Here is a 71,287-nt window from a genome sequence, read left to right as displayed (position 1 = left end):
TACAATATGAAACAAAGTTCCATTTAAATAACTCAATACTCTGCTTTAGTACAAACATGATTACAAAGTATTTACATGTACCATGGCAAGGTACAAAGGTAGATAAGCATTGGCTTTAAGGTTTTGCTTTCTTTTTTGTTATGCAGCCAGTCAAAAGCCCAGTGACAATTTGCGGTGACATTCACGGACAATTCCATGACCTTGTTGAGCTTTTCCGGATTGGCGGCAAGGTACTACTTGCATTTTCTGATCCTTTTTCCTTCTCTACATCAACACCATGTTTTAAACATTGCATTCTCAAATGCTAACATTTTGCTCCTGTTGTTTCCAGTGTCCAGATACCAATTATTTGTTCATGGGGGACTATGTAGATCGTGGCTACTACTCTGTTGAGACTGTTTCTGTAAGAATCAACCTACTTGTTTTCTTTTATAAGCACTTATATATAGTTTAACTCATGTTTCGTGAAGTAGCATCTGTTTCTCGTTCAGCCTGCAAAAAACAATCAGTTGTTGTTTTTAATAATCGTATATTTGGATTCAAGTTATGTACTTAATTTATTTCTTGTCCAGCTCTTGGTAGCACTGAAGGTGCGCCACCCACACCGGATTACAATCCTTCGTGGAAACCATGAGAGTCGACAGGTACTCCAATATATTATCTTTTCAATGCTTATGTCAAAAATTTATCACGTCCCAGATTAATTACATTTCAGAGCAAACTTCTCTAATTTTGTTTTTACATTTCCTGTTTCATATATAATGTGCTTTATTAGAATTCAGATGCTTTCTAATTTAGACCTGTTATAATTTGTTTGTCAAAATATCCTTAAACGGAAAGTCTTGTTTTCACAATTGTTGCAGATCACACAGGTGTATGGATTCTATGATGAATGCTTACGAAAGTGAGTTTTTTTATGCTTTAGTGAAAGTTCAACTTAATCCTATTCCTGATCTAGCCTGTTTTTGGTACTAAGACGATATTATCCTATTCTTATTTTATTTGATGCTAATTCTCTGTTAGCTCTAGGGTTCATGTCCTATACTATTATGTAGTTGAGCCATTTACGCTGAACTGATGATATATGTGACATCTATGTGGCATCATCTATTCAAGTGCATTTTCGGTCTCTCGATTTGTAGACATTTTGTAAACTAGGGTACATGTCCTATACTATTATGTAGTAGCCATTTGCGCTGAACTGATGATATATGTGACATCTATCTGGCATCATCTATTCAAGTGTGTTTTCGGTCTCTCGATTTATAGACATTTTGTAGACTAGTATATACTTTGTGTTGATTGTATACGAATGACTTGTCAACCGACCTGTATGATCTTTCCTTCTGATGGTAGTCTTATCACCAAGCTTAGTAGCTGCACAAGCTTTAAAGAAAATTTTAATAATTTTATATGTTTTTTTCTTATATACAAACTCCTTATATGATCTAACGAAACTCCTTAGTTTGTAAAAGTTGATTATAAAATGAAAATCTACTATGAAGTCTGCAACAGAGGGTTAACATATCATTTCTGTTCTCACTCTGCTTTCTAACCAGGTATGGCAATGCAAGTGTATGGAAGATATTCACAGATCTTTTTGATTATTTTCCATTGACAGCGCTGGTGTGTACCCCGAATCTCAGGCTCCTTTTTTCTTATTCTTTTATTCGCCTTTTTTTTCTAAGATTCATGCAGCCTTAATATATGTTTTCCCTGTCTCTGTCGAATTTTATGGATGTCTAGTTTCTCTGGTACCTGTATGATAAATATCTTTTGTGCTTGCTGATTTTGGATTTGGTAGCTGAGAGCCTGAGACTATATCCATGGACGGCTAATGTCTTCACCTTATTAGAGTGACAATCCAGAAATTCTTCATTTTATAGCGCATGGAGGTGTGCATCACTATCTTGCATGAGTATTGCCTTAACTGTTAGATGACTCCAGCAGATGTAGCCAAATGCCTAGGATTGTGGGCCATCAGGGAGTTGTATGGCTTAATACAAGGATGCTGTTCTAGTGTTCTTAGGTTTTGATATTCCCAAATGTATGAAAGGACTAGTTGGAACATTTAAGTTGTTCATCAATAATCTGATAATATACCCACCTTTTTATCATGCTATATGTTTGGCAAACTCATTGTTAACTGTACCATAAAATAAGTGCCCTCTGAAGAACCAGTTAGGTGTCCTTGCATTTCTCTCAACATGATGTGTTGATGGGCTATATTGATATTTCATTTACATTCTTGAAGGTGGAATCTGAAATTTTCTGCCTCCATGGTGGTTTGTCTCCGTCCATTGAGAATCTTGATAGTGTGCGTAGCTTAGATCGTGTCCAAGAGGTTCCACACGAGGGGCCTATGTGCGATCTCCTATGGTCTGATCCAGACGATCGATGTGGTTGGGGCATATCTCCTCGTGGTGCTGGCTACACTTTTGGACAGGTACACTATAAAGCACTTTTCGAAAACAGTGTTTGCTGATATTTGTTAGATCTGTTCATTAATTGATTTTTTTTTTCAACAGGACATATCTGAACAATTCAATCACACCAACAATCTCAAACTTGTAGCTCGGGCTCATCAGTTAGTTATGGAGGGATATAACTGGGCTCATGTAAGCTGGTTGAAATTTTAGATACTTCATCAGCTGTTGTGCAAGTAATGTGTTATGATGATTCACTACCCATATGCAGGAACAAAAGGTTGTTACCATATTCAGTGCTCCGAACTATTGTTACAGATGTGGCAACATGGCATCCATTCTGGAAGTTGATGACTGCAACAGCCACTCGTTTATCCAGGTGATGATAGTTCACCACTTCCTTTTTACATGCATACCATGGCATCATACTGGTAGACATGCAATCCAGATCAGTCTTTTGAACTGATCGGAACATTAAATAAAGCTGTTGATGTGTGCTGAAATATGGTTTTCATGTTGCGTGCTGTAAAATATCACTTAATACTCACCAAGCTGGTTTCCTATCATGTTTTCAGTTTGAGCCAGCCCCTAGGCGAGGTGAGCCAGATGTGACCCGGAGAACGCCTGATTACTTCCTTTGAGTTAATTGGCGGCACCATTTCTCAGCTTGTATTGCGATAATGCGCACCGATCAGTGAGATTCTGCTGGATCCAAATCTGCACATGAGCCAACAAACAATAACAAGGCCCTATGTAAAACTTGACCCCCATTGGTCAATCCAGAAGAGGCTGCTATCTTGGAAGAAAACAAGCTTCATGCAGCTACACCTGCCTGAGTTCCAGGTGAAAAAAGGGCCATCATACATCCTCTCTTCTCACACGGGTATTTCATAGAGGCATGTCATTACATTCGCAAAGACTGAACTCCTATATGTAGCTTAAGCTTGTATTACTAGGCTTGTAATCTGTATTGTCAATGACCAAGATACAGTTGGTTAAATCATATTGCAACCTTTATGGAGATTGATCTCCAAGCTTTTGTCTCTGCAAGTGCACAATGAGAAATACAAGATGGAGGAAAAGAAAATATTTTCTTTTGTGTAGGACAAACATGCTTGTCTATAAATCTGACACAATGACATCGTCAAACCTTAAGTTACCACAAATACGAACGAGCTGGCTTCTCCAGGGTCATTGCAGCGGCAAGGATCACGCAGGAAACTTGACGTGCAGCAAGTGACCTGTCATGCACAAATAATCTAGTCTAGTGTACACGCCGCCGGCGCATCTCCTTGTTCAGCTTCTGCCAGGCGGATTCACACCGTGGTGGTGGCGCCGGCGAGCACCGCAGCGGAGGAGGACGGTGAGGCGGCGGCCGAGGCTGAGGCTGAGGCTGAGGCTGTGACGCCCCTCCCCTTCATGACGTGCTTCCTGAGCCCTGGGATGTGCACGTTGGTGATGTAGTCCGTCCAGTCAATGCTCCGCACGTCGAAGTGGAACGCCGCCTTCTCCTCCGCCGACATCTCGGCAATTAGTCCCTCCGTGTTGCCGTTGTCGAACCTGCATCCATCGCCGGCGTGAGCACGGCGCAATCGAGAGATTCCAGCTTTGACATGGCGATTTCACTACCTGCCGGTGTAGAATGTGTAGGGCTGGTAGATGCTGCCAAGGTGGATGGTCTGCTCGATGGACTTGGCGCAGAGCTCCTGGAACCGCTGGGAGAGACGCTCGCTGGCGGAAGCAGCACCAGCCCTGGCGGTCCGCAGCAGTGTGTCCGCCTCGACGTAGCTGGCGAACTGGTCCATGGTGTCGAAGAGGCGCATGGGAGGCACGGCGATGGGCTGCCCCGCCGCGTCGCTGTAGGGCGACCTCGTGAAGTGCTGGAACAGGAACCGGCTCAGGTCGCCGAACACCAGCGGGTTCACCGTCGACGACGCGACGTGGTACACGTGCATTCCTCCTCTCGAACCCGCCGCGGCCGGCCGCCCATGCTTCGCCATCGAAGCCAGCGTCGCGTTCACGACCATGTCCGCCGGAACCTTTAGCCAATGAGACCACCACCACAAGACATCATAAGCTGCAAGAACTGCATGGTTTCACTGCGGATAGAAGATCAAGCAGATGTGCTCAATTACCACGTCGAGAACACCGTCTGGATCAGCGAGGAATCCGCTCAGCTGGCCTTTGCCGTAGTACAGGACGACAGGGTCCATCATCCTTAGTTCATCAATCCGCCAATGAAAATTAGACAGTAAAAATTAACTGAAATGTTGATGAACTCTGGAAAGAATTTAGCACAATCTGTAAGCACGTACCTGTTCCCTTCCATCCATCCCGGAAAGGGATCTCTCCAGGTGCTCTCTATCACACTTGGCCTGATCGTCACCACGGGTATCTCCCCTCTCATACTGTTGATCACCATCTCCCCCATGGCCTTAGTGAACACGTACGTGTCCTGCCACCCATGGAGCTTTGCCCTACCAAGTTTTCAACCAGCAGTTGCATAATTACACTGTATCCTTCAGACAGAGATCAGTAAGTAATTAAGCATAACAATAAAGATGAGTTGCTACCTCTCTAGGCCCAAATCCTTCATCTCTTGAGAGAACGAAGCCGAGTCATCGGCGTGCCTTCTTGAGTCGAAGGCAAGCTTGATCTCCGCCTCGATGTCCAGCACGGCGTTCTTGTGCTGTCCTGAAGAATCCGAGGAGCCTGACTCCTTCCCTATGGTGTCACCCAACCGAAATGGCTTCTCCAATACCACGCCCTGCCTCTGCCCGTTCACATATGCTGCGATTGCCAAGCATGCGATGTAATGCAACACAACATATACACGTTCAATAGAAAATTCTAAGTTTCACTTGCAACAGGAGACGATTCTGTTAAGATCACGGTCTGACCTGTCGAAACTTGCAGGAACAGCTTGAGTCTCCGGAACCGATGCGCGAAGCTCATTATCCGGAATGGACCCACCGTGTTGATGTCCATGGCAACATCGTATCTGAAATTATCCAGCACAACATGTTTGTCGGATATGTTGTGATTAAAGCATGTTCGTCTTCAGAAAATTAGTTAAGAAGCATTTTTTTGAACGGGAATTAAGAAGCATGAACGCCTGGATCAATGACATTGGTCCGTAGGGTGCATGACGAACCTCTCGTCGAACGTGGTGTTGGCAGCGGAGTTGACGATGATATCCACTCGTTCAGAGATCTCATCGGCCAGCTCGGGGGCAATGCCGATGTTGGCCTCCCTGACATCGCCCACCACGGGAACCAGCTTGGTAGCGATGAAACCGTGGTAGTCTTTCCCGTAGGTCTCCTGCAAGCGCTTGAAAAGCTCCGTATCCACTACCTGCATGAACGTCGCGGCCGAGCATAGAAAATATCATCGTCTGGATGAACAAACAAGATATCAGTTTGCTGTAATCAACATACCTCGTTTTGCAGTCTCTGCAATGCTGCCTCGGTGTCCTTGGCCTTGATCAGCACGTATATCTTGCCCACGTCAGGATTCGTCCTCAGGATCTTCTCGATAAGAACTGACGCAGCAAAACAAATTAGAAGGAAAATCAGTCAAGCAAGGAAAATAGCACCGGTTTGCTACGCTATCAACTGAACTAGTGAAGGCAAAGAAAATTAGAAAGATCGATACCTTTTGCCAGGAAGCCAGTTCCACCGGTGATGAGGAAGTTCTTGCCGCCAAGGAACTCTCCGATCCCGAGGCCTTCAGCGTGATCATCATCCGGCACCGGCGCCGAACCAGGCGCGGAACTCTTGCCGTGCACCGGCAGGGAAGGCGGCCGTGAGCCACCTGATAAACCGCCCAGGTACCCATTCGCGATGCCGCACGACACACCACCATCGGCGCGCCTCCTTGACGACGACGAAGACAATGCGACCAAGCTTCTGCCGTGAGCGCGGCCGGCGACGGCGATGCCCGGGCGCCTCGGCGCCCCGAGGGCGCGCGAGAGGTCGAGGCACGAACTCCCCATGGCGCCCGGCAGTGCCAGGGAGGTGTGGTAGGGTATAGGTACGTACGTACGTACAAAGGGTAAACAATCTCGCTGCAGCGCCGCGGTGTAGAATTGGAGGAGATGGCGAGTAGGTGGTGGCTGTATGTTACAAATCAGCTACTTCTTGCCTGTTAATCACTAAGCAGGGAGCAAGTAAGTCACCTAGAAATCAAGCTAGCTCTTTGGATATTTGGATCTCAGGGAGCTAGCTGGAGGGAGCTAGAGGCTGCAAATGCATGGGGCTTTAAATTTCTGGCGGTCAAATGGCTGCGGAGCGAAGGGCTAGCTATCGACCGATCAGGAGGCCATCGATCTTTATGCCGCCGGCCAGACAAATGCCACAGCGAGCAATTTATATCAGTATGATGTGAGAAGAACACGGAAAGAGTCTCCCAGGACCTCCGAGGTGTTTTGCCTAACTCGTGCCTGCATGCAAAGCTTGTGCATGTATGCACTTCTTGGATGATATTATGGGTGCTATACGTAGTGGTTGCGTGCAAACAACAGGGCTGGCTTGTTGCCGGGGAAGCGGGAGGTAGGTGGTACTGTGACTACTGTCATCTCAGTACGTACAATTGCATTGACTAGCAATTATATTTGCTCGTACTTGAGAGTTGAGAATATAGAAGTAATATAGGTAATACTGTGATATCACCATATCAGTGGACGTGCATTGCCTAACAACTATAATTGCCCAATGTCAATGCATGAAAATATAGAGATACTGTCGAACGCTTGGAATTTTAGTCTCCTATACAAGGAAATAACGAAAGCTCATTCCCCATTACGGTCCAAAATATATTACTCTGAAGAGGTCGCGGAGCTAGAAAATCATCATATCAATTAATGACCTAGTTCAGTCCGTGGAGGTTCCTCACAGGAAAGAAAAAAATGATGTAGTATCTAATGTACGCCGGAGCAATAGATGCAGAATAGAGAAAACTTTATATATGCAAGGTCTAAAAGGAATGACATAGAATAGTGAGGGTTTTGGCGACACTAACAAGCATTTGTTTATTCATGAGACAGTTAGGGATCGAGCAGAAGTTAGATTTTGTTCCCTTGTTGTAGACGGGAAGATCTAACTTTACTGTTCCTATTTTAAAGCACCTAGCAGCGGAGTTGGATTTTGCATGGTTTTGCTTACCGTCTCATGGACGCTATGGGGATATTTTAGTTGGTACTAATTCGGCCACCCTACAAGTCAAAAAGGTTGAGACGGGTGAATTCCGTGTTAAAATTCATATGCCATGTCAGAATGATGGCTTTGAATGGGTATTGGTTCCAGTAATGGTGCTGCCCAAGACTCACACAAACCTTCTATCTGAATTAGTTCACATATGTGAACAAGAGCCTCTTCCTATGTTAGTAGGAGGTGCCTTCGACATTATTCGTCGATGAAAATAAATGAATAAGAACAATTTTAACACTCACTTTTTTATTTGTTTCTAATGGGACCATAGAAAGCCTTGACCTACGAGAAATAGCTCTCTCAGGTAGGCAATTCACATGGACAATTCATCGGGAGGTGATCACCTATGAAAAGTACAGTCAAATTTTAGTAAGTTTTGAATGGGAGCAACAGTTCCCTTAGTAACGGTGCATGCTCTAACTCGTTCGGGGTTGGATCACACTCCGTTGCTAATCGCCTCCGAGAGTCGGGCTCATTTAGGGAAACACACACGTTTCTCCTTTGAACTATCCTGGTTGAGAGAAGAAGGTTTCTACGGCATGGTGACAACAGAATGGCCTGATGTATCATATGGTGATACACCCATAGAGAGATGGCAAAATAAAATTACATTTTCACCAATTCCTTAAAGGATGGGAGAAAAATCTGAGTGGTAAATATAAAAAAGAGAAGGAAAAGTTATTGGCTCTAATTGATGAGTTAGACATAAAGGCTTAAACTATGGAACTCATCTCTGCTGATGAGAGAGAGGCTATGAGGGATGCCAATGATGTTTATAAACTTAGACGAGACGAGGATGTTGGAAATATGCCCTAGAGGCAATACTAATAAAGTTATTATCATATTTGATTGTTCATGATAAGTGTGTTTATTCTCTATGCTAGAATTGTATTAAGTGGAATCATGTGGTTTGTAAACAACACTGCGTCCCTAGTAAGGCTCTACTAGAATAATCTTTTGGTTAATGTTGGTCAAGGTTTTCTAACCATAGACTTCTATGTTGTCAACTAACAATAGGGTCACGTAATTAGGAGAATGACGTGATGTGCAAGACCTAACTAAGCAAAGAAATTATATCGAATCAATGTTTAAATTGTTGTAGTTTTCCAATGTCAAATATACCAATCCTTAGACCATGAGATTATGCTACTCCCTAGTACCATAAGAATACTTTGACCGCATCAAAAGTCACTTCGTAATTGGGTGCTTATAAAGGTGTTCTTGGGCATATTAGAAAGTACTTGTTGGGTAGTATGTATCAAGAGTGTAATTTTTTCCATCTGTGTAACTGGTAGATATACTCAGGGCCTGCTCACGTAACACAAATTCTATATCGCTTGCAAGCACATGACTAATGAATTAGCAGCAATCGAATGTTGAATTACGGTACAAGTAAATAGTACGTTCTAATAATGATATTAAACTAGGTATGGTGATACCGATGATTAAATCTCGGGCATGTAAAATATCTCGAGACAATGGAAATTGAATATGGGATTGTTTGGATCCTTGACATCGTGGTTCAACCGATAAAGTTCTTCGTGGAATATGTGGGAATCATCATCGCCATCTAGGTACTGTTGTTGATTATTGATTGGAGAAGTAGTCTCGATCATGTCCACATATTCCCGAACCCATAAGGTCACACACTTTACGCCCAACATCACTAGGGTAGAAATGGGATACTTTTTTTTATCACGAGTCCAAATATTGTTCAGAGTCTCGGATGGGATCCAAGATACCACAAGGAGTTTCAGAATGGTCCGCGAATCAGGAATTATATATGGGAAAGTCATTTTAGGGTTTCAAAAAAGTTTGGGATTTTTCGATATCGTATCGGGAGAGTTTTAGGTTCTGGAGCATCCACCAGTGGGGCTCACTTTTCTTGAGGGGCCATACCGTACCAAGAGGGTGTTGTCTGGCCTTAATGTGCCAGGTGCACCAGCCCCCAAAAGGCCCAGCCGTCCAGCATTGAGGGAAACCCTTAAATGGGGGCACCAATCGTGGGGGGAGAGGACTCTTCCCTCTCCCCACTTGGCTGCCACCCCTAGTGCTTTGAGGAGGGTCCAAGGCACCCTCACTTCCCATATATAAGTAGAGGGGGCGCAAGCGACATGGGCACTCAAGGCCAACCACCTCTCCTCCCCTTTCATCGCCCCTCTCCCTCCGTGGCAGCTTGGCGAAGCCCTGCCGAAATTCCACCATACCAACCACCGTCTTCGCGTTGCTGGCCATTACATACCATCTACCTCATACTTTCTCGATCAAGAAGGAGGAGAAGTTGTTATGCTGCACGTGTGCATAACTCGGAGGCGCCGTTCTTTGCGGCGTTGATCGGATTGGACCGCGATGAGAACGACTACATCAAACGCATTAAATACGCTTCCGCTTAGCGATCTACAAGGGTATGTGAATAAATATCTTTCTCGTTGCTCCCATCTTTATATATTGGATATTGGATCCTTGGCTATTTTCTAGATTAGATCTTGAATTTATTCGCATCTCGTAGTATTTGTTTTTGTTTTCCATGCTGTGAATGCTATCAGTGATATCAGAGCTAGATCTCCGTGTAGGTGCTATGTACGAGTAGAACACTTTCACTAGTGGGCGCTAATCTTCTTGTTGCTACCCCACCCATGTGTGCTGATTGGTTTTTCGAGATAGTGGGATGAAGCGGCCTAGACCAACCTTACTCGTCCATTGCCATGGGGTAGTAAACAACAAAATTCAATAAATCAAACATATCACCTCACCAGTACATAGTTCATACTCGTCAAAAAATTGGAACCGCGACCACCTAGCTAAATAAAACAACGAACCGCGACTAACTAAATAAATATTTACTACGGAGTCAACTAAATAAATATTTTCTCTCGGACCAAATACAAACACATGTAACTAAACTAACTAGACCAACGCAAACATATACAAACACATGTAACTAAACTAACTAGACCAACACAAACATAAATGCCTGGCCATACCTGTATAAACTAAATCCACTAACAAATAATTAACTAGGGAATAGGGTTTACCCTTGAATCGTGTGAGGCCACCCCGTCTAGCAATGAAGATTCACCGAACCTCCACAACGAACAGCACCACCACGAACACTACCACCACCACCACCAAAACGCCTCCACGAACTAACCCATCAATAGATCAGAGTTTCTACAGATTTCTTGTTATTCTAGCTACAAGATTTGCCAAAGAATGCCAAAGATTCGACATGCAATAGCTTGAACGTGAGAGAAATGAGACAGAGCAACAAGAAACAAAGCAGCATGAAAATGTGAGAGAACTAGACGCGAGGAGGAAGAAGGAGCCGGCATCGGGGGCTTTATTCGCGTCTAGGCTCTAATATAGAACGGTTTTCCCGAAACCCCGGCCTTGGGATTTAGCAGCCTGACAAGGCATGTCGGCCTGCGAGACGACTAGTCTCGCCTTGTTCTCGGGAATGGCTGCCCTGACACCTCGCTTTTTGGGAAAGACAAGCCCGACTGCTGCAGTCGCCCTACCAGGACACTAGGAGCCTGACATCTCGAGGAAGTCTTGCCCGATATTGATATCCTCTTCTCGGGAAACGCTAGGCCAAGATAGTATTATTTGTGGCAAATTATAAATCAAGTATTTTTCGTGGAATTAACAAAAAAATTATTATTAGAAAATCACCCGAAGTGGGTACGCTCTTCCTTTTTTTGAACAAAGAAGGGCCAGAAAACCCCGGTAGAGCTGCATTAACAAACCTTGTGGCAGGTACAAATTTCAAGGAGACCCCTAACAACACTCGCCCTAAAGAACCTAATATTTGAAGATAAGGGATCCTCATTTACATAAAACACCCCAAAAAGAAAGTTGAAAAAGCATTCAAGCCCTTGAGTGTCTCTGCCACCGCTCGCTGACGTCCTCGAGGCGTCGCCGCCAAGGAACAAGGACGGAATGCTCGAGTGCCCCCTTCCGACGAAGATCCGCTACCACTGGACACCTCCAAGCCGCGGGGGACACACCACTTGGCGGCAAACAAGCGCCGAGCTCCAGCAGAAGCAAAGAAGGTCCTCCACATCGGAGGTTGAAGAGATGTCCGCCCTATGGCCAGTTGAGGCAGAGGCAAGATGACAACGGCCATCGCGAGTTCCCTGCCAAAGAACTCCAGGAAGAAACGTAGCATTGGACAACAATCCAATCCCCAAATCAGAGCTAAACTGGGGAACAACCATGGTCACCGTCAATGATTTATTGCAGAGAAGAAAGGAGATCAAGGGAGTGGGAGCGACGGCAGCCAAAGAAATCCGTCGCCATGGACTCGGCCAAGAGGTGCCGGCATGGGATCTGAACCAAAACAAACACCCAACTTCCATCCCATAGCCACGGCCGTAGGAGAGAGAGCAAGGTGAGGTTGACCCAGATATGGATCCGGCCTCCTCCTGATTATTTGCCAGGGAAGAGGAAAAGAAACAAGAAACTACAACTAGAAGGTGCCAGCCGGAGTGAGGGATAAGCCGCGAGAACAGAGAGAAATTTCCTCGGCATTTCGACACTAGCGGCGGCTAACGCTGGCACCGGTAGGCCTCTCTCCTTGGTCTCCGACGCCCCTGACGACTTCTACTCCGAGCAGCGGATCACGTTTCTTTTGTTTGGTGGGGGAGGAGGAGGTTCTCGAGTGTGAGGGCTCGGATGGGGACTCTTGTTCCTCAGAGGTCCCCCTTGAATCAGTTCTGGACGTTCTCGATGACCAACAGTTAGGGTTTGAGTGGTCTACCGTACAGAGGAGGGGTAGGAAGACGGATGATGAGCTAAAGCAAGATTTATGGGCTGAAATCGGGTTTCCCACGCCGACTTCCATGTTCTGGGAAGTGTGATCCCCGACAACCGCATGTATGGATCATGTGGTTTCTTCTGGTTGCAGGTCTGATGATGAGCGTTCTTATCCAAGTCCGGCTAGCTCGCTAGTGCCCGTGAGGAAAATATCTGATATACAGACTTGGAAGATCACCACCACATCCCAGGCCGGGGTTTGCGTGCGTCGGCCTCCGCGCGCCGGTACCTGGCGTGGTCCGTTGCCCCGGAGGCGGATTACACCACCGCCAGTGTTAGGCTACTTCATCGACACGGCGACCTCACCATCGATGGTGTTGATGTCATTCGATCCGGATTTCAGGGAAATGGCATCGCCATCAAAGAATTTGAATCGGCATTTGGTGAGCCCAGCTTGCATGCGGATCCGGAGCGTTCATTCTACTGGCAAGGCCTGCGCCGTCGGATGCAACACCTATGGATTGACTTTCGATCGCGCATCGCTTCTCATCCTCCATCCGCCGTTTGCCAAGCCGCCGCCTCGGTAGCTCCGCAATCGCCATCACCATCTGCGTCATCGTCTTGTCCGGCAGCTGCATCAAGTTCTTCCTTGCCGGCTTCGGTCGTCCCTGCCGCATCGCCTTCAACCGCTTTTTGCCCTTGAAAGTTGAAGGAAGGGCGTTCCTTCGCCCAGGTCGTCTCTGCGGCACCGCTGCGTCCCATGGTGGACACTCCTCCTCCTTGAGGAAATGCTCCCCCGGTTGGGTAGGGAGCTCCTCTAAGGACGTCGACGCCTGGTTTTCATCCTCAACAACAGTTCCAGGCTCCGGTGCAGCAATTCCCCACCGGCCCACCCCACGCCGCATTTCGATCGGGGCGCGCCGCAGCCTGGGTTCAATCAGTACGGCAGAGCCGCTGCTGCTCCTCGGCCTTTCATGCCCAACGCCCCAGCTGCCAACTTCGTTGCACCGGGTTTCTCTCATCCACGACAGCAGGCATCGTGTGGGGTTGGCCCCTTCCAGCACCAACAAGGGGGACCTCAAGGCCTGCATCAGATGAAAGTTTCTACTTGGAAACCGTCGTATGTGCCTCCCAAACTACAAATTCATCAAGTCTGGGTGCACGTCGAGGGGGTTCCACACTCTGTGTGGCACTTCTTGGGTTTGTGGGCTGTGGGCTCACTCTTGGGGAAGACTCTCGATGTTGATCTTCTTAGTCTCCGTCGGAGGGGAGTGGTTCGTTTACTTGTGGCTATGGTTGATGCTACTATCCTTGGTAAGAACAAAGATGGAACGAGGCCTTTTGTGAACTCTGATATTGTTATCAAGCTTAAATGCATGTGTTCCATTTTCGTGAGGAACCTCCAGGATATGTTGCGGAACTAGATTTTGTGCCCTTCATTTGAAATGCAAGGATGATGATGGTGATAAGGGGAAATGCAAGAAAGATGAGGATGCGATGGATACCACTGAACCGGGTACCGGCCCTTCAGACTCTCATGTGCAGCAGCCTACATGAGCTTAGACTGCGGCTACTACCCTCGGGTCGTCTTACTTGGCCAATTTGCAGATTGTTGTGACCCCTTTCAATCGAAATCCTCAGACTCCTCATGTTAAGGAGATTATCGCAGCATTGTGGGTCTCACATCCGTCCCTGGAGAGGCAGTCTCCATCTTCATCGTCTCGCCGAGCTGCTGCTTCGCCTCTGGTGTCACCATCGCAGTTGGAGGCTGCTCTAGCCGCAACCTCCTCTATGCATAGAGACGAAGGCGGGGCTACCTCGCCGGCCGGTGCTTTGGTGAATGCGGAGCCGGAACATGTTGCGGCCAGGGTGATCAGCTACGACGACAGGGATGCTGCCACGTATACGGAGCATGCGCTGCACCTTCTTCAGCCGCACTCTTGGCCCTCGTCCACTGCAGGAAGCTGCCGCGTCAACACGCTAGATCGTACAAGGCCGGAAGCTATGTCTTTGTCACCTTCTACGCCTGGAGGAGGCAGTGACCGTGCCTTGGTGGAGTCAACTGCGGTAGCTGGACCTGTCCAAGTCACTGCTGCTGTCCCATAGGCACGCCCTTCACTGATGCATCCTAGGTGGAAACGCCGTACTTGGGGAAGGAGGCTACCCCGGCCACGCCTCCGGTGGTGGCAACTATCGCTATGCCTTCCTCAACTCGCGCAGCAGGCCCGTCATCCGCTCCGCCGTCTCCTGTGCCAAAGAATATAGTAGGGGGGCCTTCTTCGTCAAAACCCCCTACTTTTTGTTCACCCCCTACTTTCTGTTCACCGCATGTACAACCAGGCGCCATGACGCTGTCTCGCCGTAGTGCGCGGTTCGTGTCCGAGGATGATGGCTCATTGGTCACCGACGAGGACTCGCAGGCCAAGGCTATGCGAAGTAAGGCGGCTGCAAACTTCCATTCACAAGGTATAAATAGTTGTAAGAAATCTTTTTTAACGCTTCAAATTCATCCATCTCTGCTAAATTAAATTTGGTAGGCGTCTCTCTTGGGTGCTCGGAGAAAGACATTGTTGTGTCGACTAAGGATTTGAGACATATGGAGTTTGACAGACTTAAGGCCACTCCTATTGTATCGAGCTGATCGGACAGTACGTTGATAGATGATGATGAGGAGTTGAATGCCGATACAGATAGCCAGCTTCTTACTCATCTTATAGGCGAGGTGTGTCAGGTAGGCTTAGATGAGACCATGCTAGGTTCTATTGTGAACCATAAAGCAAAGGGTCGCAAATCTAAGTCATCCTCCACTAATAAGATTTCTGGAGCTTCTAAAAGGGCCAGACAAACAAAATATCCAATTGTTTTCAAATGAACGGCATGTTTAAAAATAGCAGAGGTCTTCAATACTTGGCTAAACATTTACATTCCTGATTGTATCAGGAACATTGCTTAGATTTTGTTCGTGTGTCCGAGACGGGTAAGAGAGACTTTACACAAATTTTTCTAAACCGCCTATCTGGTGGAGTGGAGTTTACGTGGGTTTCCCGCCCGCCGAGGGGTCGTTCTGGCGGCATTCTTGTTGGCATCAGATTAGACACGATGGAGGTGTTGGATAGTTCGGGTGGTGACTTTCATATCAAAATCCATATCCGTAATAAGGCCGAAAACTTCATATGGAGTCTAGTTGCCATCTATTGGGCTGCTCAGGATGAGTTTAAACCTTCTTTCCTTCGTGAGTTGGTTAATCTGGTGAAAGATAATCCATAACCTATTCTTATAGGCGGGGAATTTGCTAAGATTTGCACACGAGAATAATAAAGGGAGGTTTAACAATCACTAGCCTTTCTTATTCAATGCTATAATTGACAACTTGGATTTAAGAGAGGTTAGGATGGTTGAGAGGCAATTTACATGGGCAAATAATCTAATGAAAAGCTGGATAGGGTCTTCATGGATGCTAATTGGGAACATAAATAACCAATGGTATCCGTACGAGCTCTCCCATGGATTGAGACTTTGTCGGATGATGATCCCATTCTGTTAACCACTAGATCACCTACCCCTTATTGCAAACGTCCATTCAAATTTGAACTTGGATGGCTGAGCCGGGAAGGTTTTTCAGATATGGTGGAGAATGTTTGGGAGAGGCCCATGGGGCCATGGCTGGTCATAGTCCTATCCAGAGGTGGAATAAAAAAATATGCGCCACGCGTAGATACCTTGATGGATGGGCAAGACACATGGCGGTGCAGTTAAAAGCTGAGAAGCTTGGCCTGTCATCGGTTATCATTGATATTGAGGCAATTGCTAAAGTAAAACCGTTAACGATGCAAGAAATTGAATTGAAAAAGCAATACAATGCAAAATTAGCTGGTATACTTGGTGAAGAGGAACTCAAATGGTACCAAAGATCAAAGGCTCAGTTCCTGTTGGAAGCAGATTCGAATACGAGATACTTTTACAGTGTCGCAAAAGAGAAACATAGGAAGAAACTCATTCACTCTCTTGTACATGACGAGGACACGATTTAAGGCCATGAACAACTCAAGTCACAGATTACTAATTATTATAAAGGATTGTTTGGTGATCCGGAGGAAAGCTCGTGTAGTCTAGATGAAACCCGGATTGATGACATTCCTCATGTGTTTCCTGATGAAAATTCTCTTCTTACTGCCCCATATATGGAGGAGGAAGTAAAGAAAACAGTTTTCGAGATGGAACACAACAAGGCACCAGGTCCTGATGGTCTCCCGGTGGAGTTCTATCAATACTTCTGGGAGATAATCAAAGGGGATTTGCTGGAGTTTTTTGGTTGTCTTCATACCGGACAACTCGAGATTTTCCAGATTAATTTTGGGAAAATCATCCTGCTTTCAAAGTTTATGAAGCGGAAAGGATTCAATAATTTAGACCGATACGCCTTCTTAATGTTTGCTTTAAATTTTTATGAAAGCTGCGACTATTAGGCTTAATTATGTGGCTGATCTAGTGGTTCACCCTACTCAGATGGTGTTCATGCAAGGTAGATATATACTCGATGGTGTAGTCTCACCTTCCATGAAACGGTTCACGAGTTACATCGTAAAGAGATGACTAGCGTTATCTTAAATATAGGTTTTGAAAAGGCCTATGATAAAGTCAAGTGGTATTTCCTCCAGCAAACACTCAGGATGAAAGGTTTTTCGAATGAGTGGCGCGCTCTAATTAACAACTTTGTTCTTGGCGGAAGTGTCGCCATTAAAGTCAAATATGATGTTGGCAGATACTTCCAAGCGAGGAAAGGGTTAAGACAAGGTGATTTATTATCCTCTATGTTGTTTAACATAGAGGCGGGCATGCTTGCAATTACTCCCTCCGACCCAAGGCTTAGGGCGTAAAAAAAATCTGATTTTTCCTCAAGGCTTAAGGCGCGTGGTGATATTTAGGCTCTTTGTCCCGAAATTACCCCTCCCGTTTGATTGCAGCGTCCTGAAAAAAAGGAAGTTGATTGGCTGAGCGCTACATGCCTACGGTATTAACTTCTTCCTTTATTCCGAATTAACTGCCCTTCCTATTGAGCTCCTGTAAAACCGGTATGTGATTGGCCGTGGAGATTTACGAGGAGACTCTTGCGGCTACAAAGGCAGTGTAGAGAAATTAAAGGAGGCAGTTACTAGAGGTTTATGAGGGGCACACAAGGAAACAATATGCATGCACCGCTCACCTTAATAACCGCGCTAAAAAATTAACGCCTTAAGCCTTGGGTCGGAGGGAGTATTATTTAGACGTGCGAAATTGGATGGGAAAATTGAAGGGGTGATGCCCCATCTGGTGGATGGGGGTTTATCGATTCTTCAATATGTCGATGACACGATTCTATTTATGGAACATGACTTAGATAAAGCAAGAAATCGGAAATTAATCTTATCAGCTTTCGAGAAATTATCTAAATTATCTGGGCTAAAGATAAACTTCCATAAAAGTGATTTTTTTTTTGTTTCGGCGAGGCCCAAGACGATGCAAACCTATATGCTGACCACTTTGGCTGTGGCTTACGCTAGTTTCCAATTAGCTATCTCGGTATTCCGATTCACTTTCGGAGACTGACTCTAGCTGAATGGAAACATGTCAAGGAGAGACTGCAGAAGCATCTTAGCAGTTGGAAAGGAAAATTACTATCTCTGGGGTAGGTTGGTGCTCATAAATTCAATATTAACAATCATGGTACTGTATATGATCTCCTTATTCCAGATTCCCAAAGGAGTCTTGCATCAAATCGATTAGTTTCGATCAAGATTTTTTTTGGTAAGGAGATAGTGAGAAAAAAAATTGGCTCACTAAGTGGAGTGTCATTTGCCATCCCAAGGACCAATGAGGGCTAAGTGTTCATGACCTTGAGGTCAAGAATAGAGCACTACTTGGTAAATGGTTGGCAAGGCTGCTCACGGAAGATGGGGTTTGGCAAACTATACCGAGAAGAAAGTATGTCGGCTCAAAGACAATATCATAGGTGATCTGGAAACGTGGGGACTCGCACTTTTGGGTTGGCCTTATGGCGACGAAGAAATACTTCTTCCCATACGGATCTTTCTCTATCAGGGATGGTTCAGAGTTCAGGTTCTGGGAGGATAAGTGGCTTGGAAATACCACACTCCGAGAACAATTCCTTGCTTTATACAACATTGTACGTCACAAAGGAGATACATTAGCTTCGGTGATGGGTACTTCTCCTCCTAGTGTGACGTTTAGAAGATATCTCATTTGACCCCGCCTTGCATCTTGGAATGCATTGCTTCTGCATCTAGCTTCTGTCCAGCTGTCGCAATGGTCTTATGAGTTTCATTGGAATCTCACTGAGAATGGTTTATTTTCTATGGACTCCGTGTATAAAGCTTTGATCCAACCCACTGTGCCGGTGGTTAGTTGTAAGATGATCTAAAAATGAACATACCACTAAAGACAAATTTTTTGCGTGCTATCTTCGTAAATGTGTCATTCTTACAAAGGATAACTTTGCTAAACACAATTGGCACAGAAGAAAGAGGTGTGCCTTTTGTGACCAAGAGGAGACAATTAAGCATCTCTTTTTTCATTGCCAGTTTGCTAGATATATATGGTCAATCATCTAAATAGGTTCTACCTTATACCCGCCATGTAGTGTCACCAATATATTTGGGAATTGGTCAATGGGGTGGATAATAGGTTTAAACTTCTTATTAGGGTGTGAGCGATTACCGTTATTTGGTCGCTGTAACTATGTAGAAATGGCAAGGTGTTTAACGATAAAAATTCTTCTCTTCTGCAGGTTATCTACCGGTGCACATCTTTGCTCCATTCATGGTCGTCTCTGCAGCGTATGGAAAACAAAGACCTGTTTACGGAGGTGTCTACACGGTTGGAGAATATGGCGAAAGAACTTATTACCCAACATGGGTGATTGCACAGTCTCCGGATTGGGCCACCTTCATCTTAAGATCAATGCAGAGAACCTTTTCTTATGTATCGAGTACTTCTTTATTTGTTTTCTTTGAGTCCGAACGGCTGTATGCATCTTAGTTATGCAGGTGCTGGGTGTAATACTTAAACTCTTAAGTAATAAAATGGCCTTTATAAAAAAAAACTAGAAGGTGCCAGACCTTCCTCCCACCTGACGCCAGCCACCATGACTGCCGGCGATGAGGGAGAGAGAGATCGGCAGGGGAAAACCAAGATGGGGCAGAAATGGGCAGCACGGGGCTGAATACTCCACTAGGGTAAAGTCTAGACGCTCTGACTAGAATCGACGCGTCTCGCAAAACATATCACGGTGGGTGGTTCGATCCGATGTTCTCCATAGGCCATAGGCCATAGCCCAGCCTAGGTTGCCCAGGCCACCTGCCCGCACATAGACTTGTCTGGGCTTGTTGCCCATGATTCTCCGGAGATACGGCCTATGGCCAACCAACGTATGGCCCGCTAGCCCGTGCGTCCGACTTACAGGATTGGAAGGTGGTGAGTGGGGCGGGCGCACCTATACCACACCCAGCAGCGTGTTGGAATAACCATCGCCTGAAGGCCATCCCGGGTGGGCCGGCCCATTTGCCTATTCGCTAGCTTCAAAGAAGTAGTACAATATTGTTTTATAGATGTACATGATGTGAGCTGTAGCCCCACTGGTTCTAATCCTGTTTCATTCTCTTGGAGACTTGAGTTTGAACGCCACCGCATGCAAGAATTGAAACATTTTTTTTGTATTTTTCGAAATCTGAGCAAAATTTGAATCTGAATTCTTTTTTATTTTGAACAAATTTCGAATCTGAGCAAAATTTCAAATTCCTAATCTGAGCAAACTTTTATTTTGAATAAATTTAAAATATGACCAAATTTTGATTTCGAAAATATTTCGAATCCGAGCAAAAATTAATTTTGAATAAAATTTTAATCAGAGCAAAAAATATTTTTAACAAATTTCGAATCTAAGCAAAATTTAAATTTGAGCATTTTTTAAAAAATGAGCAATTTTTAAAACCAGCCGAAAACCGAATAGAGGTCCAAAAACCGAACAAATTCGAACTAGTTTTTTGAACCCTCTAGAATATTCATAAAATCGAAAAAACCTGAAATAATACACTACCTCTGTTTATAACGGGCCGCGGTCCAAAAACGTTTGCACCCAGACCCAGGTGATGCCTACTAACCCGCGCCAATAGGCGATGAATAGGATTTCCCAGTGGGGCCATTTTGCGACGCGATAGATGACAGTAGCAGGCCGGCTTCGGCCCAGCTGCCCGTTTAGCCTTTGCTACTTCCCGCGAATCCTAAACGTGCTGTCGCAGGTTCTCAAAAAAAAAAAAGTCCTGTCCCAGCAAGCCAGCAATACATGCACGTTGAGAGGAAATATTCTAAATTCCAAACCTGTCGTGAGCTCGCCATGCAACCATGGAAATCTGCAGTATAAAATCGTTGGACCAGCCGGTGCACGGGCAACATCGATCGCCAGCAAACCCAGGCGGGCGATATCAGCACATCACTTTTGGTTGAGCTATCCGTCGTCAACACGCCCACCCACTCGGCCACTCTACTCTCCACTTAAATCCTCCGTTCAACAAACATGTCGGTGTCGTCGTCAGATCCTTTCGCTGTTTCGCATATAGTAATAATACGCCAATTGTACACCGCATTGTCAGTTCTGGGATCAAGCTAGGATAATGATTTTTTTCCAGTTTATGTATTATGGGAAGTATGCCCCGCAAAGAAGTCAAGACCTGCCAATTGTACACCGCATGCCAACACGAGTTGTAGATCAATATAATGTCAGGGCAAAGATCCCGATGAGGACAGAGCAGAACACTGCAGATCCTTTTTGCAACGTGACTAGGATCCATGGCGCTACAGCAACGAGCACCTAGTTCAGTTGGTGGTCATATCATTGCCGTGACATGACATCACCTCTGATCTGATGGTTCATGTGTAGAGTATAGTATCACAACAGTATAACGCCAGTACGTACAACACCACACACAGCGCACTACTACACGCCGTAGGCCATGCCAAACGAGGCGTGCTTTTGTTTAGGGCGTCTTCCACGGATGCTCGCTGGTATTCCCGGGGACCATGCAGGAAATGAGTGTGAGTATCCCATCGGTTTGTTTTTATGGAGTATATTATATTTTCACCTAAGATTCAGAAAAGTTACCATCCGCGATTGATGAAAAAACCTACTCCCCCGTCTATGAGTTTTATCTAAATCCGGATGTACCTAGACACTAAATCATCTAAAAATTGGGACAAATCTCAGATGTCTACTTATACACAAAGGGAGTAATATTATATTTTCTCAAACTTTTGATATACTACGTAGAATTGGGATTTTTCAAGAATAATACTACACCGCTCGAGCCCAAAGTGATAAGTTGTCTTTATCTCCAAGCGAAAGCGGTTACAAGGTTGGGCCCACTGGCCATGTCGGATGGCTGACCGACAACATCTATAGCTTGGTCCCAGGGCGGTATGATCCTACCGCTCAAGACCGAACCAGTAGCACCTATCGCTCAATGCTGGTGCGGTAAGTCATGGATAAGGGGGGACGTGCTCGGCTGGTCTTCTTCTTCTTCGCGCTTCTCCTGATAGCTCTCGAACTAGCGACAATTCGTCTATTTTATGGCAAAATTAGTCCCCCAAACCCACCAAATAAGCCCATAAAATCGTGCTAGTGCAAGGAGATAGAAGGGGGAAGCCCCGATCCGTTGATGGGTAGCTCTTGGAGAGCTTGCGGAGATGCGCTCATGTGGAGCAATGGTTGGTAGACATGGTGGTGCGATGAGCAGCTAGGAAGTGGTACCCAGTTGAAGCAAGGCTATGGAGCGGTAAGTGCTAATCGCGATGTGTCCACATGATTGCACTAATTGTTCAAGGCTTTATGCGATAGGAGATCCTACCGCGTACCGCTTCATCCCAAAGCGGTAAGACTGTGACATGGCGCGGCGGGGCACAGCATCGACAGACCCGTATCACTCTAGGCTCGGGCGATAAGGCCTCACCGCTTCCAGCTCCAGCAGCTAAGTCTTATTCCTGAAAATTCTCAATTTTGCGTATTGTTTCTAGAAATGGAGTTTGTTAAAAAAAATGATGAAGCATCTCTCTTGGAATAAAGACATACTATTGACACTTCCACGCGGGCGATCCATCCACGGTAAATCGGCGCGATCAACTTGATAAGCCACCCCCTGCAGGCTGCAGGCCATGCGCGATGATGCGATCGATGGGTGGCAAACGACATGTCAAAAGGCAGGCAGGGACAAGTACGTCAAGCTCGATCGATCCATGCATGAGCCATCTCACTCACAGCCGGGACAACGTACAGTTGGAGCACGTAGCTAGGATTTCCGGTACGGCGATGCATGGACCATGCAGCATGTGCGTGCGCGCCTGCGCCGGCCGTAACTAGGCACTGTCCGAATCGACGGTCCATGCCTGACTAGTTGCCTATGCCGATGAACATGTAATGTAGGTGAGCACACAGCATCGACGATGCATATGTTCGATTTTGATGGACCGCAGCGGCAGCACATGTATATGCAGCCCATATAGACAATAAATTCTGAAATCTCAACATATCATAGTGGACAGATTTGCGGATTAATTTTAGTCTCATATTAACTATTAGTTGGAAAAGAGTTGAAGCAGCTTATAAAGCAGTTGTTCCAACACCACTAGTACGTGAGTGAGAAGAGAAGGAGTCTTCGCACACTCCTCCTCCCCCATCCTCTATTTCAAAAATAGTTTTTTGTAATTAAGGTTATATTTTTCTCGGTGCACCGGTTAGGTTTGTACGTGTCAACAAGCGTGTGCATGGACACACACATGGCTTCTATGTCGATTTAGGGTGAGCTAAGTGTCTCCTGGTCCTCTAATACGTCGTCCCCTGGTCCTCCTCTTCTTGCTGACCGCGTTCACGATCGTCGGGATAGCGGGGCCTTTGAAACCCCGTCTACTAAGATCCTGCATTGAGAGGCCTTCCTAAGATTTCTGGAGAGCGTCTTGGTGCGGCTGTTTGTTGTTCGATTTCTTCGTTTTCAACAACGACGGCACAGTCAAAAAAAGAACCAACGACGACACCATGGGCGACATCAGCTGATGAAACCGCTGTATATGGGTGCTTGTATATTCCGATGATTGTGGTCCTTGGGGAGAACATGGTGCTTGCAGAGCTGATCACCGAAGAACCCACGTGAGTCTTCTGAAACGATCATCAAGAAGTGGAAAACAAAACAATAGTCTACTGCAACCTAACTTAAGTTCACCATGCAGCTGCTGCAAGAGTCAAGCGAGCACAAGTTGATGCGGTTAGCCAGTGGCCCCGAGCAGCCAAATTAAAAGGATTATAGAGCAGATCACTACAAACAAGGTGAGTTTATCCACTGTCGCACTCGATCTGAATCGCGAGTTGCATTGATGGATCGAGCGAGCGAGCAATCAACCGGACAGATTAAAGCTGCGATGAAGACAAGTCGATCGGCGTCGCATCCGACGACTTGAAGGTCCACAACGAACGTGACCAGCAACTTTCCATGACGTGATCGCACCGAGAACGGACGCAAGTGCTGATGCCGATGCCGATGCCATCCTCGCAAGGGACACGGAGCTGGCGACAAGGAGAAGCGGACAGGCAGTAGGTGCAGTGAAGAAGGCCATCAGTGACGCATCCGCAGGAAGAAGACAGGCCACGCTGATGCTACCCGTTTGGTGACAGTGTCAGCTGTCTGTCAAGCGCTAATGAACCATAAACGAACCATCCCGAGCAACTCCCGATCGATGCGACAGTGGGCGATTAACTAAGTTTATATAAATGCTGGTATGACGAATGACGATGCGTGCTTTCGTTTCTTGCTCACCTGCTGATGATGTGACCATATTCCGCGACTTCTGAGACGGAGACCAAGGAGTTTACTAGAGAAAAAGATCAGGGACAGGGAGGTTTTACATGAGGAACGAGGTAGAAGGAGCTGCAGAGTTTCAGTTTCAGACAAGTGCAACTCTGGTGCAAACACTTGCAAGAAGGATGCAGTAACAAGAAGGTGAAAGTGATAAGAGAGCGAAACAAAAATACTTTCAGATGTATGGAGAATTAGTTATGTATCTTGGTTAATCTTTCTCCAAGACTACAACATCCTCAGCCACAAGCAGAGGGGCTATTTATAAACCAAGGTGCTCATCAACTCGAGTTAGAATAGTTTTCACAGGAACTAACCCCACTGAAGCTTAATGAAAAACTGTGAATGTTTTATTTAGGTAACTCAGATACACATATCTACATGCGCGATTTCTTACGCCGCACTCACAAACAAATGGTCGACACGTACACACGGTGTGCAAAACTAAAACAGTTCCTACTACAGGTTACACTTAGTCGAGACCCTTGCCAACGCGCGGTGTTCGCTTCACTTGCCGCCGGCGGCCATGGCGTCGTAGAAGCGGCTCCGCCTGACCTCCTCCGGCGGGATGAACGCGTCGGGGCCCAGCCCGGGCACGTCGAACGCCACGTCGTCGATCGTCCACGTCTCCTCCATCCGCGTCACCACCCGCGCGGCGCGCACGCCGACGCCGAACCGCGCCAGGTACGCCGTGGAGCGCCCCGCGTGCGCGACGTGGACGCCGCCGGCGCCGTCGGCGGCGCGGTAGTCGCCGAGCGTGGAGGCGATGGTGGTCTCCCAGTACATGGCAGGGGCGCCGGGGGCCTGGATCCGGGTGAGCTGCGAGTCCTCGAGCCGCGCCAGGAGGCCGCTCCGCTGGCTGAAGAACCCCGTCAGGCCGTGCCGGATCACCTCCGCCGTGCCGTCGCTCCAGCTCGAGAGCGTCGAGGGGCCCACGTCCAGGCGCAGCACGAAGCAGTCCTCGCCGTCCACCTGCTTCTCCCCCGCGTGCTCCGCCGTCGAGAAGATGGACGCGATCATCACTGGGTCCAGGCCCTGCAAGCGTGAGCAAAATCCATCAGTGTGAGTATAAAACCTGAATATTACTTATTTCCTTGTCTAGTTACAATGATCATCAGTGATCACGAGTTCGATCGGTAATGCTGTAATCAGTGGCCAGGACACAAGTAACATGGGTGAATGCGTACGAGTTATCAGTCTATGTCTAGTCCAGTTTTTTTTTTAGATAAAGGGAGCCCCGGCCTCTGCATCAAATGATGCACACAGCCATTTTATTGAAATATTCAGCGTTCAAAGTACGATCGAAATAAAGATTACAATCATGGGTCAGCCATGGTTGCAACATGAATCAACCAACGGAACAGACGACACGAAGCAAGGCTATAGTCCAGTGTGTGGACACAGATGCAGTCATAGAAATGCTGTGTCAGTGAAGTTGAGTTGATAACTCTTCCTTGCAAGTTGGCAAATATGGATAGACTGTCAGCTCTTTGGTACTTTTGGACCAGCAACTCTTGAAATCTTGTGAATATTTCTAGCTAAGCAATCTACCGAAACTGAAGTACATATGGGCCGGTCAGTTTTCTAAGAGTTTTGTAATTAATACTGCGAGGCTTCCTTTCCCAAGTACAGAACACCAACTTGCATGCCATTTGTTCAGTAAATAGAAGTCGTACCTAGGTAGTAGTACACAGAATATAACAATCCAGGTCTCAAAGAACTCGTACGAATTAATCTAGTGGGGGGCTGGCGATCTGGCAGCGCATAATTTGTGGCGTGCCAGCTTCTTGCTTAGGTATGAACATGTCACTGCAGCTTAGTTTACTGTCATGGAACATAGGACAATGCTGATTTAGAAATGCAGTGTCCCTTAAATTAAACACAATTGTACAATCTTTTCTCAACTGCAAACAGCTTTGAGCTTGTATAAGTATCAGCATCCGTACAATCCACCAGCACAAAACATTTTATTTAAGTAGGCCATGCTTGTAGTATTTCTTATCTTCAACAATGGAATTTGTTGATACCTGCTCTAGTCTATAAGTGAGATTGCAGAGGCCGCAAATGCACAAATATGCGCAATAATTAGTACTACTCCTGCGTACTTCCATCAGAAGATTCAGAACAATGCATATTCTAGATCAAATCTTGGCTAATTACTCAATTAGGTTTCCCTAATTAGTCAGCTAAGCCCTTCGTCAAGTTGAGCTGACAGTTAGGACCGACTTGACAATTAGCGCCGCATAGATCCAACATGCAAACAGGTAGACCTGCTGAGGCATGAGCTACTCTAGAGAGTTAATTAAAATGTTTGGTAAGGATGAAGATTTCTGGAATCAGATCATGACTTCAGCATCAAATTAGATTTTACTATACCTCTTACTAGTTGGCTGGGCTAGCTTATAGAATACTAACTGACGACCTAGCTATCCAAAAGATAATCTGGTTTAATAACGTATAAAACACAATATCTATTGGTCAGATTTCCTCCAAATGGCCGGAAATGACCAGTCACACATACATTCTTGAAAGACGCGATTTTTTTCATCTACAAAAGCAGTTTCATCCTAAACGTTGACCAAAGGGAGATGAATCCCTCCCTAGGAAGTTCGTTGTTAGGCAGGACATGAAACCTCTCCAGCGGCGGATTATACAAGCCAGATATAGCATTCCGTTTTAATTCGGCTGCGCCTGCGACTCGATCCCAGGTGGGCGAGCTCACCACCGTGAGATTAGGCCACCAAGCCCTAGTCAACTCTCCCTCGCACAAGAACGTTTGTACTTGCGATATTCATCAAGAACCATTATCTTTGGTCCGATTTGCCAAGTTGGCGATAAGATAACCCTAACTGAAAGGAGCCAAGCTATTGTACTCCATTGAGCTCACACATGCTGACGATCAAACATTCAGACATCTCCCACTAGGCGCTTTATCAAAAGATAACCGCAAATATTCTAGTCCCATGTGAGTGTGAGGCAAGGCTATTAGGCAAAGGCAGGCTGCTCTCACCACCTAATGGCTTGTAGCCAAGTCAAACAAGACATGGATCTCTCTCGTGCTAATGTCTATAGTCATCGCTAGCCGGTCTGAAGACCTATTTGTAATTTTCATTGCGTTTTGGATTCTTCGTACTACTATGGATGTTTATCAATAGATAGGTGGGCCTTTTTCGCAAGAGAAAAAACAAACATGGATCTCTCTCTCTCTTACACAGAGTCACAGAGGTAATATGGGCGGTAATATGGGCATGTAGCATCAATAATGACATGAACAATGTCTTGTGGCATGGCATACGGTGCTGTTGCTGGTATGGTACCAGCTCGGATCCCAAGATAACAACTGTGCAGTGAGCATATGCTGTGTACTAGGGTTCTACTACTATATATATCCAGCTGCTTTTGAACAAAGATTCTTCCTAGTGATAATTTAGTGGATCTTTCTGAATTCCTCATGGCACAGATAGATGCAAAGCGCAAAAGAGCATGCAGGAAAGCAGGATATAATGGGAAAGCAGAGGAGAGCAAAGGAGGAAGACGCGTGGGGCACACATGTCATGGGCCGGCCAGGCTAGCTACAGAGCTAAGCAGGGTGCATGCGGTGCCATGCCGCCATGGCCGGTGGTGGTAATTAAAAGCGAGGCGGGCGGGTAAAGGGAGAAAAGGTTGGGGGATGCAGGGAAAAGGAGGAGTGGTAGAATATGGCATCACGGTGGACATGCAGAAATGGCATCGTCGGCGCGCGTGCACGGGAATGCATGTAGTAGAAGGTAGTGCGAGGCTGAGGGGATGCCAACCTGGAGGGCGCGGCGGAGTGGGCGGGAGCCGCCGCGGGCGGCGTGCGCGCCGAGCCAGGGGGTGCGGCGCCATGCGACGCGGCCGTCGCTGCCCGCGGCGACGCTGTGGCCCGCCACGGCCATCTCGACGATCCACATGCCGGGCGCGAGCTGCCACACCACGAAGCTCCCCTCGTGGCACCGCCCGCCTGCTGGTGCTGCTGCTCCTCCGCCGCCGGGCTCGTGCAGCATGGCCAGCCGCACCTTGCCCGCCGCGTACATGCTCTTGGCCTTGCCCTCCAGCTTCCCGCACCGCGTGGTGGCCCTGAACTGCTCGATGATGTACTGCGCGGAGGAGGCGACGTGGCGCGGGAGGCGCGGGAGGATAGGCACGGGGGAGAGCGGGCATGCGAGGACGGAGAGGAGCACGCGCAGGTCGGCGGAGGGCCGCGCGTCGTCCCCGGCGCCGCCGGCGCCCGACAGGATGCGCGCCCAGCGGTGCAGCGTCGCGTGGAGGCCTGTCCGCCGCCGCGACGCCGAGTCCTCCTCGCCGCCTGGCTCCTCCGCGAGCGGCTCCAGCGCCACCCTCGTCCTCATCGATCCCTCCAGTCGGTCTGCCGCTTGGTTCCAAGAATGGCTTCCTGATCCCTGTGTCTCTTCGCGTAGCTTAGCTAGCTTCTGTGTCAGGCTGCCGCTGCTGCGAGAGTTTGTTGCTTGCGCTGCTCGGGGTATTATAATGGGACTAGGTGAGCGAAAGCGGCTCGGGAATGCTACTTGCAACCTGCTGCTGCTCTGCTAGCACGGCGGGCGCGAAATCTTTCTTCCTTTCCTTTGTAGTAATGGTTGGCCGGAGCGGATGACGCGCGGGGCCCCCGGCGGCCGTGGGTCCCCGGTGGCGGCGAGTTGAGACGGCGATGTGGAGTGGAGTGCGTGGGAAGGGAGGGAGGGAGGGAGAGGGAGCGTTCAAGGGAGGCAAGACCGCGACGGCTAGCGGGAAAGGATCACAGGACGAGGAAGCGGTGGTGGCCTGGTGGGGCTTGGGGGAGCGGTCAAAATCTGGATACCGTCCAGCCCAGGTGAAAAGAGAAAACAACAACGGGTGGCACGCGGCGTGACTGGTAACGGGTATCATTTTGAAAATACTTTCTTTATTTTTTTCTAAACAAAACATACTCCCTACGAGAAGTCATATTAGTTGATGCTAATATAGATGTATCTAGTAATATGAACCGAAGAGAGTACATAGATGCGTACAAATATGTACATACACTTAGAAGACACGTAAGCGCACCTTGCCTCTATGACCGCCTTTCAGAGATTGAGTATTTGAGTCCAATAAACTAATTTGGTGGATTTTGAGATTCAAGAAGTTACCATAGATGCCTCGCTATTAACGAGAATGCCGTCTCCAGTGAAGAATATTCCGCTTTTATGAGATATCAAAGTGTGTAGCTTGATATTTGATCCCTGGTGTGTTTGGGATGCCACCGCTCTCTTAACTATCCAACCAAAGGTTGGTTCTCATTTGAAAACATGTTCTGATGAGTCAAAAAAAAAAAAGGCAAATTATGGCGATCAAAGCACTCCCTAGCCAGACCTAGCGGGAATGTTTGAATCGGGCGTTTTTCCAAATGTAGGCCTAGGAGAGCACCGTTATGCATCAATGTCCTCGCCCGTTGCACTCGTAGAGACGCGCGGGAGATACAACTATTACCCCATCCCGCCCACCCCACTCGTCTCATTCATGTCACCTCTCCACTTCCACACCCTTCTCCCTCACGTCTCATCAACCGCACCATGGACGCATCGCCGCCTCTGCTTCCTCCCTCGACGGTTCTGGCGAATAGGGCGGTCCACAATGAGCGTCTGAGCCATGCATGACTACAGTGGTACTTATCCCCTTCTGAGGGATGGCTTATCACCCGACCTCAGTTGCGGACTGTGGTGACCCGGCATACCACTGCATGGTGTAGTATGCAAGTCTGATATAACACCAATGAAACACCGTTCCACTAGTATTATATCGCTCAGAGTGGTACAACATAAACATATGCGGGTCCAAGGCATGTCTATAGAATTACAACACTGACTCTTTACAAAAGATCCACATAGCCTCCTACTTTACAATGAGGTAAAACTGCAACTAAACTCCAGAAGAACGACTTTTAGTCTAAGCCTATCACGAACTCTATTGTAGAGTATTTAACTAACTATAGAGGCTATAAATAGATTCTAGCTAAGTAGGAGCTAGGTTTAGGAAGCTAGTTCCTTTCTATTGATAATCTAGGTTTCTCCTTGTTGGATGTGGTATCTGACTCCTCTGACAGGGTCCTGTTCCCTTGAAGTAGTTGTAGACTCCTTGGCCTTCGAGTTGCAGTGTAGATCCTCCTTCGATGCTTCCATATCTAAGCAGGGGATTTAAGAGTGGGATGAGTACGAGCGTACTCAACAAGTTCATTATAGGAAAGAGGTGTTTGATGCACTAGCTACAACATTAGACCAGAAAGTCTAATACCAATGCAGGTTTTCATAACCATTTCTTTAAAAGGTTGCTTTTATTCAGAAGAACTATGTCCGTCAGCCTTCACCCGGTTTACTAGAACTTCATGGAGCTCCTTTCCGGCCGCGTTCGCAGTTCCATATCCCGGAACAGGGAGTGACAGGTCACGGTTCTTTACACTCTGCAGAGGTGTGTTGCTTTACCCATAAGAGATCTTAACCTTAGTGCCAACCGGGTGATCTTCCCGTCCACACTTCCTATGGTGTGAGGCCCGGTATAAGGTCTAGCCAATCATGTTCCTCCGCTACCTCGAACACCCACCCGTTGTTGCATGCCCCGACCCTGGGTCCACGCCGGTCCCATTATTCCTGTAGATTTCAAGGTGGACCCCGACCACGACGACAGTGCTGGGCTCTACCATACACTCCTACGCCGGTAGCTGCAACCCATCATAGACCACAATACCGTGGGGACTTAAGGCTTCCCCAGCCTACCGCTTGTTCTTCGAGCGACAAGTGTCTTCGTACAAAAGTACCCATCTGTTGAGGTAAGCATGAGTTTCTGATTGTACTTCATTCAGAGTATTGTGGTTACATCCCACAACTTTACTTCCTTTTTCTGATGAACCTTCATCTTGTCTTCGTAATCTTCACCATTCGTCACTTCCTCACACGAATACTATTACCCTCTAGATCTATAGCATCAAGTAAGAACTTGATATTGCAACATGCATTTGCATATCAAAGTAAAACTTCATGTATGGATCTAGTCAAACAATGAAAATCCAATAAAATCCAAGAAGATTCAGCTTTGTGTTTATAGTACACACCATCATAAGCCTGAATATGATTGTTGAGTAAGACATCTCTAAACATCAGGTTCTGATGTGTAGTATAAAACACCACATAATGTAGGTTTATATCGTGATACTTAGCACGAATATAGGGAATTCTACTATTTGTCTCAACCTTTACCTTAATTGCACATTTGCAATGAGATAAACTTGAAACAAAATGGTCTAGGATAGTTGTGGTTAACCTAATTTTCTTTGGAAGTACTAACTTAGCTTCCATTTTGTTGAGGACTACTTCACATGATATGTCTAGGTTCTAACACTGCTACTCTGAACACATAACTCTTGGAATATAACTCCTATACTTCCAAGTGTTTCTATCATAAAACTATGGTCATGATGTGCTTGGCACACTTCCCATGGTTTTGGAATACAATTCTTGCACTATTTGCTTAGCACTTGACTTCTTATTGTACTCCTCCTAAATACTTTAGATGTTCTACTTCATCACATAAGGATTCTCAGATGAATCATATATGATTACTACCTCTACTCTGTAAATAGACATGTTTTATCTCTATCTCTCTTCCTTATATCCCATGATTGACTCATCATGGTCTATTCTACCTTATATAATTCATATTTATCACTTACTATCAGTTGTTTCACAAGTCTAGATAAATTTACTTATTCATTACTTATATGGGTCTACATTTTCTATTAGGATATCTTAATTATCTTCATCACTTGATATTACTTCTAGTACAGGTCTGAGTAATTCTTATTTAACTATACATGTGTTGGTACACACCTTCCAATAGGATATCTTCCTTATGGTTGTATCCTCTCTTTGGACTACCATGTATTGTATACCAACTGTGATCTACTCATCTGTTGTTCTAAGGACTTAATTGTGTACTATATGTTTGGGATTAACTAGCTAACTTTACTTTATCTTGGTGAGTTAGGTAAGAAATGTTGACTCAAGTGTGTCAGGATTATTCTCAAGTGAATATCCATCTCAAGTCATAAGAAGTATTTGGTTTACCTAGGACAACTTCCTATAGACACTACCAATCCTATAGGTCTCCTTTAAAGGGTTTTAATCCTAGGGTCAAAGCATTTGCTCGATACCAAGCTGTGGTGACCCGGCATACCATCGCATGGTGTAGTATGCAAGTCCGATATAACACCAATGAAACACCGTTCCACTAGTATTATATCGCTCGAGTGGTACAACGAAACATATGCGGGTCCAAGGCATGTCTATAGAATTACAACATTGACTCTTTACAAAAGATCCATCACAGACCTCCTACTTTACAATGAGGTAAAACTGCAACTAAACTCCGGAAGAACGACTTGTAGTCTAAGCCTATCACGAACTCTATTTGTAGAGTATTTAACTAACTATAGAGGCTATAAATAGATTCTAGCTAAGTAGGAGCTAGGTTTAGGAAGCTAGTTCCTTTCTATTGCTAATCTAGGTTTTCTCCTCGTTGGATGTGATATCCGACTCCTCCGACGGGGTCCTGTTCCCTTGAAGTAGTTGTAGACTCCTCGGCCTTTGAGTTGCACTCGTAGATCCTCCTTCGATGCTTCCATATCTAAGCGGGGATTTAAGAGTGGGATGAGTACGAGCGTACTCAACAAGTTCATTATAGGAAAGAGGTGTTTGATGCACTAGCTACGGCATTAGACCGAAAGTCTAATACCAATGCAGGTTTTCATAACCATTTCTTCAAAAGGTTGCTTTTATTCGGAACAACTATGTCCGTCGGCCTTCACCGGTTTACTAGAACTTCATGGAGCTCCTTTTCGGCAGCGTTCGCAGTTCCATATCTCGGAACGAGGAGTGACGAGTCACGATTCTTTACACTCGCAGAGGTGTGTTGCTTTACCCATAAGAGATCTTAACCTTGGTGCCAACCGGGTGATCTTCCCGTCCACACATCCTATGGTGTGAGGCCCGGTATAAGGTCTAGCCAATCATGTTCCTCCGCTACCTCGAACACCCACCCGTTGTTGCATGCCCCGACCCCGGGTCCACGCCGGTCCTCATTATTACCGTAGATTTCAAGGATGGACCCCGACCACGACGACGATGCTGGGACTCGTTAACCATACACTCCTACGCCGGTAGCCGCAACCCATCATAGACCACAATACCGTGGGGACTTAAGGCTTCCCCGACCTACCGCTTGTTCTTCGAGCGACAAGTGTCTACGGACGGTGCCGTGGGGACTTAAGGCTTCCCCAGCCTACCGCTTGCCCACCGACGGATACAAGTGTCTACGGTAAGCGCATCCGTTGATGAACGAGAGGTGGAAACACTTTTGACTACTCCGTCCCACTCCGGATCTTATGGTTAACACGGGTATTACGGCACAAGAATCACTGGCGACATTTGTTGTTTAATCCTAGATGGATAATAAACCCGTGCAATGGAACCTCCACCATATCAACACAATCCATGGTTCCATTGCCCACCACATAGTCATATTCATAGTTATGAAAGTAGTGGTTTTGGTTTTTATGCAATAGTGATAACCATAGTACTTTGCAAGTAATTTGATAGAAATAATCAAATGACATGAGCAAGTGATGAACTTGCCTTTCTTGACTGCAAGATTATGCAGGCAAGGCCTTCGATACGCAATAACTCCAAATTCTGAAATAGCATCATCGTCCGGTAAGGACGATGTTTAAAAGATTGGCAAGGATGCAATAATGCATAAGTATGAGATGAAATCGCTCTAAACGTGACCTAACCCCGATGATTTAGGATCAGTGAGTTGTAATGATTGGTTCAGGGTGTGTTGCACTTTTAGAGTGATTCACACACAAGGTTCTTATTACGAATTGATTGCTTGTTATCATGTACAAGTTATATGATAAATCATAATAACAATCAATAATGAGCACACAACGAATGATAATTTGGTATAATCCTAACATGTGAATGAACAGTGGTTGGTTTTAGTACTATATGTCATGGTTAATGATTAATTATTATATACTTTTAAAAGAATAACTTTTGAAGAACATGTTCTTTAATAAAGAACAAGTTTAATAATCAGGGTTGTGGAGTTCTATGGTTTACTATGGGTTTCAACTAGTTTCTAGGGTAAGTATTAGATGGATCACGACCTAGTTGGATTCATCAACACCAAGTGTTTGTGAAGGTTGAGTTAAGCCGGACATTCTAAGCAATTATTCATACAAGGTTGCTATCAAGATTGGTTCATCTTGTTGGGAATAGCTAGCTAGGGTTTATAGGTCCTTATAAGCAGGGTTGATGATGATTCATCATTTACTTCAAAAGAATAACTTTTGAAGAACATACTTATTAAGTAATAAGAAGTATATCAATTAGGGTTGAGGTGGTCTAGTTTTTATTATGGGATCCACTTAAATAGGGCATAGTTGGCTCCTGGATACTATGGTTCATAAATATCTAACACTAGTAAGATCTAGTGTGGATGGTATATGATGCTCAATATTGGTATGGTTGCTAGGAAGTTTCATCACAATGGTGTGATGCTAAGCATGGATAGGTAAGGTTGATGTCTCTAGGGATTGGAACTAAGATTTGCATTTGGTTAACCCTAGTAGATCATCGAGGTCTGATGATATGCATACATGGAATGCTAATTTAGTAGTGATAGGGTTCCCATATTTTATGTGGACATAGACATGTATTTAATTGCTAATTATGGATCTATGCTTGAGAAGAAAATATCATGACCACAAGTTCTAACCTAAGGTTTAGGTTAGAAGCAAATTAGGGTTCACATTAATTAGTGGACCTAGGGTTTCTAAATGAATTAGGGTTTTAAGTTTTCACATAAAGTAATAGGGTTAAGATCTTTACCCAAATTAGAACTAAGTTTCTAAGTTGTGATATAATTCATAAATTAATAATTGGCAATAAAGTTGAAATTATTAATAACTTTGATATAGCAATAATAATGGATTTAACATTCTATTATAAAGAAAATATGATATATATGATTAGGTTTTAGGGTTTTAATTAATAATTGAAGTAATGATCAATTAGGATTTTCATAGGATTAGACACAAACATCTAGAAATATTTGTTGTTTTATATGGCATCTTAAGGTGAGGTAACATTTAATATTTTCTTTATGTAAAGAATTGAAACAAGAAATTATATGCTTAGCTTTTAGGTTTTAATTGTTTAAGATTTAAAATTACTCTTTTTAAAATTTATAGAGAACTCCAAATCATTGTTCCTTTAGTTTTAAATTATTTGTTATACATTATTATAGAGGTAATTTTCTGTTACTCATTTTTATTTATTGGTTGTTATTTAATTAATTTTTAAATGATAAAATCTTATAGGGAAAGAGATTAAGAAGAAAAGAAAAATATATGGACCAAATGGCCCAATGGTTTGGCCCAAGGCCTGGTCAACGAGGTCCGGCCCAACCTGGTTGGGTTAGGTCGAGTGGACCGGACCCGACTGGCCACCGACCCTCATCGCTCTCTCCCATCTCCCTGTCTTCTCGTTCGCACTCGCATCCTCTCGAGCTCGTGGCGATGGCGTTGCGTCGCCGCTCGCCCCCGGCTGCTCCCTGTCCACTTTGGCACCGGTGAGTTAGGGATTTTGGTCGCCACGCCATGATCTACCACCTCCCCTTGGTTAATTTGATCTTCTTGATCCCTAGCGGTCATCCTCGACCCCGAATCCCTAGTTGGTCACCGGCCGGTTCGACCGCCGTCGCCACTACTTCGGCCGGCTCCAGGCTTCCTTGCTACACCTCGACCTCCTCCACATAACCCCCATCGGCGCCATCCTCTCCACGCCCCGCTTGCACCCCGGAGCAATACCTAGCTGCGGGTTGGTATGGTCGCCGCCGGCCGCTCATCGTCTCTGGCGCCTCTGGCTGCTCCCTTCGTCGGCCCCGGCTAGACCTGGTTGTGTTCGGTCCAGCTCTGGCCTCTTCGGTGGTGTGGTGCTGGTGTGGAGATGCTGTACTGCTGCTGATGGTGCTGTAATGTGGTGACTACTGGTGGGTGACTCGACGCCGGCAGGACGGCGTCGCCGACGCAACCCTGGCGTCCATGAGCTGGTGGTGCTGTCGCTGTTCTCACTGCATCTCCGACCTCGACGCCGGCGGGACGGTGCCGCGGACGCAACCCCGGCGCCGGTCTCTCCTCTATTTACCCGCACCACTGTGAGCTATTCACCTATCTCCGTATTCTCTATAGTGCTGAATTTGTTGGCCAGGAACTTATGTGTGCTTGGCCTGATTATCTACTTGTGGTGATTGTAGCATTGCTGCTAGTTGTTGCTTAAGAGTGGTGATTTCTGTACTCGTGCATCTACTGCTAATTGATTTAGTGCGCCTAGTGATTGGTGTGCTTATAGTGTGGACTGTGTTAACTCCTGTTTGGGTGATTTACTCGTCCAAGTATAATTTGCTTGTTGTGCTGTTATTTCTGATAAAACTGAACCTTGACAGTTCCAGTTTAAACCTTATCATAAGCATGCTCTTGGCTAATTATTATGTATTGATGGGTATGTACTTTGGCATTTGTATGGATATACAATGATCTTATGATCCTCTAGCTACTCCTGTATGTGATCTATATTTTGGTGAAGTGTTGTAGTACTGGTATTTGATAAGAACAGCTACATACATGCTTGTCCAGGTGGTTGGGTGATGCTTTTCTAAGGCTGGCATGCACTGCTCTGATATTCCAGGAAATTACTTGGTTGGCCTAGGAAGGATTCCTGGACCCTAAGTAGCTTCATGTATCCAGTTGATTAACAACTGCTGCTCTACCAGTTGCTATCTATTTGTGATGCCCCTGTTTGGATGAGTTATTCATCCAGGCATATGCACTGATTGTGTTGCTTTTACTGAAAGGATGCATTCTACATTTACTTGATGCTTGGTTGGGCAATTTACTTGATGGCTTGTTGTGTTAGCTTGTATGCTTATAGCCTCTGATTGATGGGACTGCTACTGGATCATGTGCATACATGATCAGATCTTGTGGTTATGTTCATGGCTTGCTTATACTTAAGCTGGTAAGAACATATATGGCTTGATTCTTTGGCCCTGCCTATGATGCAAAGGCTGAGGCACAATTTATTTGATAAGAACAGATACTGCTTGTGCCTTAAGTTCTCTGTGATGAATTTGAATAGCACTTCTATTCAAGACTGAGAGAAAACAATAATCCCTCCAATCCTCCTAGATAGAATCTGGTGGAAGGGTAGTTGGATTGGTTGTCTGTGTATTATTTCCTTTTTCCCCCTTATTGATGTGCTCATGCAAAACTAAGAACAGATGCTATGCTTAATTTGTTGCCTAACAACCTGCTGTTGGAGAGTAGCTTTATCTTGCTTGATGTTGATCTGGCTTTGTTGTTGATCTTGGCTTCCACCTCCTCCATGGGTTGTGCCTGCTCCTCCTGGGTTCTTATTGTCACCATGGTTCTCCTTGCAATTTTGGCTGTGATCTTGATACTGATCTCCTAAATGGTTGCCTGGGAAGGATTTGTGGTTTTGGCTGTTGAACTGAAGTTGATTTTCTTGTGGATTATCTAATATTCTGGATGGATGAAGAACAGAGAGTGTTCTTGGTGGTTCCTGGGTTGGTTGATGTGTGTGGGGAGGAATGTGGTGTTTAGACAGTGTTTGGGCCGTAGGCAGAGGCTTTTTATATGATCGCCTGCTTGGTTTGCCCAGCCGACAGCACATCCATGCAAGCCTATGTGTGTGCTGCTAGCTTGCTTGGCTGGTGTATGTGGCCGGGTGCATCTCCCCTTGAGGATCAGCTCGGCCACCAAAATATCTATACTTTTCATCTTATTCTAACCTTGCCACTTGGCTTTACCATTCTATCTATTCTTCTTTGTTTGTTTTGCAGGTGAGCACTTAAACAAGACATGTTGAAGATCACAACCTTCAAGAATTTAGTTTAAGATCTGTTTACTTTTCTTATTCTTGTAATTGTATTTTGCATTTATTTACTTAGTTATTATTGTAATACATATTGAATATTGTAAGGACAATGTAAATGTGTGTTTTTATTAATAAAGCTCAAGGTTTCTTATTGAGCTCTATTGTAACAATGTTTTATAATGTGAATTGCTTGACTTGTTCTATTTCAATTTCATTTGTAAGTTTATTTCTCTTTATGAGAATTATAAATGATTGGTTGTTTATTATACTTGTAATAAAGTCCAAATGACTTCTCTCGTATGGATTCTCAATTGTGTTTGATCACTCATATAGTGTTATAAATATATATTTGTTTGGAATTCAAACTTTAGTTCAATTTCCCATTCAAGTTTTATTTGAATTCATGTTACTCATATTTGAATTTGAATTCAAACAATTTCCCTCGAAAACATAATAAGTCAACAAAGGTCATGTCGAAATTTATCGCACTTGTGTCGATGACCTTAGTCAATTCCCATCAACACAAGTGAAACCTTGATCTCTTTGTGTTTTAAATGAACGCGCGAAAATTCCCCGGATTTTCTATGCATGAATGCAATGCACACATCTCTATTCTCTATATTTGTAACCCCATTACCTGGGATATTACAGTCTCTACCCCTTAAACTAAACTTCGTCCTCGAAGTTTGATCTCTCTCACGTTCCCGGAATGTGGATCTGACTTGTATGGACTGCAACTTTTCTCAAACTCCATGGTGATCCCTTTGGATATAATTGAATATATCCTTTGTCCAGATTCTTCCTGGAATCCAATAGTATCTGTCTCAACCTGAGTTCTCACTCGGTTCTCTTACCTATCTAACTACCTTATTGATTTTCTTTCAATACTATAATCTTGTTTCCTTTCTCATTGAAGATTCAATGTTTGGAACTTCTTATGTGCTGATAGTCTTATCTGAAGACCAGTTTGATAACATACTCTTAATTGGTAAATAGGTCTTTGTTTTCCCTTACTACCAAAACTACAATAATGGTACTTAGTATGGTACTTATCCTAGAAATGGTCGTGATGGTTTATTTCCCTAAGGATGGATTAGACTCATTTAGTCCATCCAATAATGGTTTATAATTGATACCTATAATTCTTTAGATTCATTTAGGTTCCATGAAAGGAATCTTTCATGTAGTCTCCGATTCTGGTATGGTCAAATCTTCTTCGGTCTTTGACCTTCATGAGCTATATTTGGTCTATGATATTTCCTTCGTCCAACTTCTTTATGCTTTGACTTACTTGAGCTTAAGTACTTCCGAGTAGATATTACTCACTTGCTCAAGTTATAATCCACTTCTTACGTCCTCGAGGTATGAACCTCGGCTTACGGTCCGACCTTCTTCTAAAGGTAGTGTTCAACAATCTTATGAAAATAAGATCGAACTTCCTCTCGGTTCGGACCTTCTTCTTCTATTATGCTCAAAGTATTGAGTTATTGTACATCCAACTCAATCTTTACTCTACCCCTTAGAGTTTTCTTATGGTCTTCAACTCCTTTTCTTCCAACTATTGAACTTATGATTAGAATATTGGTATAGGTTCTTGTTTATAAGTTTATACTTCCTCTAAGGTTTTACGAAGAAACTGTTGGTGGTGTATCCACTCAATTGTGGACATCCAATGTGAATCCTTTGACTAAATGTTTATGGATCTAGCTATTTGGCTGACAAGATTTTTATTTGTTCACAAACTTTTATTACAACTAATTAAATCATGGACTATTTGTAATACCAACTGATACCAGCTGTGGTTATTATACCAACTGTGGCTATTTGATATCTAAAAATGGATTCTATTATAGGTTCTGATCAACTGGACGAGACATCTTCTATTCTATCTCGCAGTATTGATCCTATACCAATTGTGGTCTTCTGATATCAACTATGGTCTTCTTATATCTGCTATTGTTTCATATATCATCTTCCTTCATTCAGGTTTTATTTTGCAAGAAAACCACTAGCTGACACTATGAATATAGTATCCTAAGTGATTTCCCATGCATTCCCTCTTCCATAATGACTATGGTTCTACTTCTACTTCACCATAATCATCATATTTCTCACCTTCATGCTTCTCATGTACTAAAGTACTCCATCTGTTGAGGTAAAGCATGAGTTTTGATTGGTACTTCCTTCTAAAGTATTGTGGTTGCTTCCCACAACTTTACTTCCTTTCTTCTAATGAACCTTCATCTTGTCTTCGAATCTTCAGCATTCGTCACTTCCTCACACGAATACCATTACCCTCTAGATCTATAGCATCAAGTAAAGAACTTGATATTGCAACATGCACTTGCATATCAAAGTCAAACTTCATGTATGGATCTAGTCAAACAATGAAAATCCAATAAAATCCAAGAAGATTCAGCTTTGTGTTTATAGTACACACCATCATAAGCCTGAATATGACTAGTTGAGTAAGACATCTCTAAACATCGAGTTGAGATGTGTAGTATAGAACACCACATAATGTTAGGTTTATATCGTGATACTTAGCACAAATATATTGGAATTCTACTATTTGTCTCAACCTTTACCTTAATTTCTCAATTGCAATGAGATAAACTTGAAACAAAGTGGTTTGGGATAGTTGTAGTTAACCTAATTTTCTTTGGAAGTACTAACTTAGCTTCCATTTTGTTGAGGAATACTTCACATGATATGTCTAGGTTCTAACATCACTATTCTGAGACACATAACTATTGGAATATAGCTCCTATATTTCCAAGTGTATTCTATCGTAAAGCTATGGACCTAATGTTCTTGGCACAGTTCCCATGGTTTTGGGACATAATTCTTGCACTATTTGCTTAGCACTTGACTTCTTATTGTACTCCTCCTAAATACTTATAGATGTTCTACTTCCATCACATAATGATTCTCGGATGAATCATATATGATTCACAACCTCTACCATGTAAGTAGATCATGTTTTATCTCATATCTCTCTTCCTTATCTCCCATGATTGACTCATCATGGTCTATTCTACCTCATATGACTCATAGTTATCACTTACTATCCATTGTTTCACATGTCTAGATAGATTTACTTATTCATTACTTATACTGGGTCTACATTTTCTATTAGGATATTTTAATTATCTTCATCACTTGATATTAATTCCTATTACCGAGTCTGAGTAACTCTTACTTAATCATAACATATGTTGGTACACATCTTCCAATAGGATATCTTCCTTATGGTTGTATCCTCTCTTTGGACTACCATGTATTGTATACCAAGCTGTGGTCTACTCATAATTATTTTAGGGTCTGAAGAGTATCCTACATAATTTGAGATTAGCTAGCTAACATTACTTAGGAAATATAGGTAAGAGATGTTGACTCAAGTGTGTCAGGATTATTCTCAAGTGAATATCCATCTCAAGTCATAAGAAGTATTTGGTTTACCTAGGACACTTCCTGTAGACACTATCAATCCTATAGGTCTCCTTTAAAGGGTTTTAATCCTAGGGTCAAAGCATTTGCTCTGATACCAACTGTGGTGACCCGGCATACCACTGCATGGTGTAGTATGCAAGTCTGATATAACACCAATGAAACACCGTTCCACTAGTATTATATCGCTCAGAGTGGTACAACAGAAACATATGCGGGTCCAAGCACTACTAGGAAAAGGCCTAGCCGTAAGAATGGTATTAGTGGCGCACCACTTTACTGGTGCTCCACTACTACATAGCAGTGGCGCACCAAAAAGTGGTGCTCCACTAGTAACTTATTAGCAATGGCGCACTAGTATAATGATAGGCCACTACTAATTTTTAAGCTGAATTAGAAATGAGTCTCAGGTTAACAGTGGCGCACCACATATAGGTGCGCCATTGCTATTCTAATAGCAATAGCGCACCTATATGTGGTGCGCCACTGTGCTGCAAACAACAATAGCGCACTACAACCTGTGTAACATGCTGCGCCACTGTACCGCATCGTCCATGTGCCCACCGACACCGCACATGCACCACGGACACCGCACATGCAAAGCACTCCACCCAGACCGCACATGCACAACACTTCTTCTCCCACCGCATGCACAGCACTTCTTTTTTTCCCCACCGCATCCTATTCTTTCTCTCCGCATCCTCTTCTTTCTCTCCCCGCTCGATCTGGCTCCCCAGAATCCCTCTCCGATCCGGCTCCCCGCGAGCCTCGGATTCGAGCGCCGCCCCCGTCCGGACCTGCCCGGCGCCGCCCCTTCTCCCACTCGCGCGGCGGCCAAACCGGACCGGTGTGCGCAGGTTGCTGCCGCGCTCCCCACGAGCAGGTCCGGATCGAGGCACACGAGCAGGTCCAGATCGAGGCGCTCGGCCCGGACCCCTCCGCTCCGCCTCCTCTTCCCGGCTCACCGCCGACCTCAACTCCTGGCGGCGCCTCTTCACCAACGACGCATGACGGCGCGCGAGGACCACCGCGGCCCGGCGGCGCCTCTTCATCAACGACGGCGCGCGGACCAGATCGAGGACCACCGCGGCCCGGCGGCGCCTCTTCATCAACGACGGCGCGCGGACCAGATCGAGGACCATCGCGTCGGCAGACGGCGCACCGCGCGGCCGACGACGGCGCGGGACCGCGGGACCTCCATCAGCGGCCGTCGACGCCTCCCTCTGCCGGCGCGCAGGAAGCCGGCGTGCTCCGTCCCTGTAGAGCAGGGACCTGATTGCTTTTTCGTTTTTCTTTTAGGGATTTAGTTGCAAAGTTAGATACTGGTTGTAATTTTGGTTGTGTAATAATAAATGTTGACTATTCTTTGTTTTCTTCCCCCGGTAGAAACAAGACAGGATGAGCTGGTAGAAACGAGACAGGATGAGTTGTACGAGCCACTGTTTTTTGTTTTGTTTTTTTCTCATACTAGTAGTGGCGCACCTTTCAGGACCCTAGTGGCGCACCACTAGCTTCCTATCTGTGGCGCACGTCAATGCTATATGTGGTGCGCCACTGCTATGTGCCATACCAATGGCGCACCACTGGTGCGCCACTGCTAAAAATTAGTAGTGGCGTGATAGTAGTGGCGCACCACTAGTGCGCCACTGATAGCTAAAAGTGGTGCGCCACTGATTAGCTTTTTCCTAGTAGTGAAGGCATGTCTATAGAATTACAACACTAACTCTTTACAAAAGATCCACACAGCCTCCTACTTTACAATGAGGTAAAACTGCAACTAAACTCCAGAAGAACGACTTGTAGTCTAAGCCTATCACGAACTCTATTGTAGAGTATTTAACTAACTATAGAGGCTATAAATAGATTCTAGCTAAGTAGGAGCTAGGTTTAGGAAGCTAGTTCCTTTCTATTGCTAATCTAGGTTTCTCCTTGTTGGATGTGGTATCGACTCCTCCGACGAGGTCCTGTTCCCTTGAAGTAGTTGTAGACTCCTCGGCCTTCGAGTTGCACTGTAGATCCTCCTTCGATGCTTCCATATCTAAGCAGGGGATTTAAGAGTGGGATGAGTACGAGCGTACTCAACAAGTTCATTATAGGAAAGAGGTGTTTGATTTACTAGCTACAGCATTAGACCAGAAAGTCTAATACCAATGCAGGTTTTCATAACCATTTCTTCAAAAGGTTGCTTTTATTCAGAAGAACTATGTCCGTCAGCCTTCACCGGTTTACTAGAACTTCATGGAGCTCCTTTCCGGTCGCGTTCGCAGTTCCATATCCCGGAACAGGGAGTGACAGGTCACGGTTCTTTACACTCGCAGAGGTGTGTTGCTTTACCCATAAGAGATCTTAACCTTGGTGCCAACCGGGTGATCTTCCCGTCCACACTTCCTATGGTGTGAGGCCCGGTATAAGGTCTAGCCAATCATGTTCCTCCGCTACCTCGAAAACCCACCCGTTGTTGCATGCCCCGACCACCGGGTCCACGCCGGTCCCATTATTCCGTAGATTTCAAGGTGGACCCCGACCACGACGACGATGCTGGGCTCTACCATACACTCCTACGCCGGTAGCCGCAACCCATCATAGACCACAATACCGTGGGGACTTAAGGCTTCCCCAGCCTACCGCTTGTTCTTCGAGCGACAAGTGTCTACGGACGGGTCGTGGGGACTTAAGGCTTCCCCAGCCTACGCTTGCCACCGACAGATACAAGTGTCTACGGTAAAGCGCATCCGTTGATGAACGAGAGGTGGAAACACTTTTGACTACTCCGTCCCACTCCGGATCTTATGGTTAACACGGGTATTACGGCACAAGAATCACTGGCGACATTTGTTGTTTAATCCTAGATGGATATAAACCCGTGCAATGGAACCTCCACCATATCAACACAATCCATGGTTCCATTGCCCACCACATAGTCATATTCATAGTTATGAAAGTAGTGGTTTTGGTTTTTATGCAATAGTGATAACCATAGTACTTTGCAAGTAATTTGATAGAAATAATCAAATGACATGAGCAAGTGATGAACTTGCCTTTCTTGACTGCAAGATTATGCGAGGCAAGGCCTTCGATACGCAATAACTCCAAATTCTGAAATAGCATCATCGTCCGGTAAGGACGATGTTTAAAGATTGGCAAGGATGCAATAATGCATAAGTATGAGATGAAATCGCTCTAAACGTGACCTAACCCCGATGATTTAGGATCAGTGAGTTGTAATGATTGGTTCAGGGTGTGTTGCACTTTTAGAGTGATTCACACACAAAGTTCTTATTAAGAATTGGTTGCTTGTTATCATAAGCAGGTGCTGTAATAAATCATAATAACAACAATAATAGCACACAACAATAAAGTTTGGTGTAATCCTAACATGTAATGAATAGTGGTTGGTTTTAGTACTATATGTCATGGTTAATGATTGATTATTATATACTCCCTCCGTTCCTTTCTATAGTGCCTATAGATTTTTGGCATTTGTTTCAGAATATAAGGTTGTAGCTTAGCTTTTCTTCAATTACCCCCTCCCCGTTCAGCTCCCAAAATTGTTATGGTAAGTTAAGAAGATATGGATTTCCCAAATTTTACGTTGATCTCAAATCGTTCAGCTAGGGATCTTGTGTAAAAAATACTCTTGCGCTAATTTCCGTGCCAAAAAACAATAGGCACTATAGAATGGAACAGAGGGAGTACTTTAAAAGAATAACTTTTGAAGAACATGTTCTTTAATAAAGAACAAGTTTAATAATCAGGGTTGTGGAGTTCTATGGTTTACTATGGGTTTCAACTAGTTTCTAGGGTAAGTATTAGTTGGATCACAACCTAGTTGGATTCATCAACACCAAGTGTTTGTAAAGGTGAGTTAAGCTAGGACATTCTAAGCAATTATTCATACAAGGTTGCTATCAAGATTGGTTCATCTTGTTGGGAATAGCTAGCTAGGGTTTATAGGTCCTTATAAGCAGGGTTGATGATGATTCATCATTTACTTCAAAAGAATAACTTTTGAAGAACATACTTCTTAAGTAATAAGAAGTATATTAATTAGGGTTGAGGTGGTCTAGTTTTTATTATGGGATCCACTTAAATAGGGCATAGTTGGCTCCTGGATACTATGGTTCATAAATATCTAACACTAGTAAGATCTAGTGTGGATGGTATATGATGCTCAATATTGGTATGGTTGCTAGGAAGTTTCATCACAATGGTGTGATGCTAAGCATGGATAGGTAAGGTTGATGTCTCTAGGGATTGGAACTAAGATTTGCATTTGGTTAACCCTAGTAGATCATCGAGGTCTGATGATATGCATACATGGAATGCTAATTTAGTAGTGATAGGGTTCCCATATTTTATGTGGACATAGACATGTATTTAATTGCTAATTATGGATCTATGCTTGAGAAGAAAAATATCATGACCACAAGTTCTAACCTAAGGTTTAGGTTAGAAGCAAATTAGGGTTCACATTAATTAGTGGACCTAGGGTTTCTAAATGAATTAGGGTTTTAAGTTTTCACATAAAGTAATAGGGTTAAGATCTTTACCCAAATTAGAACTAAGTTTCTAAGTTGTGATATAATTCATAAATTAATAATTGGCAATAAAGTTGAAATTATTAATAACTTTGATATAGCAATAATAATGGATTTAACATTGTATTATAAAGAAAATATGATATATACTATTAGGTTTTAGGGTTTTAATTAATAATTGAAGTAATGATCAATTAGGATTTTCATAGGATTAGACACAAACATCTAGAAATATTTGTTGTTTTATATGGCATCTTAAGGTGAAGTAACATTTAATATTTTCTTTATGTAAAGAATTGAAACAAGAAATTATATGCTTAGCTTTTAGGTTTTAATTGTTTAAGATTTAAAATTACTCTTTTTAAAATTTATAGAGAACTCCAAATTATTGTTCCTTTAGTTTTAAATTATTTGTTATACATTATTATAGAGGTAATTTGCTGTTACTCATTTTTATTTATTGGTTGTTATTTAATTAATTTTTAAATGATAAAATCTTATAGGGAAAGAGATTAAGAAGAAAAGTAAAATATATGGACCAAATGGCCCAATGGTTTGGCCCAAGGCCTGGTCAACGAGGTCCGGCCCAACCTGGTTGGGTTAGGTCGAGTGGACCGGACCCGACTGGCCACCGACCCTCATCGCTCTCTCCCATCTCCCTGTCTTCTCGTTCGCACTCGCATCCTCTCGAGCTCCTGGCGATGGCGTTGCGTCGCCGCTCGCCCCCGGCTGCTCCCTGTCCTCTTTGGCACCGGTGAGTTAGGGCTTTTGGTCGCCACGCCATGATCTACCACCTCCCCTTGGTTAATTTGATCTTCTTGATCCCTAGCGGTCATCCTCGACCCCGAATCCCTAGTTGGTCACCGGCCGGTTCGACCGTCGTCGCCACTACTTCGGCCGGCTCCAGGCTTCCTTGCTACACCTCGACCTCCTCCACATAACCCCCATCGGCGCCATCCTCTCCACGCCCCCGCTTGCACCCCCGGAGCAATACCTAGCTGCGGGTTGGTATGGTCGCCGCCGGCCGCTACTGTCTCTGGCGCCTCTGGCTGCTCCCCTTCGTCGACCCCAGCTAGACCTGGTTGTGTTCGGTCCAGCTCTGGCCTCTTCGGTGGTGTGGTGCTGGTGTGGAGATGCTGTACTGCTGCTGATGGTGCTGTAATGTGGTGACTACTGGTGGGTGACTCGACGCCGGCAGGACGGCGTCGCCGGCCTGCTACCCCGGCGTCCATGAGCTGGTGGTGCTTGTCGCTGTTCTCACTGCATCTCCGACCTCGACGCCGGCGGGACGGTGCCGCGGACGCGACCCCGGCGCCGGTCTCTCCTCTATTTACCCGCACCACTGTGAGCTATTCACCTATCTCCGTATTCTCTATAGTGCTGAATTTGTTGGCCAGGAACTTATGTGTGCTTGGCCTGATTATCTACTTGTGGTGATTGTAGCATTGCTGCTAGTTGTTGCTTAAGAGTGGTGATTTCCTGTACCTGTGCATCTACTGCTAATTGATTTAGTGCGCCTAGTGATTGGTGTGCTTATAGTGTGGACTGTGTTAACTCCTGTTTGGGTGATTTACTCGTCCAAGTATAATTTGCTTATTGTGCTGTTATTTCTGATAAAACTGAACCTTGACAGTTCCAGTTTAAACCTTATCATAAGCATGCTCTTGGCTAATTATTATGTATTGATGGGTATGTACTTTGGCATTTGTATGGATATACAATGATCTTATGATCCTCTAGCTACTCCTGTATGTGATCTATATTTTGGTGAAGTGTTGTAGTACTGGTATTTGATAAGAACAGCTACATACATGCTTGTCCAGGTGGTTGGGTGATGCTTTTCTAAGGCTGGCACTGCTCTGATATTCCAGGAAATTACTTGGTTGGCCTAGGAAGGATTCCTGGATCCTAAGTAGCTTCATGTATCCAGTTGATTAACAACTGTTGCTCTACCAGTTGCTATCTATTTGTGATGCCCCTGTTTGGATGAGTTATTCATCCCGGCATATGCACTGATTGTGTTGCTTTTACTGAAAGGATGCATTCTACATTTACTTGATGCTTGGTTGGTGATGGCGTGTATTTCACACGTTCGTTGGGCAACCCCAAGAGGAAGGTATGATGCGCACAGCAGCAAGTTTTCCCTCAGAAAGAAACCAAGGTTTATCGAACCAGGAGGAGCCAAGAAGCACGTTGAAGGTTGATGGCGGCGGGATGTAGTGCGGCGCAACACCAGGATTCCGGCGCCAACGTGGAACCTGCACAACACAACCAAAGTACTTTGCCCCAACGAAACAAGTGAGGTTGTCAATCTCACCGGCTTGCTGTAACAAAGGATTAACCGAATTGTGTGGAAGATGATTGTTTGCAAGAAAACAGTAAAAACAAGTATTGCGAGAGATTTGTATTTCGGTATTAAAAGAATGGACCGGGGTCCACGGTTCACTAGAGGTGTCTATCCCATAAGATAAAAGCATGTTGGGTGAACAAATTACGGTCGGGCAATTGACAAATAGAGAGGGCATAACAATGCACATACATGTCATGATAAGTATAGTGAGATTTAATTGGGCATTACGACAAAGTACATAGACCGCCATCCAACTGCATCTATGCCTAAAAAGTCCACCTTCGAGGTTATCATCCGAACCCCTTCCGGTATTAAGTTGCAAAGCAACGAGACAATTGCATTAAGTATGGTGCGTAATGTAATCAACAACTACATCCTCGGACATAGCGCCAATGTTTTATCCCTAGTGGCAACGAGCACAGACACAACCTTAGAACTTTCGTCACATCGTCCCGAGTGTCAATGCGAGCATGAACCCACTATCGAGCATAAATACTCCCTCTTGGAGTTAAAAGCAAAAACTTGGCCGAGCCTCTACTAGTAACGGAGAGCATGCAAGATCATAAACAACACATATGCAATAACTTGATAATTAACATAACATGGTATTCTCTATCCATCGGATCCCAACAAACACAACATAGAGTATTACAGATAGATGATCTTAATCATGTTAGGCAGCTCACAAGATCCAACAATGAAGCACAATGAGGAGAAGACAACCATCTAGCTACTGCTATGGACCCATAGTCCAGGGTGAACTACTCACTCATCACTCCGGAGGCGACCATGGCGGTGTAGAGTCCTCCGGGAGATGAATCCCCTCTCCGGAGGGTGCCGGAGGAGATCTCCAGAATCCCCCGAGATGGGATCGGCGGCGGCGGCGTCTCAGTAAGGTTTTCCATATCGTGGTTTTTCGCCTCAGGGGTTTCGCGACGGAGGCTTTAAGTAGGCGGAAGGGCAGAGTCGGGGGGCTGACGAGGGGCCCACACCACAGGGCGGCGCGGCCCCCCCCTTGGCCGCGCCGCCATGTGGTTTGGCCACCTCGTGGCCCCACTTCGTATGCTCTTCGGTCTTCTGGAAGGTTCGTGGCGAAATAGGCCCCTGGGTCTTCGTTTCGTCCAATTCCGAGAATATTTCGTTACTAGGATTTCGAAACCAAAAACAGCAGAAAACGAGAGCTGGCACTTCGGCATCTTGTTAATAGGTTAGTTCCGGAAAATGCACGAATATGACATAAAGTGTGCATAAAACATGTAGGTATCATCAATAATATGGCATAGAACATAAGAAATTATCGATACGTCGGAGACGTATCAAGCATCCCCAAGCTTAGTTACGCTCGTCCCGAGCGAGTAAAACGATAACAAAGATAATTTCTGAAGTGACATGCCATCATAACCTTGATCATACTATTTGTAAACATATGTAGTGGGTGCAGCGATCAAAACAATGGTAATGACATGAGTAAACAAGTGAATCATAAAGCAAAGACTTTTCATGAATAGTACTTCAAGACAAGTATTAATAAGTCTTGCATAAGAGTTAACTCATAAAGCAATAAATCAAAGTAAAGGTATTGAAGCAACACAAAGGAAGATTAAGTTTCAGCGGTTGCTTTCAACTTGTAACATGTATATCTCATGGATAATTGTCAACATAGAGTAATATAACAAGTGCAATATGCAAATATGTAGGAATCAATGCATAGTTCACACAAGTGTTTGCTTCTTGAGGTAGAGAGAGATAGGTGAACTGACTCAACATAAAAGTAAAGAGAATGGTCCTTCAAACAGGAAAGCATCAATTGCTATATTTGTGCTAGAGCTTTTATTTTGAAAACATGAAACAATTTTGTCAACGGTAGTAATAAAGCATATGAGTTATGAAAATTATATCTTACAAGTTGCAAGCCTCATGCATAGTATACTAATAGTGCCCGCACCTTGTCCTAATTAGCTTGGACTACCGGATCTTTGCAATGCACATGTTTTAACCAAGTGTCACAATGGGGTACCTCCATGCCGCCTTGTACAAAGGTCTAAGGAGAAAGCTCGCATTTTGGATTTCTCGCTTTTGATTATTCTCAACTTAGACATCCATACCGGGACAACATGGACAACAGATAATGGACTCCTCTTTAATGCATAAGCATGTGGCAACAATTATTATTCTCATATGAGATTGAGGATGTATGTCCAAAACTGAAACTTCCACCATGATTCATGGCTTTAGTTAGCGGCCCAATGCTCTTCTCTAACAATATGCATGCTCTAACCATAAAGGTGGTAGATCCCTCTTACTTCAGACAAGACGGACATGCATAGCAACTCACATGATATTCAACAAAGAATAGTTGATGGCGTCCCCAGAAAACATGGTTATCGCACAACAAGCAACTTAATAAGAGATAAAGTGCATAAGTACATATTCAATACCACAATAGTTTTTAAGCTATTTGTCCCATGAGCTATATATTGCAAAGGTGAATGATGGAATTTTAAAGGTAGCACTCAAGCAATTTACTTTGGAATGGCGGATAAATACCATGTAGTAGGTAGGTATGGTGGACACAAATGGCATAGTGGTTGGCTCAAGGATTTTGGATGCATGAGAAGTATTCCCTCTCGATACAAGGTTTAGGCCAGCAAGGTTATTTGAAACAAACACAAGGATGAACGGTGCAGCAAAACTCACATAAAAGACATATTGTAAACATTATAATACTCTACACCGTCTTCCTTGTTGTTCAAAACTCAATACTAGATGTTATCTAGACTCTGGAGAAACCAAATATGCAAACCAAATTAGCAAGCTCTAAGTGTTTCTTCATTAATGGGTGCAAAGTATATGATGCAAGAGCTTAAACATGAGCACAACAATTGCCAAGTATCAAATTATCCAAGACATTTTAGAATTACTACATGTAGTATTTTCCAATTCCAACCATATAACAATTTAACGAAGAAGAAACTTCGCCATGAATACTATGAGTAGAGCCTAAGGACATACTTGTCCATATGCTACAGCGGAGCGTGTCTCTCTCCCATAAAGTGAATGCTAGGATCCATTTTATTCAAACAAAACAAAAAACAAAAACAAACCGACGCTCCAAGCAAAGTACATAAGATGTGACGGAATAAAAATATAGTTTCGGGGAGGAACCTGATAATGTTGTCGATGAAGAAGGGGATGCCTTGGGCATCCCCAAGCTTAGACGCTTGAGTCTTCTTAGAATATGCAGGGGTGAACCACCGGGGCATCCCCAAGCTTAGAGCTTTCACTCTCCTTGATCATATTGCATCATACTCCTCTCTTGATCCTTGAAAACTTCCTCCACACCAAACTCGAAACAACTCATTAGAGGGTTATTGCATAATAAAAATTCACATGTTCAGAGGTGACACAATCATTCTTAACACTTCTGGACATTGCATAAAGCTACTGGACATTAATGGATCAAAGAAATTCATCCAACATAGCGAAAGAGGCAATGCGAAATAAAAGACAGAATCTGTCAAAACAGAACAGTCCGTAAAGATGGATTTTATTAGGCCACCAGACTTGCTCAAATGAAAATGCTCAAATTGAATGAAAGTTGCGTACATATCTGAGGATCATGCACGTAAATTGGCTTAATTTTCTGAGCTACCTACAGGGAGGTAGACCCAGATTCGTGACAGCAAAGAAATCTGGAACTGCGCAGTAATCCAAATCTAGTATTTACTTTACTATCAAAGACTTTACTTGGCACAACAAAACATAAAACTAAGATAAGGAGAGGTTGCTACAGTAGTAAACAACTTCCAAGACTCAAATATAAAATAAAGTGCAGAAGTAAAATAATGACATGGGTTATCTCCCAAGAAGTGCTTTCTTTATAGCCATTAAGATGGGCTCAGCAGTTTTAATGATGCACTCATAAGAAATAAGAGTTGAAGCAAAAGAGAGCATGAAGAAGCAATTTCAAAACAAATTTAATCCTAACCCACTTCCTATGGAAAGGAATCTTGTAAATAAACAAGTTCATGAAGCATAATGCAACAAGCATAGAAAGATAAAACAAGTGTAACTTCAAAAAATTTAGCATATAGAGAGGTGTTTTAGTAACATGAAAACTTCTACAACCATATTTTCCTCTCTCATAATAACTTTTAGTGGCATCATGAACAAATTCAACAATGTAACTATCACATAAAGCATTCTTATTCACATGCATAAAAGTATCATTACTCTCCACATAAGCATAATCAATTTTATTAGTTGTAGTGGGAGCAAATTCAACAAAGTAGCTATCATTATTATTCTCATCATCAAATATAGGAGGCATAGTATCATCAAAGAAAATTTTCTCCTCAATGCTTGGGGGACTAAAAATATCACACTCATCAAAACCAGCTTCCCCAAGCTTAGAATTTTCCATGGCATTAGCAACAATGGTGTTCAAAGCATTCATAGTAATAACATTCCCATTAGCATGCATATAAAGTTCCATGGGTTTTTTAATTCTCTCTTCAAACACATCATGTCCTAATTCAAGATAAAGTTCATAAAGATCTCTCATATTTTTGTTGTTTTCCATTAAGCCTAACTAGTGAAATCACACAACTTAGTATTCTCAACAGTACCCATTTTAGCAGTAGTAAATAAAGCAAACTAGATAAAATAAATGCAAGTAACTAATTTTTTTTGTGTTTTTGATATAGAGGGCAAGACAGTAAATAAAGTAAAGCTAGCAACTAATTTTTTTGTGTTTTGATATAATGCAGCAAACAAAGTAGTAAATAAAATAAAGCAAGACAAAAACAAAGTAAAGAGATTGAGAAGTGGAGACTCCCCTTGCAGCGTGTCTTGATCTCCCCGGCAACGGCGCCAGAAAATATGCTGTTGACGTGGGAGTTGAAAATCTTTGTGGTGTAACTTTCCTTCGTTCCCCGGCAACGGCGCCAGAAAATATGCTTGATGGCGTGTATTTCACACGTTCGTTGGGCAACCCCAAGAGGAAGGTATGATGCGCACAGCAGCAAGTTTTCCCTCAGAAAGAAACCAAGGTTTATCGAACCAGGAGGAGCCAAGAAGCACGTTTGAAGGTTGATGGCGGCGGGATGTAGTGCGGCGCAACACCAGAGATTCCGGCGCCAACGTGGAACCTGCACAACACAACCAAAGTACTTTGCCCCAACGAAACAGTGAGGTTGTCAATCTCACCGGCTTGCTGTAACAAAGGATTAACCGAATTGTGTGGAAGATGATTGTTTGCAAGAAAACAGTAAAAACAAGTATTGCAGCAGATTTGTATTTCAGTATTAAAAGAATGGACCGGGGTCCACAGTTCACTAGAGGTGTCTCTCCCATAAGATAAAAGCATGTTGGGTGAACAAATTACAGTCGGGCAATTGACAAATAGAGAGGGCATAACAATGCACATACATGTCACGATAAGTATAGTGAGATTTAATTGGGAATTACGACAAAGTACATAGACCGCCATCCAACTGCATCTATGCCTAAAAAGTCCACCTTCAGGTTATCATCCGAACCCCTTCCAGTATTAAGTTGCAAAGCAACGACAATTGCATTAAGTATGGTGCGTAATGTAATCAACAACTACATCCTCGGACATAGCGCCAATGTTTTATCCCTAGTGGCAACAACACAGCACAACCTTAGAACTTTACATCACTTGTCCAGTGTCAATGCAGGCATGAACCCACTATCGAGCATAAATACTCCCTCTTGGAGTTAAAAGCAAAAACTTGGCCGAGCCTCTACTAGTAACGGAGAGCATGCAAGATCATAAACAACACATATGCAATAACTTGATAATTAACATAACATGGTATTCTCTATCCATCGGATCCCGACAAACACAACATAGAGTATTACGGATAGATGATCTTGATCATGTTAGGCAGCTCACAAGATCCAACAATGAAGCACAATGAGGAGAAGACAACCATCTAGCTACTGCTATGGACCCATAGTCCAGGGGTGAAATACTCACTCATCACTCCGGAGGCGACCATGGCGGTGTAGAGTCCTCCGGGAGATGAATCCCCTCTCGGCGAGGTGCCGGAGGAGATCTCCAGAATCCCCCGAGATGGGATCGGCGGCGGCGGCGTCTCGGTAAGGTTTTCCGTATCGTGGTTTTTCGCCTCGGGGGTATCGCGACGGAGGCTTTAAGTAGGCGGAAGGGCGAGTCGGGGGCGGACGAGGGGCCCACACCACAGGGCGGCGCGGGCCCCCTTGGCCGCGCCGCCATGTGGTTTGGCCACCTCGTGGCCCCACTTCGTATGCTCTTCGGTCTTCCGGAAGGTTCGTGGCGAAATAGGCCCCACGGGTCTTCGTTTCGTCCAATTCCGAGAATATTTCGTTACTAGGATTTCGAAACCAAAAACAGCGAGAAAACATGAACGCGGCACTTCGGCATCTTGTTAATAGGTTAGTTCCAGAAAATGCACGAATATGACATAAAGTGTGCATAAAACATGTAGGTATCATCAATAATATGGCATAGAACATAAGAAATTATCGATACGTCGGAGACGTATCAGTTGGGCAATTTACTTGATGGCTTGCTGTGTTAGCTTGTATGCTTATAGCCTCTGATTGATGGGACTGCTACTGGATCATGTGCATACATGATCAGATCTTGTGGTTATGTTGATGGCTTGCTTATACTTAAGCTGGTAAGAACATATATGGCTTGATTCTTTGGCCCTGCCTATGATGCAAAGGCTGAGGCACAATTTATTTGATAAGAACAGATACTGCTTGTGCCTTAAGTTCTCTGTGATGAATTTGAATAGCACTTCTATTCAAGACCGAGAGAAAACAATAATCCCTCCAATCCTCCTAGATAGAATCTCGGTGGAAGGGTAGTTGGATTGGTTGTCACGTGTATTATTTCCTTTTTCCCCCTTATTGATGTGCTCATGCAAAACTAAGAACGAGATGCTATGCTTAATTTGTTGCCTAACAACCTGCTTGTTGGAGAGTAGCTTTATCTTGCTTGATGTTGATCCGGCTTTGTTGTTGATCTTGGCTTCCACCTCCTCCATGGGTTGTGCCTCGCTCCTCCCGGGTTCTTATTGTCACCATGGTTCTCCTTGCAATTTTGGTTGTGATCTTGATACTTGATCTCCTAAATGGTTGCACTGGGAAGGATTTGTGGTTTTGGCTGTTGAACTAAAGTTGATTTTCTTGTGGATTATCTAATATTCGGATGGATGAAGAACAGAGAGTGTTCTTGGTGGTTCCCGGGTTGGTTGATGTGTGTGGGGAGGAATGTGGTGTTTAGACAGAGTGTTTGGGCCGTAGGCGAGGCTTTTTATATGACTGCTCGCTGGTTTGCCCAGCCGACAGCACATCCATGCAAGCCTATGTGTGTGCTGCTAGCTTGCTTGGTTGGTGTATGTGACCGGGTGCATCTCCCCTTGAGGATCAGCTCGGCCACCAAAATATCTATACTTTTCATCTTATTCTAACCTTGCCACTTGGCTTTACCATTCTATCTATTCTTCTTTGTTTGTTTTGCAGGTGAGCACTTAAACAAGACATGTTGAAGATCACAACCTTCAAGAATTTAGTTTAAGATCTGTTTTACTTTTCTTATTCTTGTAATTGTATTTTGCATTTATTTACTTAGTTATTATTGTAATACATATTGAATATTGTAAGGACAATGTAAATGTGTGTTTTTATTAATAAAGCTCAAGGTTTCTTATTGAGCTCTATTGTAACAATGTTTTATAATGTGAATTGCTTGACTTGTTCTATTTCAATTTCATTTGTAAGTTTATTTCTCTTTATGAGAATTATAAATGATTGGTTGTTTATTATACTGTAATAAAGTCCAAATGACTTCTCTCGTATGGATTCTCAATTGTGTTTGATCACTCATATAGTGTTATAAATATATATTTGTTTGGAATTCAAACTTTAGTTCAATTTCCCATTCAAGTTTTATTTGAATTCATGTTACTCATATTTGAATTTGAATTCAAACAATTTCCCTCGAAAACATAATAAGTCAACAAAGGTCATGTCGAAATTTATCGCACTTGTGTCGATGACCTTAGTCAATTCCCATCAACACAAGTGAAACCTTGATCTCTTTGTGTTTTAAATAAAAGCGCGAAATTTTCCCTGATTTTCAATGCATGAATGCAATGCACACATCTGTGTTCCTCTATTTTTGTAACCCCAATACCTTGGATATTACACGGACCTCCCGCACCCGCCATGGCATCCAGACGGACCATTGCTTCGACACCTCGCGCTCCTGCACCATCAAGTCCATCGTCGGAGACACCTACACCAGCGGGACCCCCTTTGGCTCTCCATCTTGCTTTAAGTAATCAAAATATATTCGAGCGGTTAGGTTTTTAGGGTTTCCGTAGATCCGTGCAATGTTGCTCTACTTCGTTGGAGCTTTGAGTAGTCGATTGAAGCGTACACATCTGTAGGCTTCTATGTAGATTGACATACATATGGAGTGGTACGGTGGCAACCTGTACTACATGAGAGGGTGGAAGAAGTTTGTCAGGAAGACATCCCTGCGTGAAAAAGACATCGCCGTCTTCAAGCGGATGAGCGATGCCTTCAAGATAATGCTGTTCACGAACAACAACTCCCGCAAGGCGGTGTTCTTTTGTAGACACCATGGCATTTGATATTCTCGACATGTCTTTAATTATTTATTGTTGATGTCGTTGCAAGTGTGGTTTGTTTGCTGGGAGATCATTTGAACCCTTGTTTTTTGCCAGAGAAGTGTACCCCTTACGTAGTACTTAGTAGTCAGGTTGCATGGGATGAGCGATGGTAATGGGTAGGGTAGAGCAATACCATACTCATACCTGTATAGTCGGTGGTTACAAGCTTCTACCCATGTTCGTACCCACAGGTATAACACTTTACCCATACCCATACCCGACGGATACCCGTACCCATTGGGTACCCGGCGAATAGGTTAAATAGTACACACGATTATTCATAATTTTACATTTATCGATAGCAAGTTTGATTAAAAAGTTGAATTATGTCAAGTTGAGTACATAACAAGTATCCAAATATAGAAATAACAATCTCATATTCTAACTCATAATTCAAAAGAGTAGACGGGTCACATGACAAATTGACAATAAACGGGTAAGATATGGGTATTCCGCGGGTACAAAGCTATACTCGTGCCCTATCCATGCCTTAACGGGTAGGGTATGGGTACTAGCCATGGCTATAAAAGTGTATCCATATCTTTCCATGCTGGTACGGTACTCACGGGTAAAATTTCCATCCTTAGATTCACATGATGCTAGACTTAAGTACAGGGGCGGAGCCAGGATTTCGACATAGGGGGTGCGGAGAAGGCGACAATCACCAAAAAGGTTACACGTACAATATAGCATTCATGTCGAAGCATGACAAAATATGTTTGGCAATAAAAATAAAAGTTGAAACATTTATGTTTTGTAAGCATTTTTGGCTTAAATTTAGCATTATGAGTTTATGACTACCACATGTCCACAATCAGGCAAACAAATAATCTATGCAAACAATTGATAATCTTAGGCGCTTGAAACGTTTGGAGCTTCAAGCATTTGGCTTGTAAAAAGAGAAACTGCCCTTCTCTTCCGCTTTGAGACATAATAAAATCAAAAGAAAAGTATCTAGTTAACAAATTAGTCTAAAATTAAGTGTTCTAATTACCAAGACAGATGGATTGTAATTCATAAAGGAAAATTACTAACTAAGGAGTATCTAATAGCTGCTTACCGTGATCGGCGAGCCGGCAGGCATAGCTTCGATGCAACGATGGCGCACACACTCTACCGCAGACGGGAGGACGGAGCGCCGGAGTGGCGCACCGCGGCCGTATCGAGGTCAGGTCTCCTAGCGCCCTTGGATGCGGAGCGGCGCCGGCGGCAGCGGCAGGAAGAACGCCCTTAGGGTTCGCTGCGATCAATTTCTTCTGAGCGTATTTGTTTTGCGATCAATTGATTGATCGATTGCGTACGTTAGGCCGCCCAAAGACAGGTCCAGGAAGATGGGCTATTGGGCTCACGTCGCTAAATATCTGTTAAATATAGCCTAATTAAGCACGTATCTTCTCTAGCCATTAGCGCATGCCATGTACAGCCTGCTGCAAAATGTTGAGGGGGGCCAACCATTGGGGGGGGTCTAGCCCCTGCTCGCCCCCCCTGTCTCCGCCCCTGCTTAAGTACCATGTTAGTTCTTGATTATGTTGTTAGTGCATATTTCAGTTATGTTGCTATTCTGAATGTCTATGGTAAACTCACTATTTAAAAAAGTGGTGAGCACATTGCACTGTGGATGCCCCTGTGGCAGGTTTGTTGGGAACCAAACAACAGTAGTTTGTCTATGCTTAGCCAAAAATGAAAACTAGAGGCAACCAATCAACTAGGCCTCTACATTTCTCCGTATACGACTCGAGAAACATCCACAACATGCCTTTTTGGGTCGTTTCTCCATGGCCATTCCGCCTAGGGGCTGCCCTCGGGAGCTCTAAATTTGTCCAGGCAATCGATCTCGCCCTTCATTGCTACCACCGCTGATCGATCAAGCCTATTAGTGTGATTGCTGCCTTGCCTACGATACGGTTATATGATGGATAATGGGGTTCATGCGATAAAAAATAATTAATTTTAAACATGGATGGGTCTAGAAAGGCCCCGATTGTTGCATTAATTCATAAGCGGTGGGTACAAATGACGACCCTAGAAGATTGAAAGTAAAAAAGCAGTCATGAAGTTTTACATAAAGGACCATAGAAACAGAAAAGAAAAGCAATCTAGTCCTTGGTCCACTCCACCTACAGCGGACTCCATTGCCGATCATCTTCCCGCTACTAGGGACAACCCCCTTGGCAGTGAGCATATGAGAAGCTCCAACATGAATCACCTTGAAGGCTTCCACCATGGATGTTGGAAGAACGTTGTCGATGCAGCGCTTGGAGTGGCTTCCCCTACGGCCTGCGGATCGCATTTCGCGATGGGAGCCATCGAGTACGACGTGCCCTAAAATGCACCATCTTGAAGAGCAAAAAACTACTTTGGTGCCCTATATTCTAGTTTTTGGTGCCTTATTATGTTTAGGCCACTAATTTTAGATGCCGTGTTTTACATCCTTTTTTAGAGATGCTCTTAGTGCACCGAGGGGCTCCTCTGATCTGTCTGTCCAGGAACATTGTGTTGCTGTTTGTTTGTTAATTTCTGGTGAACATATTGATGGAAATCCGGTTTGTGTCTGTCGCGCGACGGGTGAGCGGACACGGACGAACGCGACCCAGCAACTCTTCCGGCCACCACGGTGCTCGTGCGCCCGTGCGCCCATGGTTAGAGCATCCCCACTCGTTGGCGCTCCCCACGCCCAAATCCGGACGAAACTACCGCCGGATTGGACGAAATTAAGTCGTGGGGAGTACCATATTTCCAGTCGTCCACCCGGAGTTCGGCGCCGTCCCGCGCTACAAGTACGGGCAGTTGATCGGCAAAAGGAGCAAAAGGATCAGCCACAGATCGGCGATCGGAGGGAAATTACACGGAGACAGGCTCGTCGGCAGTCCCGGCCGGCACGGCGGTGTCCGACGGACCAGTTTCCTCACACGCCGAAGCGGCTGCGGCGGGCGACGATGAAGCAGCGGCGGCGGTGGACGTCGAAGCAGCCGCGAGTCGACGAGGTAGATGGTGAGGTAGACGAGGTAGGAGCCGGCGGAGACGACGTAGTGGCTCGGAGGATGTCGTTGCGGTGGCCCCGGTACCAATTCCTCGTCTCCTCGTCCATCATTTCCATGTCGCCGCCGCCCATGAGGAACGCCAAGTCCGTGTTCCTCTTCTTCGCCGCCACCGTCGTCTTCGGCGAGGCGATCCGGGCGCCTTGGTTGGCGAGCATCTCCCGCCACCTGCCGTCGAACTTGTCGTTCCTCCCGTCGGCGTGCGATCTCAAGTCGGCCCAGCACTTGTCGATCGACGCCCGCATCCTGTCGGCGGGATTGTCCGTCCTTTTGAGCTCTTTCTCGCTTCTTCCGGCCGAGCTCGGGCGCCCTTCCGCCGCGCAAGCCGGCGGAGCGTCGGGGTTGTACTGCTCGGTCTTGCTTTTCGAGAGGGACGTGCGAACTTCCTTCCACTTCTCGCACTTCTCGAGGCGGGCGTAGACGTTGAGGAACTTGAACTGCAGGCCGGTGTCGTCCGTGTACATGTCCAAAGCTCGGCGCAGCTGCGGAAAAAAGAGCACGGCGATACGGGTCAGCTAACGACGATGTACCTCGGTGGTGTAGGGCCGGCGGATCATACCCTTTGCTCCATGTCGTGGCCGCTGATCGGCCGTTTGTCGATCTCCTCCTGTACGCCGTGCCATTTGCTGCACGCCGTCTGCATGATCCCCCAATGGGTGGCCATTGCCTTGTCTCCCCGGTACACGTTCATGTTCGTCTTGTTGAAGTAGGGATCGACGAGCTTGCGTTCCTCGTACGCCCGCCTCACTCGAAACCGGTATGTGTCGAACGACTGATTGGCCCCGATTATGCCGTTCGTGGACACGGTCATCCAAGCTTCGGCGAGGCACTCCTCTTCCTTCGGCGTCCATTTGATACGCGGTTCGGCAGGTGGCGAGTCCTTCTTCCTCTTCTTCTTCCCCTTCGACAGGTTGGCGCCGGCTTCAGTTGGCTCTTCTTCTTCCTCGCCTTCTTCTTCGACGGCTTGGCTTCCGTCGGCAACATCCTCCCGATGCTCGTTGCGCGCCGCCACAGCCTGCCGTCGCCCTCGTCTCCTCTTGCGTGAAGAACCCCGGCACGCAGCGGCGGCGGTCATGAAGAACCCCGGGCTCGCAGCGGCGGCGGCGGAGCCGGAGGTGATCATCTCGTGGATCTCCTCATCGTTCGGCGCCGCCATCGCACCGAACGCGAGCGGCCCTCGTCGCAGGCCGGCGAGGTGCCCTCGAACAGGCCGACGCCGACGCCGACGTCAAGCTCGGTCGGCGACGGTGTGGGCTTGGACGGTTGGACGTAGGCGCCCTCTTGGAACACGGCGGTCGGCGACGGCGAGTACAGCGAAGGCGAGAAGGAGGACGGGGAACTTGTTGTACCTTGCGTCGGCCATTGGCCGGGAACACGCCGCCGCTATAGGCCATGCCGATTAACCTCAAGTGTTCGTCTTGGGCCGCCTCCGCCGACCTCTTGGCGGCGGCTCTTTTCACCCTCTCCGCCATGGCGCTTGTTTCCACGTCGCGCCGTTTCTCGTCCGCCGCCCACTCGGCGTTCGACATGCCCGGCGGCTTCGTCTTCTTCTTCCGCATCTTCTCGCCGGCGCCTTCGGCGGCATTGTGGTGGACGAGAAGACGAGGAGGAGAGTGGTGGTGGACGAGAAGACGCCGCCAGGAACCGGAGCCGGAAGACGAGGAGATTGGGGGATTTCGGCGGGAGAGAATGGGGATATGCAAGCAAATTGGAGGGAATGAGGAAATGCAAGCAAATTGGAGGGAAAATCACAGGATTTGGTTTTCCGGTCGCCGACTACGCGGGTCCACACGCCGTTTCGCGCGCTCGTTTCGTCCGAGTCCCCGAGCGCGCCCCGGGGGCCGGGATTGGCGTGGGCTCGCCGGATGGATTAAGGGCCAAATCCGGACGAAAACGAGGAACCGGGGCGCGACCGGGCCGACTTCGCCGTCCGGATGGAAAAACGTCGCCGGGGCCTCGTCGGGGGGACGAGTGGAGATGCTCTTACAATCGAGTAAACGAGGGCGACCTGACAACCTCCTGAACGAAACCTCGCCATCCATCCGATACTTCAACTTGAAGATCGCGCTGTTGGTTCAGCATTGATCTCTGTCCGTTTCTGCACGCGGAATCAATCCAACCCAATCCAGCATGGCCGTGGACTAGCTCCGTCTTATGCTTCAAGGTTTCCATGCAGGATCGAGACGTGTGACTGAAACGCAGCGTAAATATTATCCCAAGGATGTGTTTCCTTTTTGTTTGTCCAGGTACCATGATCTCCAGGAGCTTTCCGACATCAGGAACTACGGTGTTTAATGGTCGACCCTGTGTGTCTGTTTGTACCTCACCGATGAGTCATACTCCTGCCACGCTTTTCCCCTGTTCTGCTCTGAATTCGCAATCACATCTGAATTCCAGCAATGAGTCCGTTATACAATGGTCGGCTGGTCGCGTTCTCGACTTATTGCGGCCTTAATTAGTTGCTGTCCCAGCAATCATTCGAATTCAATCTGGTAACCCCCAAATCCGGTGTCTGTCCATTGTTCATCAACAAAACTTTGCAGTGCACGGGTTGATTGCAAAATGTACGGAGTAGAAGAGATAGAGCGATTGCTTTTACGCCTGTCTTAAGCCTGTGAGAAATGTAAAAGAAGAAGCCGAATCGCTTACATCTACTGCAAGATCCGAGGAGCCTATGGTCGGTAACATCCAAACTTACCCTGGAAGGGTGGACTGACAGGGACGCCGCCAGCTACTTGCATTGGCTCGCAAGCAAGTTCAGTGCAGTGGAACCAGCAGTCGACGCTTTCAGCTCCGATGTTACTGTCCGAGACGATGCCACATAAACATAGTCCAGCAGCTTGCTATGCCTGGCTAGATTTGGTTAGCATCGTTTTCACATAACAAAATTGCAGTCGGCATAGCGTAGTACTCTGATCCTAGGATGGGGGCACTAAGCAACGATTCCGGCCGAGTTCGAGCTCGTCATGATAACTGAAAATGGAGGATGGCGTGATGTCCTTTTCATGCAACTCGAGTGCTGTTTGGTTGGGTCTAGATGAGCCTATTTTTCAGTACGTGCATTTGCTTCAGAGTAATTAAGAATGGAATGGAATGGAAAGTTCATGTTTGGGGAGTATTAAGAATGTAAAGTTCGTGAGGCTCTGTCCCGACGCTGACAATGCAACCTTACCTTTCAGTACGTGCGCATGCTTCAAACTATTTAATAATGAAAAGTTCAATTTTTGGGGGTGTGAGGAAGAGAATGTCCCGACACTGACGATGCAGCGTTTCTTTGTCATATTCGTCTCTGGTGGCTTTGTGTTCTTAACCAAAAAATGGCAACGACTGGGCCGACATTTATTGGCTGGGCTTATGTATGTTTGCGGTGGGCTAAACCCCGATATGACTACCTAGCTCCACAACGGTGAATCCTATTCACCGCCCGCTGCGGGCGCCAGTCAGGCCTGGCCTTTTTTTTTTTTGTTTCAGCTGTTCTTTTTTCCTTCCGGTTTTCATGGTTCAGCGCATTTTCCCCCTTTGGTTTCTGGTTTTACCGGTCGTATTTTCTAAAAAAAATATTTTTTTATCTTTTTGAATTTTATTTTCTCTAGTTTAAATTTTTCTGAATTTAAAATTTATATGAATATGAATTATTTTTTATTTTGAACAATTTGAATAATTTGAACAATTTTCAAATTTGAAATTTTTGGTTTGAACATTTTGCAGATTTGAACTTCTCCAAATTAAATATTTTTAAAATTTTTACTTTTTGTTAAATTTTGGATTTATTCAAAATTTTGAATTTGATTAGAAAAAGTAAAATAATAAACAAAAAAGGCAAGAAGCAAAAAAAAAAGTGGAGAAGACATTTGTGAGGCAAACATGGGCCTGGCCCGGTAGTTAGCCACTTCACGACGTCTCCCTCGCGCTCCGGCTAAGAGCGGGGAATAGGACCTATCGTCCACAACAGCACAACCCTGAGGTGAACCCTCTTTAACGCGCGCGAGCGTGTGCGAATACGCCCCGCACGCACGGGGTGCCCGCTAGGGCCGCGACCCATTTAACGCGGTGTTTGTCTTTTCTAGTTTTGGGACTCGTTCTCACGTTTTAGTTGCTTTTCTTCGGTTCTTAGCTTGGTTTCGCGAGATTTTTTTTTTATTTTTTGTCTACTTTATTTACTCTTTTGATTGAAAATTTGGAAAAAATAATTACATGAACATTTTTAAAATCTAAATATTTTTTAAATTTTAACTTTTTTTAACTTTGAATATTTTTAAAATTTGAATAGTTTTCAAATTTGAACAAATTTTCGAATTTAAACAATTTTAAAATATGACGAATTGTCAAATTTGAACATTTTTTAATCCAAATGTTTTAAGATATGCATTTTGAAAATCTGAAAGGTTTCAAATCTGAAATTTTTTCAATAAAAATAAAATTAATACTCCCTCTGTTCCTAGATATAAGCCATATAGTTTTTTGAGAAAAAAAAAATCTAGAATATAAGGTTTATTGCGTTGCCCCACTAGTATGGACAATATTTTACAGATTTAATTAGGTTTCCTTAGCTTATGCAAAGTCCTCTATTACCTCATGTCAATTACCTAGGGTTAATTCCAGCCAAACATGGTTTAATTTTTTCTAAACTTGTTTTCCTTAATTTCCGTGGCAGAAACTATATGACTTATATTTAGGAACAGAGGAAGTAGGAAAAAGAAAAACTGTTGGAGGAATCAGTTCCCAGGCAGCTGGGCCAGCCCAACATAGGCGCACAGGTGAGCGGGGTATAGGGCCACCACTACCCCAAGCTCCAGAGATTCCGAGTTTGCCGAGAAGCCCAAAGAGGGAGAGAGGATTGAGGAAACATGGACACATTTTTTTGGTGAATTCTATTTGATGCTCGAGGTGAAGTTTTTCTGGTTTTGGGAAGGTTCTTGATCCTTTTGATTTGGTTTTTCTTGGTTTTCCTAGTTTTTAGCCGCGTTTCTCTAGTTTTTCCGGTTATCTCTTGTCTTTCTCTTTTTATTTCTTTTTCCCGTTTTTCTTGTTCAATATTTGATTTTTTTAATATTTTTTTTTACTTTTTTTAATATTCTTATTTTCAAGTCTGAACATTTTTGAAAATCTGAGTTTCTTTTTTCAAATTTTGAACTTTTTTCAAATTTGAAATTTTTAAAAATCTCAACCTTTTCCAAATCCGAACTTTCTATAAATTTGACCATTTTCAAATTAGAACGATTTTAAAACTTTCAAATCTATTTTTTTAATGTGAGCTTTTTTCAAATATGTAAAGTTTGAAATTTTCATACAAAATTATATAAATCGAATAGAAGAAGACACGGGCCTGGCGAAAAGAAGTAGGATATGATGCGATGGAATTAGGCCAGCCCACGCAGGACCGTCCTTGAGTCAACGCGTTGGCCTTCGTGTCAAGCGTCGAATAGGAAACCCCTTTTTTGTCTATTTCTTCATTCTATTTCATATGAGCTACCGGGCAACGGGCTTGGCTCAAAATATCGAATGGCTTTCGCGGATACCGGAGGATCACCGTTCCCAAAATAGGAGTCGTGAGCCTCAAAAGCGTTGATGAGCTCACCTTCTCCCTCTCCACCAAAAATGTCCTAAAAATGCGGCGAAGGGCAGAGCGACCGCCAGCCGACGACACACAACAACGGGGATAGGAAGCTGGGTGTGTACGGGAGATATGGCAAAAGTGTGGAGGTAGACTTTGGGCCTGCCTCTATTTCCGTGGGCCGCTCCTTCTACGACTATGACCTTGACGTCTTGCTTCTATTTGGCCCTCTTAGGAATACAGGTACCCCTATGAATTTGTGATAACTCACAAGTTTTTTTTTATAAAAGAGCTATCCTAACACTTTCAAAAAATAACTCCCCAAGTATATCTTTTCACGAAAAAAGTTTTGCTTCAGTCCTTGTAAACTACTCTTCCCCACAACTACGTTGTCACACATGCAGCTATATATCGCACCTAAACCGTGGTTTAGAAATAACCAATTCTAAGCATGTACATTTTCAATCACAAACGAAGTGTTCTTTGTGAAGGAAACATGTGCATTTTTAACTACATAAAATACGGCATGGGATAGCTATTTAATTTAATTATTACTTTTCACAAAAATATTTTTGCACCTCAAACCTTGCCTTGTTATTTATAGGCTGTAGACCTCAAACAGACAACCTCCGTATTTTGGACATCTGCACATTCTCCGCGGCCATCACCCCATTCACCAATTATGTCTGGTCCCTCCTTAATCTGCTCTAGTTATCCGCTGCAAAAGTTGCTCCTTCTTTGTTACCATTCTGCCTTCAGATGCCTTTCGTCAGGAGGTTCTGCTGGGTGGATATTGTACAAGATGTTTGAAGGCAATGAGGTATGGTGGACGGTTATATGATTTTTGCTCCATAATTTCCTTTCCATGATCCTCTTGGTCACTTGGTTGTATAATGTTTATGCTGGAACAATGTGCACTTGTCAAGAAACAAGCAACAAAATGCGTCGTTTCTAGATATGCATATAGTACTTTTGATGTTTGCATTTGTTCCACATTGTCTGGCATCTGCTTATAAAGATAATAAAAATATGATATACAACGCTTATGAATATATGATCTTAGTATAAGCCAGAGATTAAACATTTATTGCATAAAATCTAGGTTTGGTATGCTTTGATAGGATAGAGAACAATGGAAATGAATTCAAGAAATATGTTGTTAAGACAGATCTGTTAATTCAAATAACCCACATCTGATGTCCTTTTGCTTCCCTTTATTGACATAGTGGGGCGATGCACTCATAAGTCATAATGCACCCGCTTCTGCAGAGATCTGAAAGAAAATAAGCAAGGCTTGCCAGTGGCAGAGGAGGAACAGACCTAAGGCAAAGGCAAACAAAGAAACTGCCACGTATTTAACATTTAATCAGAAAAATGGGTCTGTCGATCTCATACCCACCAGATGACTACCTTCCAGAGGATGACGAGGACTCGGATAGGCTATTTGTCCGGTCCTTCAGCTTGGACATTCTCAGCAGTCTCGACAGCCCTGAATCGTCACCAGAATATCTCGATGCCGTGAGCTCTAGGGAGCATACGTTAAAAGGGTCCTTAAATGCTAGGAGAAAAGAGTGTCACCCATTACATGTCGAAACCACAATATCCGTGGTGAGTCCTAAACCAGAGAGAGACTGTTCTAACCATAAGCACGGTTATGGCATTCCAAAATATGGGAACACAGATTACCTGTCACCAAATTCTCCGGTGGTCGCTATGGTTAGCCCACAGCACCAGGATGCAGCACTAAGGGTGCAGAAGGTATACAAGAGCTTCAGGACAAGACGGCAGCTTGCTGATTGCGCTGTTCTTGTCGAACAACGGTGGTATGTTACAGTTTCATGCGCTGTTTCTGTCACTGGTGTAATGATGCCTGATATGTGTGACCCCGAATGCAGGTGGAAAGTGCTAGATTTCGCATTGCTCAAGCGCAGTTCAGTGTCATTCTTCGAGGTAGAGAAGCCGGAGACTGCCCTATCAAGATGGTCTCGTGCTAGAATAAGAGCTGCCAAGGTATGTCTCACATTATGCCTTAAATCTTGCGGTCTTGTTTTTCTTAAAGACCAATAGCATATGATAACTGAATAGTGAACTCATATGGATGGTCATTCCTTGTTGTATCTTCAGGTAGGGAAAGGTTTGTCGAAGGATGAAAAGGCTCAGAAACTCGCACTTCAGCACTGGCTAGAAGCAGTATGACTCAAACACTATCCAACACTTTCCTTAAACGCTATCCGACAATAGAACTGCACACATCAAACTTAAATTCCTTAGTGTTTCATGGGCAGATTGACCCTCGACACCGGTATGGCCACAACCTCCACTACTATTACCAAAGCTGGCTTCGCTGTGACAGCCAACAACCTTTCTTCTACTGGTACAGTTCATGCTGAACTCTATACATTATCTGTGAACAGAGATCGACAAATACAAGCTCATGGTTTCTGAAAGTCTGTTTGTGGTAGGTTGGATATAGGTGAAGGAAAGGAGGTTAATCTTGAGAACCACTGCCCAAGATGGAAGCTGCTGCAGCAATGCATCAGGTATCTTGGCCCAGTAAGTTGCTGCGACCTGTAGACCAATCAATCTGAAATCTCAAACTAGAAAACGTTAGTAGCGTTTAAACAAACATACAAACAAAAGGAGACAGCATGTTACATCTCTGAACAAGGCGTTGTTACTTTATGCAGAAAGAGAGGGAGTTCTACGAGGTAATAATCGAGAATAAGAAGATGATGTACAAGCTGAGCCGCAAGATTGTCGACACCTCCGACGGCCCAAAAGATGCAAAATGGATCTTTGTGTTGAGCACGACGAAAGATTTGTACATAGGCTCGGTAATAGAATAGTAGCATTTGCCGCTTGTCAGTAGTACTCCACCAGTACCTAACCCATGATATTTACCTGCAACTGATGAAATAAGGCCATTGTTGCAGAAGAACAAAGGCACATTTCAGCACTCCAGCTTCCTTGCCGGTGGAGCCACATCTGCCGCCGGGAGACTAGTCGTGGCCGAGGGAATCCTAAAGGTGACTGGGTCTGCATATTTCAACTGATGTCACAGTTTTATGTTTACAGTTCCAAACTCACCTGTCTGATTCAGTCACCCTTCATCTTCAGGCTGTCTGGCCTCATAGCGGGCACTACAGGCCCACGGAGGCGAACTTCCGGGAGTTCATGAAGTATCTCAGGAAGAGGGACGTCGATCTCACCAATGTGAAGGTGAGGAGACCTATCTGAATCTTTCTCTGATGAAGAACAGCGATATATTGGCACACTTGTCTGATGCAATTCAAATTTTCTGTTGCCGGAAATGCTACAGTTGAGCCCGTCAGAAGGCGAGGAGGACGAGTGGCCCAGGCAGAGGGGTAGCCTCACCCAGCCAGACCTAACACCGGAGACCAGCAAGCCAGAGAAGCAGCAGGACACCCAGCCCCCTCGCGCCGACAAGAAGAAGAAAGTCAAAATCGCTCCGACCACGCCACCTACCACCAGCGGCGGCGAGACGGGCGTTGGCTCGCCGGGGATGAAGAGATCCTCGTCGGGCACCCGGCTGCAGCGGAAGCGGCCGCCGAGGCTGACCGTGAGCAAGGACCGGCTGGGAAAGGGCGCGGCGGAGCAGGACGCCGGCGCGTTCGGGGACTGCCTGGACTTCTGCAAGGAGAACCTGTTCAGGAGCCTCGGCGCCGAGGGCGAGGAGGTTGTGGCTGTGGCGGAGGAGAAGATCATGCACAGGATCAACTCCAAGATGGTGCAGAGATCGTACCAGCTCGGGCAGCAGCTGTCGCTCCGGTGGACCACGGGCGCGGGGCCCCGGATCGGGTGCGTTCGCGACTACCCGCCGGAGCTGCAGTTCCGGTCGCTGGAGCAGGTCAGCCTGTCCCCGCGCGGCGGTGCCGGACCGCCCAGGTTGGGGCAGAAGAGCCCGTGCGCGCCGCCCCTCGCGTCGTCGCCCCTCGGCGCGGCCGGGATCCCCGCGGCGCCGCCGCTTCTGCAGCACGGCGCGGCGTAGAGGTGAGTGCGGAATGCGGGTAGTGGGCGAGGTGATTCTTTACAAGTGTAAAAGTTGAGAATGCGCGCGGCGGCGCGCACGGCAGTGCGCGAGACGCTAGTGGATTAGTACTGTACAGAACAATTGAGGAAAACTCTGAAGATGGTTTGAAACTCTCACAAATTTTGGGAACACTTGTAGTCTTGTACCCTGAATTGATAAGGGAAGCGCTGGCCGTCGGTCGCTAGATAAGAGCATCTCCACTCTTCCCCAAAGTGTCCCCAAACCGCGTCGGATTGAACGTTTGGGGACGTGTTTCGTTCGTGCTGCGTTTGGAGGACGTTGCTCCCCAGTCGCGTCCCCCAAATAAAATTTCGGAAATTTTAAACTTAAACGAGATTCGATTAGATTCGTCTAAACTTGGCATATATTACATAGATTCGAACGAAATTTGACTAAATTTAAACTAAATCTAATCTAGAAGTACTTACGGCGGCCGGAGGCGTCGTAGTACTGGTGGAAGTTATGCATGTCGTCGGTGACGACCTCCTACTTGACGTGCTCGTCGACGGGCTCGTCCTTCACCAAGCCGCTTGGTCCTGCCTCGCCGTCGTCGGTGAGGTCCACCAGCGGCTTGCCGGAGTCGCGGATGGACATGGCGATCGCCATGTCGAGGTCGCCCCTCCAGACGTCCTTGTCGTTCATTGACGCCAAGCACGCCGCCCGCAACCCTGAGCAGTCCTCGGGGTCGTCGCTGCTGGCGATGAGCCGCTGCCGCCGCTCGTACTCCGCCGCCAGCCGCCGCTCGCGACGCTTCCTCCGGCTCCTCCTTCACCTCCGGCTTCGGGATGAGGAGGGCGTCGCCACGCCTCTCTTGCTGCCGCCGGCTGCCGCTGCCGCCACGCCTCGTGTTGACGGGCGTCGCCGGCTCCTCCTTCACCACGCGTTTGGGGACGCTGTAGGGCGCCGAGCAGTACGACGAGGACGGCGTCGATCGGGCGGTCCTGAGAAAGAAGAGTTCGAGGAGGACGATTATGTGGTCCTCCTCGGCTGCCATTGCGGTGGTCCTCCTCGAGGAGACGGTGGCGGTGATGGCGGCGTCTCCAACCTTGGAGCGCCGTTGCGGATGACGTTGTCGAGGGTGCGCCCCGGAACGCCCCAGAACAGGGCGCGGCCGTCCTTGTTCCAGCTGTTGGGCCCGCCGACGAGGCCGGTGGTGCTGTACATCTCGACGTCGTACTTGGCCTTAAAGTACGTCGCCCACCAGTCGTCATTGTCGTTGGCCGCCCATGTCGGATCCGCCCGCTCCTCGTCGGTGAGTTGACCCCGCCGGGCCTTGATGCCATCCCTCCATTGGTCCGTCCCCGGCT

At 45.2% G+C, this 71,287-nt stretch overlaps 4 protein-coding genes across 4 annotated transcripts in view; 2 read left to right on the top strand and 2 right to left on the bottom strand.

The window, feature by feature from the left end:
- The window catches only part of LOC124701530 (serine/threonine-protein phosphatase PP2A-4 catalytic subunit-like), a 4,825-nt gene extending 1,360 nt beyond the window's left edge, over nucleotides 1-3,465 (top strand). Inside the window, exons 3-11 of the mRNA XM_047233609.1 lie at nucleotides 147-230; nucleotides 332-403; nucleotides 573-644; nucleotides 864-904; nucleotides 1,560-1,626; nucleotides 2,255-2,446; nucleotides 2,529-2,618; nucleotides 2,698-2,805; nucleotides 3,002-3,465. Coding sequence (XP_047089565.1) covers nucleotides 147-230; nucleotides 332-403; nucleotides 573-644; nucleotides 864-904; nucleotides 1,560-1,626; nucleotides 2,255-2,446; nucleotides 2,529-2,618; nucleotides 2,698-2,805; nucleotides 3,002-3,067 — 792 coding nt within the window. The 3' untranslated portion in view covers nucleotides 3,068-3,465. The remainder of the gene's footprint in view (nucleotides 1-146; nucleotides 231-331; nucleotides 404-572; nucleotides 645-863; nucleotides 905-1,559; nucleotides 1,627-2,254; nucleotides 2,447-2,528; nucleotides 2,619-2,697; nucleotides 2,806-3,001) is intronic.
- Nucleotides 3,466-3,742: 277 nt separating this feature from the next.
- On the bottom strand, nucleotides 3,743-6,420 carry LOC124694766 (fatty acyl-CoA reductase 2, chloroplastic-like). The gene is made up of 9 exons (XM_047227718.1): nucleotides 6,081-6,420; nucleotides 5,864-5,967; nucleotides 5,581-5,780; nucleotides 5,327-5,427; nucleotides 5,000-5,216; nucleotides 4,742-4,903; nucleotides 4,562-4,643; nucleotides 4,056-4,465; nucleotides 3,743-3,986 (listed from the first exon to the last, which is right to left on the bottom strand). The coding sequence occupies exons 1-9, from the start codon at nucleotides 6,418-6,420 to the stop codon at nucleotides 3,743-3,745; spliced, it is 1,860 nt and encodes a 619-aa protein (XP_047083674.1).
- An 18,191-nt stretch (nucleotides 6,421-24,611) lies between these two features.
- LOC124695906 lies at nucleotides 24,612-28,840 on the bottom strand. The gene is made up of 2 exons (XM_047228711.1): nucleotides 28,074-28,840; nucleotides 24,612-25,314 (listed from the first exon to the last, which is right to left on the bottom strand). The coding sequence occupies exons 1-2, from the start codon at nucleotides 28,647-28,649 to the stop codon at nucleotides 24,787-24,789; spliced, it is 1,104 nt and encodes a 367-aa protein (XP_047084667.1). The 5' UTR covers nucleotides 28,650-28,840; the 3' UTR covers nucleotides 24,612-24,786.
- Nucleotides 28,841-67,303: 38,463 nt separating this feature from the next.
- On the top strand, nucleotides 67,304-69,938 carry LOC124695905 (IQ domain-containing protein IQM2-like). The gene is made up of 9 exons (XM_047228710.1): nucleotides 67,304-67,752; nucleotides 67,825-67,939; nucleotides 68,054-68,119; nucleotides 68,215-68,303; nucleotides 68,392-68,482; nucleotides 68,617-68,763; nucleotides 68,863-68,955; nucleotides 69,047-69,148; nucleotides 69,249-69,938. Exons 1-9 carry the CDS (start codon nucleotides 67,304-67,306, stop codon nucleotides 69,936-69,938), a joined length of 1,842 nt encoding a protein of 613 aa, XP_047084666.1.
- The last annotated feature ends 1,349 nt before the right edge of the window (nucleotides 69,939-71,287 follow it).

Source organism: Lolium rigidum, chromosome 3 (assembly GCF_022539505.1).
Source record: "Lolium rigidum isolate FL_2022 chromosome 3, APGP_CSIRO_Lrig_0.1, whole genome shotgun sequence".
In the NCBI taxonomy this organism is placed as follows: Eukaryota; Viridiplantae; Streptophyta; class Magnoliopsida; order Poales; family Poaceae; genus Lolium; species Lolium rigidum.
The sequence above is the reverse complement of the archived record's forward strand: the minus strand, read 5'-3'. Positions and strand labels throughout refer to the sequence as shown.

What these genes read in the sequence shown, in the direction of transcription:
- LOC124695906 (XM_047228711.1), bottom strand. Translation starts at nt 28,649, where the DNA reads ATGAGGACGAGGGTGGCGCTGGAGCCGCTCGCGGAGGAGCCAGGCGGC. An exon ending in CACTCCGCCGCGCCCTCCAG is followed by an intron (nt 25,315 to 28,073) that starts GTTGGCATCCCC and finishes TCACGCTTGCAG; the next exon opens with GGCCTGGACCCAGTGATGAT.
- LOC124695905 (XM_047228710.1), top strand. Translation starts at nt 67,304, where the DNA reads ATGGGTCTGTCGATCTCATACCCACCAGATGACTACCTTCCAGAGGAT. An exon ending in GCATCAGGTATCTTGGCCCA is followed by an intron (nt 68,483 to 68,616) that starts GTAAGTTGCTGC and finishes TACTTTATGCAG; the next exon opens with AAAGAGAGGGAGTTCTACGA. An exon ending in TCGATCTCACCAATGTGAAG is followed by an intron (nt 69,149 to 69,248) that starts GTGAGGAGACCT and finishes GAAATGCTACAG; the next exon opens with TTGAGCCCGTCAGAAGGCGA.
- LOC124694766 (XM_047227718.1), bottom strand. Translation starts at nt 6,420, where the DNA reads ATGGGGAGTTCGTGCCTCGACCTCTCGCGCGCCCTCGGGGCGCCGAGG. An exon ending in GTTCCTGCAAGTTTCGACAG is followed by an intron (nt 5,217 to 5,326) that starts GTCAGACCGTGA and finishes TGGCAATCGCAG; the next exon opens with CATATGTGAACGGGCAGAGG. An exon ending in AAGGATTTGGGCCTAGAGAG is followed by an intron (nt 4,904 to 4,999) that starts GTAGCAACTCAT and finishes AAAACTTGGTAG; the next exon opens with GGCAAAGCTCCATGGGTGGC.